Raw genomic sequence first — 61157 nt, 5'->3', positions numbered from 1 at the left:
GGCAGGGCAGGCAGAGCAAGGAGCCATGGCGAGGCAATGGCAAGGCAGGCAGAGCAAGGAGCCATGGCGAGGCAGGCAGAGCAGGCATAACAGGGAGCCATTGCAGGGTAGGCAGAGCAGGCAGAGCAGACAGGAGCAGAGATATCCACAGTGGGACTAATGACATGCAAAGCAGAGCGGTGTGTACATGAATGCTTTCCTTGGTCTTCTTGATTGCGACATGGCAGACAGAGAGTTCATCCTGGGACGCCGCCCCCATAGGAGGATCTACAGCATGCGCTGACACCTCTGGGGGCATGGGCGCAGATGCTTGGGCAGGTGAGGCAGGGAAGTCATAAATGGCCTTCATGGCCGTGACAGGACGGGCAGAGAGTCCTTGGGAAAACGCCGCCCCTTTAGGAGGTTCTGCAGCCGGAGCTGCTGCTTCTGGGGGCATTGGCGCAGACTCTTTGACAGAAGAGGCCTCTGGTGTAGACTCGTGGACAGGCGAGGCCTCTGGAGCAGACTCGTGGACAGGCGAGGCCTCTGGAGCAGACTCGTGGACAGGCGAGGCCTCTGGAGCAGAGTATGCAGCCCACACACTGAAGATGGCTACGGCCATTACAGGCAACACAGTAGATAATGGGGTGTCTGTTGACCTTGAGGGTGCTGATGTTATGGGCTTGTGGCTTGTGAATGTGGGCTCTGCGTGGCTCGGGAGCGTGGGCTCTGCGTGGCTTGGGTCGGTAGATACGTGAAGTGGATTGAGAAGGTTAGAAGGGACCTGGTGAGGTTTTGGTAGGACAAGAGCTTTTTGCCTTGACTCAGGGAGGCCTGCCGTGGCCGGACTTGACTCAGGGAGGCCTGCCGTGGCCGGACTTGACTCAGGGAAGAACGGCGGTGACTTGACCTGGCTTGTGCAGTCCAGCTGTGACTTGACTTGGCTTGTGAAGGTCAACTGTGACTTGACTTGGCTCATGAAGAACAACTGTGGCGTGGCTTAGCTCAGGGAAGACAGTAGCAATTTGACTTGGCTTGTGAAGATCTGCTGTAACGTGACTTGACTCAGGAACATGGCTTGACTCAGGAACAGCTGTGACTTGGCTTGACCCGTGGGGAACAGCTGTGACTTGGCATGGCTCATAGAGAACAGCTGTATCTTGGCTTGACTCATGGGGAACAACAGCTGTATCTTGGCTTGGCTCGTGGAACACAGCTGTGACTTGATTCATGGGGAACAACTGTGTCCTTGCTTGACTCATGGAGAACAGCTGTATCTTGGCTTGGCTCGTGGAACACAGCTGTGAGAATGGGGAATAGCTGTGGCCTTGCTTGAGGAGAACTGTAACTTGGCTTGATTCATGGAGAACAACAGCTGTGTCTTGACTTGACTCGTGGAGAATAACAGCTGCATCTTGGCTTGACTCGTGGAGAATAACAGCTGTATATTGGCTTGACTCTGTTGCTTGACTTGACTCTGTTGCTTGACCGGGCTCTGAAGCTGGACTTGACCCTGGAACTGGACTTGACCCTGGAACTGGACTTGACTTGGAAGCCTTGGACTTTGGAGCAGCTGCTGTAGCTTGACTTGACACAGGAGACACAGCTGCAACTTGACCTGACTCTGAAGATGTATCTGCAGCTTGACTTGGCTCTGCAGCTTGACTTGACACAGGAACAGTAGCTGTAATCTTGCTTGGCTCGGGGGTGGCAGCTGTGACTTTACTTGACTCAGGAAACGCAGCTGCAACTTGACACAGCTGCAACTTGAATGGAATCAGGGGTAGCTGCCATTTTAGCTGCCCATACGGCCATGAGGGGTGAGTCCAGTATGTGTGCCATCATGTGGAAGGCGGCCATCTTGTGGACTGGCTCTGGAATGGTAGCCATCTTGTGAACAGGTTTGAGGATGGCGGCCATCTTGTGGACTGGCTCTGGTATGGCGGCCATCTTGTGGACTGTCTTAGGGACGGCGGCCATCTTGTGGGCTGGTTGTGGGAGGGCGGCCATGACAGGTGCAGGCCCTGGAGCGGCAAACGTGGCGTGAGCAGGCCCTGGAGCGGCAGGCATGGCGTGAGCAGGCCCTGGAGCGGCAGGCATGGCGTGAGCAGGCTTTGGCTTGGTGGATGTGGCTTGAGCAGGCTTTGGCTTGGCAGGCATGACGTGAACAGACCTTGGCTTAGTGGACGTGACTTGAGCTGGCTTTGGCTTGGCAGGCTTGGTTTGAGGAGCCTCTGGCGTGACGGTGACGATACCGGACATGAAGGTTGGGATGTGACGGGTCTCTGGTTTGCTTGAGGTGAAGGGAGCTGGTTGTGGTGGGGTAGCTACTGCAGGATTGCGGGGTCCCTCGTCCACAATCCCGACAGTAAAAGGTGAGCCACTTAAACGCAAAGCTAAGTCTATGTATTTTTCAAGAGTCCAGTGTGGGGTATTGCGTGGCATGAGACGTGAAATGTCCTTACTTAAACCAAACCGGAAAAGATCTTTGAGAGATGTATCGTTAAAGTTCACCTGATAACACAGATCACAGAAGTCGGTTACATAATCCTCTATTGGATGGTTTCCTTGTCGGAGACTGATGAGACGATCTGTTGGGTCCATGGTTGGTTGTGTATTTGTAACTTCCGCTGGATTCTTGGGTGGCGAAGTATTCTGTAACGTGGACGCTGAGGCGGCGTTAAAATCCATATGCAGAAGTTTATTGGAAACAACAGCAAACTTACACATGAAACAGGCAGAGGATCAATAACCAGGAAAGCAGTCCAAAACCATAAACGTAATCCGAGCAGCAAGGTGATAACACAGGCAGTGGGTCAAATACCAAGAAGTCAGTCCAATCAGGCAAACAATCCGACAAGGGTAATCCGTAAACTCAATAAACCAAAAGCAAAGCAAGACGGCAACAGGTAATCCAACAGAGTAAATATAGAAACGCTCGGTAAGGCAGGTTAAACTGGCAATACTTCGCAAAGTATAGAGCACATGGTCAGTCTTTAAATAGTGTCAAACAGGAAGTAACAGTAGAAGCAGCAGAGGGAGCATGCAGGCAGTTCTAGGGTGAGGGCTCCCTCTGCTGGCTTGGCGTTACAACAATGCCACTACCATTTAAAAGTTTGTGATCAGTAAAAGGTCTTTCATGCTCATCAGGGCTACATTTATTTAATCAAAAATGCAGTAATATTGTGAAATATTACTGCAATTTAAAATAGCTATTTTCTGTTTTAATATATTTAAAAATGTCATTTATTCCTGAATTTTTAGCAGCTCAGGTAACAGTTCTTATTATTTTCAAAGTTTCGCTTTAGTTTAGTTTTAGTCATAGTCTTTTGACTAAAATGCCATTTAGTTTTAGTCATATTTCAGTAATCTGAATTGTTTTTAATTTTAGTCTAGTTTTAGTCGACTGAAAATCATAAGATTTTAAATCTTTAGTTGGCTAAAATCGAATGGGTTTAGTTATAGTGTAAGCTTTTCTTTAAAATGACCAAACTCACTGTATAGGTTTGATATGGAGTTTTTATCACAATAGACACAGATTTAACTGCTGTGACGCTCAACAAGCCTTTATACCAAAATGAAATGAAACCACCTCTCATAAAGGTCTTCTTTTCAATAAAATACCAATGGTTATATTGGCTAGTTATGCATTCTTTATAACAACTTGTTTACCACATTCTTCATTCTTTCAAGCAGACATATTTATGTTAATAAATAAATTTTGATATTTATTAGGGCTACTAAAGTGATTCAGTCAAGAGCAGTGAGTGATTTTCTGTCTTTCTTTTGTTGCTTGTTTAACATCAGTGTTGCAGAAAATAGCCATTTAATTAGGCTTCTGAAGTGAGATCTCTTATGCATCGTCCAATTTATCCATATGTCTTTTCTTACTTCCAGATATTGACATTTTTTAACATTTTATGAGACGTGCAGGAAATGAATGCAAGCTTATGTCCCGCCAGACAGATTAATATAGGCTATTTTACACAGTTCATATGTTTGCATCTAACCTCCTTGAATCTGTTTCCTAATCGTCCCTCCCTAACATTTTAGTCTAATTTTTAGTCGTTGACAAAAATGTCAAATTTAATAATCATTTTAAATAAGTTTCGTTAATGATGAATTGATGAGAATTATGACGAAAATTATTCGGCAACAAAATTAACACTGTTTTATGGAAAACATTCTTTTTTCCCGTTTTTTTATTAAATAGAGTGTTCAGAAGTTATCTGAATTTACATCTTCACTGTAACTTAGATCAGTTAACTGATCTTGCTGAATAAAAGTATTCACAAAAAAAAAAAAACGTACTGACCCCAAACTTTTGAACTGTGGTGTATGTTTATACTTTTTAATTGCAGCATAGTATCAAAAATGCAGAATCCAGTCAATAATAGCAAGTTAACAATAAAAAGATAAATAGGATTTTACATTTTATTAAGAAAATATGAGTGGCAGTTGCCTATACACAATTGTTTATGAGTGTGCATTGCTATACGGTTGCTTGCATGTTCAATGTGTTTGCAAGGATGCTACATATTCAAGTCAAAAGAACAGATTTTCCAGGCCCTAAATATGGCTTGGATCATATGCAAGTCTATAGGTAATCCAAACACTTAAAAACGTATAGCACACCACTAATTATACACAAATTTTGAAACAGGTTCCCTGCTTTTTCAATACTGAGGGATCCATTGTCAGTGTATTTTATGTGAATTCCTCCTCATTTGTATCCAAGTGACGTGATCTAGTGGTTAAATATCAGAGCACTGTTGTGTCCTTGAGAAAAAGGCATTTCTTAGGTTACTCCAGGAGGGCTGTCCTTGTGATATGAATGCTTCATGGATAAAACATCCTGCCAAAATGCTGTTAGCATCCATTCATTTTCATTCCATCAGGTTACAGGAGGATGAATTCATGTGAGGCTGGAGCCAGTCCTGCAATGCACACAAAGATTAACAGGAATAGTTCATCTAAAAATGAAAATTCTGTCATATTCACTTCTATAGGTTTGGGTGTCTGTAAGATTTTTAATGTTTTTGAAGTCATTTATGCTCACCAAGGCTGCATTTATAAACATTTGAATATTATTGAAATGTATTTTTTCTGTCTTTTTGTTTCAGGATATTCAAAACTCTCCCTCTAGTGTCTCACAAAAGTAAGAAAATCACAGGTTTGGACAACATGAGGCTGAGTAAGTAATGACAGAATGATTGTTTTTGAGCTGAAGTGCATCCAGTTGAAATTACTGAAGCAATACTTGAACTTACTCTGATCTCACGGCACACAGATGTGAGTTTTATGCTGAGAGGAACCACTGCAGAACTGGCTCCTTGTTCTCCGCCAGCCATTTAATCTTGGCTGTTGTCTTCTCGATGGCCTGCTGCAGCGCTTGAGTTCCCGAGCCGAATCCGGTCTCAGCATTATCCTTTTGGAAGCGTTTCAACTGAACAAAGACAGCAAGGATTTAACACTTAAGTCAGGTTACATCTTATAAGCCTCTCACAGTGCATACAATAGATTTTTGCAGTGTGGTTGTAAGGTCAAAGGTCATGTACCTGAGTGAGTTCAAATGGTGTGCAGAATCTATAGGTGATGTCACTAATTAATCTGGAGAAAGTGAATGATCCAGTGCCGTACCTGTTGAGTAATAGCAAAAGAGAGTACTTTCACATATTTTTTTTCTCTTTTTCTCTCTTTGTGCTTGTGTGTTATGATATTTGGCATACTTACGCTTTGAAGAAATAATCCCAGTTTGCCCGGACAAAGTCCCATGCCAAAGGTTGCCCAATAATATTACTGGCAATGGACCCAATGGTAGACGTGGCGTCCTGTTTGCGTATCTTTTCTGGGTTCATAGTATATTCCAGGTACCTCAATAAAGCATAAAACAATGTACAAGTTATACTCCATAGTTCCTAGAGTATTAAATTGCATGTACACAAACTGTTCAAAAATGCATTAGAAATGCAATAACTTGAACACAATTTCTATAATAAACATGTTTCTAACATACCACTAAAAAGTTATAAAATGGAAATTAAATACAGTTATATAAAGATAGCGTGCATAAAAACATCAGGACAAAGTCAGTTCTGTTCAGGTTTATTGCATATAACCCCCAAAAATGTCTTTGTCATTGAAAAGTTTAAATGTTTTCTTTTCATCATTTCAGACATCACGTATTTGACCCTAATGCTTTCCAAGAGCTACCTGTTGAGTAACCAGGGCACTTTTGTGCAGGCCAGAGCCGATCTCAGTTTGACAGCTTCAGCTGCGACTGTGGCCTTCTGGAACATCTGCCAGCCAAAGTTCCATTCTTCCGCACCGCCTGCAGCGATGGCGTCACAGTACACTGTCGACCTCAGGTTAGGGTGAATCCTGAACAGAATTTATTTTCATTATTTATTTAATCAAAAATACAGGACATTTTTTCTTGTGCACCAAAAAGTATGAAATACTGTTACTATTTATTGTTACATTTTGAAAATGCTGAATTTTCAGCTACATATTCAGTGTCGCATGATCCTTTAGAAATTATTCTAATATGCTGATTTGTTCAAGAACCATTTCTTGTTATTATCAATGCTGAAAACAGTTGTGATTCTTATTTATTTATTTATTTATTTTTTATGGAAACCGTGATCCATTTTTCCAGAATCTTTTGATGAGTAGAATGTTCAAAAGGACAGCGTTTATTTAAAACAGAAATCTGTCACTTTTGATCAATTTAATGGATCACAGCTGAAGAAATAAAAAAAAAATCTTTGAACTGAAACTTTTGAACTGTAGTGTACATGCAATGTGCAATCCATGTATTTTTAATTTTGAGGGCCAGATTTATGAAAATTAGTGGTAGAGCACAATTCCATAAAAGCGCTGATGAAAAGGGAAGTTTATGCTTGTGATTTACTGACAAGCGCAAACGTTAGTAATTTGCATGGCTTGATACATTTCAATACTCTCCTCCCATTAATTTTGTGTCTACAAATGCATATTCAGTAAGGTTAGGCGTAAAAAAAATGACTCTGTCCATGCCTTTTCCACGCTAATTCTTCACTGCTCGTCTTAAGTAAAATCCTAACAGTACTTATTTAATGCCAAAAGACGGGTTTACGCTGGCACTAGCTGTTCTGGCCCTTAATATATTCATTTTGCATCAGAGAAGTGTATCAAAACAGCGAATGGTGCACAATAGGGATTTAAAGTGGTAAATATTAGAAGGAATATGTCATTTATATGTGCCAAACTTCCTGCTGCCAGCTGGTGGTGCTATGACTATAACTGAATATTGACATGTAGATGTGTTCAAGCCAGGACTTTGATCAAACATATAAAGTTTGGAGCAGATTGAACATGGCATGTTTGAGTTAGTGTAAAACATGACGTATCCTGTCGCCATCAGGTGGCGCTATGATTATAGCTGAATATTGGCCTTTAGATGTCTTCAGGCCAGGATTCTTACCAAACATGTAAAGTCTAGTGCAGGTTGGACATTGCGGGCCCTATCATGTTCCCGGCGCAATGTGGCGCTAGGTGCAACGCAAGGGTTAATTGCTAGTTTCAGCCTGACGCAGTTTGTGCGCCCATAGGCGTGCAGGTCTGAAAATGAGGTGTGTTCAGGCACATTGTTAGCACGTTGCTATTTTGAGGCAATTGAAAGACTGCAATTAAATGAATATTTTTTTTGCTATTTAAAGAGCACGTTAGTAATATGCACCTATAGGCAGGTGCACAATGCACAAACACTCTGCTTATTACACACACAGGGACACACACACACACATGCCAAATATTACAAATAAAAGGATTACAATGTAAAAGATTATTAGTCTGTACATAAATATAAAAATGCCTACACGTCATAATGGATAGTCAATCACTTTCTTATGCAAACTGTTTTTTGGTTTCACTTTCGCTTTCGAAAACGATCACATTCAGCAAGGAGGGAGAGTTTTGAAAGGGGTTGCACAGTAACTCATTTGAGTGGGCTTGGCCCGTGAATGCCCCAACCAAGCGTTCAGTCTTCGTTCTAGCAAATTTCGCCGTGTAAAAAGGGAATGGGAGATGAGACTCTGATTGGTTTAATGCATGTTACGCCCAAAATACACCCATGACTCATTAAGAGAATAGGGACAACACTTTCAGACCATGCGCCAGGCACGCCAACCGTTTTCCCCATCCTTAAAATATCAAAAGTGGATTCAGACTTGCGCCATGCGCTTTAGACCTGCGCTTAGATCGTTAAAATAGGACCCTGCATGTTTAAGTTAGTGTAAAACAAGTCATCAGCAGGTGGCGCTAAGATTATAACAGAATACTGGCCTTCATTTATGTTCAGGCCATGACTCTTATCAAATGGGTGAAGTTTGGGGCAGATAGGAAATTGTATGGCTGAGTTATAACAACTTCCGTTTACATGGTGAAAGAGCGAATTTTGCCAAGCGGCCACGGATACGCCCTTTTACATTTAACATTGCAAAGGCCTTTAGAGTAGACTGACCAAATATAATGTTGATTTCATAAAATCTCTAGGAGGAGTTTGTTATAAAACGTGGCACTTCCTGTTGCCAGCAGGTGGTGCTTTGACTTTAACTGAATATGGGCATGTGTTCAGGACAGGACTCTTATCAAACATGTATGCCAGAAGTTCCTGTTTCATTGCAAAACATCAAAGTTTGTCAGGACACGCCCTTCAACAAAAAACTCAAGATCTTGGCAATTTAATGTCACAAAAGGCTTTAGATTACATTCACCAAATTTGATGTTGGTCTGTTTAAAACTCTAGGAGGAGTTTGTTTAAATACAACGCCTGAAAATGGCGAAAACAACACAAAACTTGCAGAGAATTAAAAATAACAGACCTCCTGTTGGGTTTCAGACTTAGTACTCCAGACTTTTTTGTAAGTATTGGTGTGTTACATGTGTATACCGAATTTCGTTCATGTATGTAAAACAGCTTGAGGGGCACTTCATTAAAATTGTATAGGTGGCGCTATCAAGCCATTTTGCTACACCCATTTCTGAAACCCATAGATTTTCACCACTTTTGGCATGTATGCAAAGTTTAATGAGTTTTCAAGCATGTTTAGGCCCTCAAAAATGCCATTCATTTTGGCAATTCTGAGCAATTCCAATAGGGTTCTCGCACAGAGACACAAAATTAATCTCAGCACACTCTGGCTTAAAGAATTTTCAACTTTTCTTTAGAAACATTTAGTAGTATCTAAATAATGTGTTTACTGTATAAAACTAAGTTTAATTTCCTCCACTGACACTAAATGCCAAGCACTTCTCCAAAACCATTACATATTATACAATACGTTTTGAAGAACTGGCATTTCAGTGGAAGTGGTGGTATGTTACTAATCTCAAAATTGCTTAAGACTTGCTATGCAATCATCATAGGAAATTACTTAATTTCCGATGCGGTTTGCACTCACACGTTGTTATGCGGATTCTGCATCCATTTTTTGAACCAGCTCCTGGTTAGTTCTCTGCATCCCTCCACGCCGGTACTGCAGGCTAGAGACAGTGCAATGATCTGTGTGAACCTGAGGATAAAAAACAGCTTGTTATTAAACATAACTTCATCTCATATACACTCTGGGAAATGTGTGACATATGAAAGATTTGCATTTACTGATCAGTGTGGCCAGTGGGAACTCTTGTCCAGTTTGAGCTGATAGTCCCAAAATACTCAAACAGAGGTTTGACTTGTTTCTTAAAATACGTCTGAAAAAAATACAAATAGCAGTGCCTGTAATCTGTCTATTTTACTTCATCTTTGATTATTAAAATGAGATTAACCAACCTGCATGGCACCGTAAACTTCACTGCGATCGAACAATTGGAAAAAATAGTTCATATTTCGAAGCGCCGCCTCCCATGGAATGTATTCCCTCTCGTTCAGGAGATATTTAGTTGTTCTCAAGGCAAGTGTTATGTTTATAATGGATGCTCTGGAAAAATAAACAAAAAATAACAGTTTTATATGAATGCAATCATCCACATTTTTACCAATGAATTTCCTTGACTTTTCATGATCTGTTACATTTTTTAAATTACTGGATAGATACAGACTTTTAATTAAAAATCACTTTGACTCAGGTTGATTTTCTAATGAATCATTTAGAATCATTCAGTTTCTGGCACGTGGTGTCTGGGTATGGAGGGTATGCAGGTGCATATGGGCCCGGGCAGATTGGGGGCCCGCCGAGCCGAGGGGGAACTTTTAATTGAAACGATAGAGCCCTGCACGGGCCCAGCCCTGGCCCGAGACAGTCAGGCCCTAGCCTTGCCCTTGTCCGACATCTTATCAGAACAGAGCCCGTGTTTAATACACAGCTGCTGTTGCAGCCATTAAAATAGTTTAGTTTTTGTTTTTTAATGGCAATGTGGCTAGATTTTGTTTCGTTTCTTTATTAAGTTAATTAGAAATACGTTTGGAATATTTTATGTAAGTTAAATTCACGCTTTTGTTGTTTAAAGTAACGACCAAGTGGCCAGCGGCAATGAGTTAAGCACTCACAATATCAAAAACCGTAAAATACTTTAGTAAAATACAGAAAACAAACATGCATTTTCTGCCATCTCTTGAGGGGGAATGTTTCACAAAAATGATCCGAAACTCAGCGAATAATTCCCTCACAAATATGATAAATATATCTATAGAATGCTTTAAATTACTACTTCAAAATGAAAGAAATGTAATAGAATCATGTTATATTGTGTAAAGTTAATGAGAAAATTCCACCTACTCCACCCCAAAACAACTACTCCGGCATCCAACCTGCATGTCTTCACATTTAACATTAAAAACAGCAATTTAAGAGAAAAATAAAAACAATGTTGGCAAAGTTATAGGCTTGTTGGCTTTTCTGAGGTACACTGTAAAAAACAATTTGTTGAGTCAACTTAAAATAATTTGTAACCTGGCTGCCTTAAAATTTTAAGTTCAGTCAACTCAAAAAAAGTTTATTCAACTTGAAATGTTAAATTATACTAAGTGACAACTTAGATATTTGAGTTGAACCAACTTAAAATTTTAAGGCAGCTGGGTTACTTCCCCATCTGTTAAGTTTAGCAAACACAAATATCTCAGTTGTTACTTAGTACAACTTAACATTTCAAGTTGAATACGCTTGAGCGTTATGTTCTTATGAAAGATCAACAAGTTAACCGAGTTGGAGCCCATAATGATTGGGGTACCTGTACAAATGTTTTGCATATGGGCCCCGGGCTGACTTGCTACGCCACTGCTCAGTTTGACTGATTCATAGCAAAGAACTGACACAATTCACTCACAAATCATACTATGGAAATATGGTTTTCAAGATGTATTCCACACAACAACAATTTGTAGCTGATGAAGTAATTGGATAATTTTTTTATTTTCCTAGGCCGAAAAAATGTCTTTCCATGACTACTGCTGTTAAAAAATGTATGAGGTCGGTAAGATATTTTAATGATTTTTAAAGAAGTCTCTTTTGCTCACCAGGGCTGCATTTATAAAATACAGTAAAATCAGTAATATTGTGAAATGTTATTATAATTTAAAGTAGTTGTTTTCTATTTTATTATTTTATTATTATTATCGATGTTGAAAACAGTTTTACTGTGTAATATATATATATATATATATATATATATATTTTTTTTTTTTTTTTTTTTTTTTTTTTTCAGAAATAGAAAGCAGCATTTGTTTGCTTTTTTTGTAACATGAATGTCTTTGATTTATCTAATACACCCTTGCTGAATGAAAGTATTAATTTCAAAAACATAAAACAAACTTTTGAACATTTGTAGTGTACATGCAATGTGCAATAACTCACCTTGCCAGATTAAATGCATCATCCAGAATCTGAGCTCTGTTCACCACAGGTATCACCTTTATATAGAAAACACATAAAGAATAGTTTATATGTCTTTTTGCACTTTTGTGACTGTTCTTTCTCATAATTTTTATGCAGGACCTCGTGATTTGAATCCAGTTGGCTGAGAAGTCGATCCCAGTTCCCAAGGTCGTAGTTCACTCTGAAGTATCCTGACACATTGAGGTTGGCCAGCACCCATTCATTTTTGCTGACTTTCATGGGTCTGTGTATAGCTTAAGGAGATAAAAAAAGGTCATATTTTATATGGTATCTCCATGCAAGAAGAAAACATTTCTTCTGACAATGTCACAGTACAGTGCAAAGACAAAATAAATACATGCATCTTTATAGTTGGGCCAGGAGGTAAGCACCAAGCAACAATCCAGAACACCCTGGCATTGTGATGGCAAGTTTTACACGGTCAAACACTTTTCAGTTGGTCTTCAGTAAATGTAAAAAACGAATGCATGCGCTCTCGCTTTCTCTCGAGCCAAAATAGTTTTGTAAGCTCCAAAAAGCAAATCTAATTTCCAAAACCCAGGATTTCATGCATCTCCAGCCCCCTGTAGAATAACAAGTACGATTTGACTCTTTGCCTACTACAGATTGGCCGGACGCCCTTGCGCTGGAGTGCAGAGACCCATAACTGCAAGAACCGAGTGACCTACGATTTTATTGGCTGAGAGAGAGTCTGTAAGACATGTTGCAAGATCTTGAGGCACATTTGATGGGAAGTATGAGGTAATGTAAGGTTTTACGTACTTGATTTTTGTAGAAGCCACAGCTGATCCTGCACCTGATCTTTCTTCATCCATTTTATGGGCACAAACCACTCATAACTGTGGTTTAACACAGTAGTTAGACTTATAAGAAGGGTTTTCAGATGATCTAGAAGTGTTATATTATAATGATGATGCTTAACGATATACCTGAATTCAGATTTCCTCTCCACCACTGCTTCTGGCTCCAGAAGAAAGTGCTTTTGGCTGACGCTCCCTGTTTGAGTGTCAATGGTGACTACTGGGTAACCCATCTGCAGTATCCAGCGGTTCATGATCTCGTGAACACTATACGGCAGGTTCACCCCTGGAGTTTGATCTACTGCCTGGTTAAGACATGAAAACGAGCATTTCACTACACCACATTTTATGGCCGGCCAGCATGGCATAAAAATAAAATCTTTATTTTTTTTTTTACAGAACGTTTGACCGATTTACGATTTGACTTTTTTTACATTTGACTAGTCAAATTAAAAATGTAATTACAACATGACTCAAGTATAGTTTTCTTTAGTAACCATAGAGTAAAAGTTCTATTCCAAGTGCAGCACACATGAAGTGGATGTAAAACAAATTCACTTGTTAAAAGTGAAAAAGATGCATAAAACTGTACAAAAAAAAAAAATTAGTACAAGACCGTCTTAAACATAGCTATGTTTTTTCCACTGAATAAAAAATGAAAATGATCTTGCAATTCTGACTTTTTTTTTTCCTCACAAATCCAAGTTTATATCTCACATTTGTGAGGAGACATAAACTTGCAGTTGCAAATTCTAAAGTCAGAATTGCAAGATAAAAACTTACAATTGTGAGGGGAAAAAATGTCAGAATTGCAAGATATAAACACTTTTTTCTTTGAATTTCTGACTTTTTTTCTCAGCATTAAGATATAAACTTGCAATTGCAAATTCTAAAGTCAAAATTGCAAGATATAAACTTGCAATTGCGAGAAAAAAATCTGAATTACGAGATATAAGCTGACTGTTTTCTTGCAGATTAGACTTTTTTTCTCAGAATTGTTAGAAATAAACTTGCATTTGAGTTACAAAGCCAGAATAAAAAAAACTGAATTGCAATATATAAACTTGCAGTTGTGAGAAAAACGTCAGAATTGTGAGATATAAACTGTCTTTTTTCTTGCAATTCTGACTTTTTTCTTAAAATTGTTAGAAATAAACTCGCAATTGTGAGTTAAAAAGCCAGAATTTATAAAGTCAGAATTGCAAGATATAAACACTTTTTTTTTTTGAATTTCTGTTTTTTTCTCAGCATTGTGAGATATAAACTTGCAATTGTGAGTTAAAAGTCAGAATTGTGAGATATAAACTTGCAATTGTGAGAAAAACATCAGAATTGCGAGATATAAACTGACTTTTTTCTTGCAATTCTGACTTTTTTCTCAAAATTGTTAGAAATAAACTCGCAATTGCAAGTTAAAAAGCCAGAATTTATAAAGTCAGATTTGCAAGATATAAACCTGCCACTGAGAAACAAAAACATCAGAATTGCGAGATAAAAACGGACTTTTTTCTTGCAATTCTGACTTTTTCTCAGAACCGTGAATTGCTTTTTAACTTACAACTTTCTTACAATTAAATTTTTTTTTCCCATAACTGTGAGATATAAACTATAAAGTCAGAATTGTGAGATATAAAGAGATTTTTTTCTTGCAAGTCTGATTTTTCTCAGAATTGTGAGATATAAACTCACAGTTCTGAGTTACAAAGTTTAATTCAGAGTGAAAAATTACTATTTTCTTACTTCTTTTATATCTCACAGTTCTGACTTCGAATCATGAGATATAAACTCACAAAAAACATCAGAATTGGGAGATAACCTAACTTTTTCCTTGCGTTTCTGACTTTTTTGCAGGTTATAAAGTCCACTTCTGAGGAAAAAAGTTTTCTTACGATTGCAAGTTTATATCTTGCAATTCTAGTTTTATAACACGCAATTACGACTTTATAACAGGCAGTTCTGACTTCATAACTCACAGCTGTCCAGCCTTACCACATATAAATCTCAAGCCGTTAAACAGCCCACCTTTTGAAGATGATCCCAGAGATCTGAATACACTGAGCTTCCAAAAGCAAACTGCTTCAGATAGCTCTGTGGGAGAGAAACAACACAACAGTTCTATCAGGTCATGAAATACGACGTGAATGTTGCGTGAACTCTTGAACTTGTTTAAACACATGAGAGTACAGTAAAACTTACACCAAGTCCTTTGGCAAACACAGGCTCTGTCAGGAATTCAGAGAGCATTCTAAGCACTGCAGCTCCCTGTAATGACAAACATATGAAGTGCATTTATCTCTGACTGGACTGAAGATATCCTGAATGCTTTATGACTTTATTTGCAACCCCTTAAGAGACCATGCATTTGGTGGTCTTTCGAAATTCCACAATGTCAGTGTTCAAACTGAAACCTAACATGAAGATCCAAAATGTTTTTTAATGTTGTAATTAAAACTATTGTTGTAAGTGGTTGCCAGGCTGTTGCTAGGTGGTCGCTAGGGTGTTTTGAGTAGTTAATAGCAGTACATTACTATCCTGTTTCTAGGGTGTTCTTAGTGGTCGTTATCCTGTTTCTTGTTTGTGAATTGTTGTCAGGGTGTTGCTACGTGGTTGTTACAACATTCTAAGTATTCGGAATGAATGTTTGTACTTTGCTATCCAGTTGCTACGGTGTTTTTCATTGTTGTTGAATGTGTTCTTATTGGTTTTTAGGCATTGCTAAGTTGCTAGGTCTCATGATAACTCAATAGTTTTTTATACCTTGCTGTACGATATGGTGTTGAACATTTCGCTGATTTCTGCGGGTGTGTTGACCTCTTCCTCCTTTCGAGAGAGGGGGTGAGAGGAAGTCAAGCTATCCACAGCAAACGCTCTTTGGAGGTCGTACAAAATGATCTGGTCTTTCTGTTAAGGGATAGAGTTGATTGTCAGTTAAATGTTATAAGTTGTGTCTCTTCAATGCAATTAGCTACACTGCAACATGCAACAGTACATTGTCCTCTCTCAAAGGTGGAGTGTGTAACTTCCGCACCACTAGTGGCTATAAACATAATTGCAAAAATAATTCATGTTTTTAGGTTTTCCATGTATGTTTGTTTGCTTGCTTGCTTGTTTCTTAGTTTGTTTGAAAGGCAAACTATCTATCTATCTATCTATCTATCTATCATTTTTCATTTAATTAAATAAAAAATATATTATTTATTATAACAATGACAGGTTTACCAGAAAATTGTTTGCCTTATAAATAATATAATGTAATATAATATAATATAATATAATATAATATAATATTTCAAATATGTTTCAAGTGTACTCAGAACTTTTTGGACTTATAATATAATATTACTATTATTATAATATATAAAATAATATTTAATATATGTTTCAAATGTGCTGAGAACTTTTTTGCCTTCTAAATAAATAAATAAATAAAATGATATAAAAAATAATATATATCTAAAATAATATTTCATATATATTTCAAGTTTACTAAGAACTTGTTTGCCTTTGAAATAAATTAGTAAGAAAATGAAGTAAATAACTAAAGTAAATAAATAAATAAGTAAATAAATAAATATTTTTTCAATAATGTTTCAGGTTCACCAAGAACTCCTTTATTTATTTATTTATTTATTTATTTCCCAGGTTTTCAACAAACCTTGCAAAATAAATACATAATATTACTATTATTATAATATTAATATAATATATAAAATAAAATTTAATATATGTTTCCAGTGTAGTGAGAACTTTTTTTGCCTATTAAATAAATTAAATATATATATTTTTTTTTTTCATAATTGTTTCAGGTTCACCAAGAACTCCTTTATTTATTTATTTATTTATTTATTTATTTATTTATTTATGGCCCATGTTTTAAGTAAACTGAAAACTTTTTTGCCTTCTAAATAAATAAATAAATAAATATTTTTTCCATAAATGTTTCAGGTTTAATTAATTAATGAATTAATTAATTTATGCATTCCCCAAGTTTCCCAAAAAAAACTTAGCAAATAAATAAATAATACAATTATTATAACATTAATATAATATATAAATAATATTTCATATGTGTTTCCTTTGGCCATATTTATTCATTTATTTATGTATGTATGTTTCAAGTTCACAAAGAACTTTGTATATGTTTGTATATGTTTTGTCAGAATACATGGCTGTTTTTAAATGACCATCAAGGGAAAAAGAGCCTGTTTGGTCCAGTGTAGTTACAGCATCCATCAGCAGGACTGTCTGAACCACACTATCCAGCCAAACCTTGACCCCTTTGCTTAAACAAACAGACCAATGTTTTGAAAGCCTGTACAGATTGTTACTTTTAGTTCTTTCTGTTGGACTACGGAATTGGAATACGGAAAGTATATGTACACACATCAACTTTAAATATAAGCAAAATTTTCTGCGCTATGTACAGTAAGTGTCTTGATGAGTATGTAATAGCATGAGAGGTTTCTGATCTAGTGGACAATTAAAATTACTTAAAATGACTCCTCTGAATGATGTTCTTACCATGTTCCAAGTGGGCTCAGCATAATCAGCGCCCAGATACTCCACGTATGAAGCGAACCCCTCGTTCAGCCACAGATCATTCCACCATTTCAGCGTCACGAGGTTTCCAAACCACTGGAAGACATAAATCACATGGAAACTGTGCGAAGCAAATAGTACTCCGAGTCCCCTTTACTGGGCCTACACGTACCATGTGAGCCAGTTCGTGAGAAACAACAGACACAATCCTCTGCTTGTTGCCATTGGCAGACGTTCGCGGATCGTATAGAAGAGCCGTCTCTCTGTAAGTGACGAGACCCCAGTTTTCCATGGCTCCTGCGTTGAAGTCAGGCAGCGCCATCTGATCTAAGAAAACGGGAGGGTAACTGTTCATTCTACTGCGCTTTAATGGTTAAATGTTTTCTTAGTGAATTTGGTCGTACCTGACTTAGAAAGCGGATAGCTAGTGTTGTAGTATTTCTCAAAGAACTCCAGTATTGGCTGAGTGATGTTGAGCGCATAGTTGCCTTGCCCGTCTTCAATGGCTTTCTTTCTTGCCCATATTCTGACCTTTGACAAGCCAAACAAACAAGTTTTGAATAAATTCATGTCTATATTTAGATTTATAAATTGGTGTGGAGGACCTACCGAAACTCCCTTCTTGTCTTTAGCATTGATGTATGCAAAATCACTGACGACAAACGCAACGAGATACGTTGACATCTTCTTTGTGGGTCCGAATATCGTCCTGGTAACGTACGTTCCGTCCATGATGACTTTTTCCGTCTCTAAGATGAAAAAATAAGAAATCACAGTACAATTAGATCTATTTGTTTATGAAAATGTAGCTACCAAATAATTATTAATTACTTGATAAAAAGGTAATTGCGAGTTTTTATCTCATAATTCAGATTCGCAATTCTGATTTTTTTTTATTAAATCAGAATTCTGATATAAATTAAATTGTGAAATAAAGTCAGAATTGCAAGATTTTCACAAATACAGTTTGTTTCTCGCAGTTTTGTCTTTTACTGCAGTTTGTATCTTGCAATTCTGACTTTTTTCTAGCAAATCTGACTTTTTAATAAAAAAGGTTTTTTGATAAAAACTCGCAATTCTCACTTTTTTTTCTCACAAAAGCAATTTGTATCTCTCAATTTTGTCTTTTAATGCAATTTGTATCTTGCAATTCTGACTTTTTTCTCGCAAATCTGGCTTTTTTCTCAGAATTGTGAGATATAAACTCGCAATTTTTAGAAATGACGTCAATTTGCAGTTGGAAGAAATAAAGTCAGAATTGAAAGATATAAACTTGAAATTCTTACTTTTTTCTCACAAATGCAGTTTGTATCGCACAGTTCTGTCTTTTAATGCAATTTGTATCTTGTAATTTTTTTTCCAGCAAATCTGTCTTTTTTTCTCAGAATTGTGACACGTAAACTCAAATTGTGAGATACAAATTGTATTTGCAAGAAAGAGTCAGAATTGCGAGATAAAAACTGGCAAATTTGACTTTTTTTTCTCGCGAATGCAATTTGTATCTTGCAACTTCGGCTTTTTTTCTTGCAATTCCGAGTTTATATTTTGCCATTCTGACTTTTTTCTCAGAATTGTGAGAAATAAACTCGAGATAAAAATGAGATGAAATAAAAACTTGCATTTCTGGCTTTTTTTCTCGCAAATTCTGACTTTTTTTTATTAAATCAGAATTGTGATATAAATTAAATTGTGAAATAAAGTCAGAATTGCAAGATAAAAATGTGCAATTCTGACTTTTTTTTCACAAATGCAGTTTGTTTCTCACAGTTTTGTCTTTTAATGCAGTTTGTATCTTGCAGTTCTTACTTTTTTCTAGCAAATCTGACTTTTTTCTCCGAATTGTGAGATATAAATTCGCAATTCTGAGAAATGAGGTCAGAATTTGAGACATAAATTTGCAATTGCGAGAAATAAAGTCAGAATTGCAAGATAAAAACTCGCGATTCTGACTTTTTTTTTTTGCAAATGCAATTTGTATCTCACAGTTCTTTTAATGCAATTCGTATTTTGCAATTCTGACTTTTTTCTCAGAATTGTGAGATATAAACTCTCAATTCTGAGAAATTACGTCAAAATTTGATTTGATATATAAATTTGCAGTTGCAAGAAATAAAGTCAGAATTGAAAGATAAAAACTTGCAATTCTGACTTTTTTTTCTCACAAATGCAGTTTGTAATGCAATTTGTATCTTGTAATTCAGACTTTTTTCCCCGCAAATCTGTCTTTTTTTTCTCAGAATTGTGACACGTAAACTCGCAGTTCTGAGAAATGAAGTCAGAATTGCGAGATACAAATTGTAGTTGCAAGAAAAAAAGTCAGAATTGCAAGGCAAATTTGACTTTTTTTCTCGCGAATGCAATTTGTATCTTGCAACTTCGGCTTTTTTCTTGCAATTCCGAGTTTATATTTTGCCATTCTGACTTTTTCTCAGAATTGTGAGAAATAAACTCGAGATAAAAATGAGATGAGATAAAAACTTGCATTTCTGGCTTTTTTTCTCGCAAATGCAAGTTGTATCTCGCAATTCTGACTTTTTTTTATTAAATCAGAATTGTGATATAAATTAAATTGTGAAATAAAGTCAGAATTGCAAGATAAAAATGTGCAACCTGCATTTGTGAGGAAACAGGTCAGAAATTCTAACTTTATTTTGCAAATGCAATTTGTATCTCACAGTTCTCTTTTAATTCAATTGTATCTTGCAATTCTGACTAATTTCTCGCAAATCTGACTTATTTTCGCAGAATTGTGTGATATAAACTTGCGATTCTGAGAAATGACGTCAAAATTTGAGATAGAAATTTGCAGTTGCAAGAATACAAACTGTATTTGCAAGAAAAAAAGTCAGAATTGCAAGATAAAAACTGGCAAATTTGACTTTTTTTCTCGCGAATGCAATTTGTATCTCTCAACTTTGGCTTTGTTTCTTGCAATTCCGAGTTTATATTTTGCCATTCTGACTTTTTTCCCCCCGCAAATCTGACATTAATGAAGTCAGAATTGTGAAATGTAAACTCACAACTGCAAGTTATGAAGTCCATTTCTGAGGAGAGAAAAAGACTGATATTTACTTTTAGACACATTTTCTGTCTCTAAGATAAAAAAATAAGAAATTTGCATTTATCAGTTATCATGTAATCTCTGGGAATCAAACCCATGATGTTAGCATTGCTTTGCTGTTTGAGCTACAAAAAATGCCTTTAATTATTCCATTTAATTAATCATATAAATTGAAGTTTTAAAATTAGCTGAGTATTAACATAACTAAAATACATTAGATTTATCGTGGCAGGCCAAATCATTGAATATATAGACCTTAAAATAGTTTTAGATGTCAATATATTCATGTTGTTAAGCGTGAGTCTATCACTGGCCTACAGTCAGCAGCAATCCATTTTGCAGTTGAAAGTTTTTTTAAGGATATTTTAGAAAATCTTGACAGGGTTTGATTAATGGCATACACAAATGCTGTTTTGATTTGAAATTGGCCCTGCAAACTAAAACATGATTTGAGGCAAAAGTTTGCCTGGTTAGCTCGTGTCCAGATAGTCAAGATTAGGTTTGAAGCTTATGGCAGTTGAGGGAATAACTGCATGGAAAACAAACACAGCTGATGTAAACGCCAACATCAGGAAGACAGATGCTGTCGAATTACCGCACAAGACATGTGAGCGAAAATGCAAACTTTGCACTTTAAGGGGATAATTCATTAGTCGTCATCACTTTCATGTTGTTCTAAACTCGTGACTCTTTCTTCCATGGATTGCAGATGGTGATTTTTTTTTTTTTTTTTTTTTTGAACATCCTACTCTATTTTTTACCTTCCGAAGCTGTACTGTTAGTTGTTGTAATAGACTGAAATTGAAGTCCTTATTCACTGAAAAGCGTCCTCTCTGCAGTAACTCTCAGATGGTGTATATTCACCGTTTTTGTAGTCTGTGATACAAAGCTAATATGTGGCTTCAGAAGGCTTGGCATATATAGATATTTTTATGATCTCAACAAACCCTGTTCACTTGAAATAATGTCAGAATTTGAGATATAAATTTGCAGTCACAAGACAAAAAGTCAGAATTGCAAGATGAAAACTGGCACATCTGACTTTTTTCTCGCAAATGGAATTTGTATTGCGCACTTCTGACTTTTTTTTTTTTTTTGAGTTTTTGTGAGTTTACGTGTCACAATTCAGAGGAAAACAAAAGATTTGCTAGAAAAAAGTCTGAATTACAAGATACAATTTGCGTTAAAAGACAGAACTGTGCCATACAAACTGCATTTGTGAGAAAAAAGTCAGAATTGCGAGTTTTTATATTTCAATTCTGACAAGATAAAAACTGGCAAATCTGACTTTTTTTCTCACAAATGCAATTTGTATCTTGCAATTCTGACTTTTTTTTGCAAATGCAATTTGTATCTTGCAATTTTGGCTTTTTTCTTGCAATTCCAAGTTTATATTTTGCCTATTTCTTACCTTCTGAAGCTGTACTTTTAGTTGTTGTAATAGATCAAAATTGAAGTCCTTATTCACCAAAAACCGTCCTCTCTGCAGTAACTGTCAGATCAAGTATGGTGTCTGTTCACCATTTTTGTAGTCTATGATACAAAACTAATGCGTGGCTTCAGAAGGCTTGGCATATATAGATTTTTTTATGATCTCAACAAACCCTGTTCACTTGAAATGAGGTCAGAATTTGAGATATAAATTTGCAGTTGCAAGAAAAAAAGTCAGAATTGCAAGATAAAAACTGGCACATCTGGCTTTTTTCTCACAAATGCAATTTGTATTGCGCAATTCTGACTTTTTTTTTTTTTTTTTGCAAATGCAATTTGTATCTCGCAATTCTGGCTTTTTTCTTGCAATTACAAGTTTATATTTTGCCTATTGTAAGCTGTACTTGTTGTTGTAATAGATCAAAATTGAAGTCCTTATTCACTGAAAAGCATCCTCTCTGCAGTAACTCTCAGATCAAGTATGGTGTCATTTTTGTGGTCTATGATACAAAGCTAATGTGTGGCTTCAGAAGGCTTGGCATATATAGATATTTTTATTTTTTATTTTTTATTTTTTTTGATCTCAACAAACCCTGTTCACTGTTTTCAGTTTTTCAGTTTCAATTTCAGTTTTCTTTTTTTAATCATGGAAGTTCAAGATGTGAAATTCAAGGCCATTTATAGATAAATGATAAATAAACAGACTTTTTTCACTTTTAAATACATTAAAAACTGGCTCAGGAAGCAGCTATGCCTCAATTAGACAGTTATGGGGCCCTCTTGTGGTTTGAGAGGGAGAATGTAAAAAAAAAGCTGAAAACATTTTATGGAACATTTAATGTTTATAGTATAGTTATTTATTGTTAATTTGTTGTAATTTGGGTTCATTTTATTTTTAATTTATTGTTATTTTTGGCCTTTTTTGTAGTTAATTTATTCCAGTTTTAAGTTAATAATATATATTTTCTTAAATATTTAAATTAAATACATTTAAATAAATCAGAAATTGTCAGGTGACGACAGTTAAGCAGCACATACAGATTATACATTCAGTCTTTCATTGAGCACAAATACAATGTAATTAGTCAAGAAACTATTAGCTTAGTGATGGATTGTTTGTCTTACTAATTTCTTGGCTGTTTGACAGCGCTGTCATTTCCAGGTCATGGATGAGAGTAATATGAAACACAGCTTTCATGCCAGGTTCATCGAAACACGGGAAAGCCTTTCTAGCATAAGTGGCCTGCATCTGAGTGATGGCAATAATCCTGGAAAACATGAGAGCAAGTGTTGTTCAATCACAAAACCATGCATTTTAACAAATGTCAAACCTTTATCAGTTATCAGTTAGATGTCGTATTACTTTTTTTTTTTTTCAAAGTTCGAAAGGAACAACATCATAGAAAATTTTTTTTGGTAACATAAGTCACACGTCTTGATTTATTTGCATTAAAAATATCAAACCAAGTGGCTTTTTTTTTTTTTTTTTTACAAATATAGCACAATTACACTTATTAAGTGAAAATTTTTTAGAAAAAAAGATGTTAGATTTTTTAAATGATAAAACAATAGATACATTACAGTTGTGAAATTTTAGAAATATTATTACAATTTAAAGTAGCTGTTTTATATTTTGATATATTTTAAAATGTCTTTTTTTTCCTGTGATGCATAGCTGAATTTTTAGTGTCACATGATCCTGCTAATTTGGTGCTCAATAAATGATTATTTTTTAATTTAAATATATGTATGTATAACATTTGGGATCAGTGTGATTTTAATGTTTTTAAAGAAGTCTTTTCTGCTCATCAAGGGCTGCATTTATTTAACAATACAGAAAAAAAGGAGTATTGTGAAATATTATTGCAATTAAAAATAGTGGCTTTCTATTTTAATATATGTAAAATGTAATTCATTTCTGTGATGCAAAGCTGAATTTTGAGCATCATTAATCCAGTCTTCAGTGGCACATGATCCTTTAAAAATCGTTCTAATATGTTGATTTATTATCAATGCTGGAAACAGTTTTGCTGTTTTTTTTTTGTTTGTTTTTTTTTTTTTTTTTTTTTTTTTGGAACCTGTGAATTTTTTGGATTCTTTGAACAGAAGAGCTGTTTTATATTTTGATATATTTTAAAATGTCTTTTTTTTCCTGTGATGCATAGCTGAATTTTTAGTGTCACATGATCCTGCTAATTTGGTGATCAATAAAATAATTATTTTTTTATTTTTTATATATATAAACAAACATAAACATTTGGGATCAGTAAGATTTTTAAAAAGGCCTTTTTTGCTCATCCAGGGCTGCATTTATTTAATTAAAAATACAGAAAAGAAGGAAAATTGTGAAATATTATTGCAATTAAAAAGATAGTGGTTTTCTGTTTTAATATACTGCAAAATAGAATTTATTTCTGTGATGCAAAGCTGAATTTTCAGCATCATTACTCCAGTCTTCAGTGTCACATGATACACATATAAACATTTGGGATCAGTAAAATTTTTAATGTTTTTTAAATAAGTCTTTTCTTCTCATCAAGGCTGCATTTATTTGATTAAAGAAAAAAACTGTAATATTGTGAAATATTGCAATTAAAAATAGTGGTTTTCTATTTTTTTCTATTTTAGTAGTTGGAAACAGTTGTGCTGCTTTTTTTTTTTTTTTTTTTTTTTTGAACCTGTGATACTTTTTTCAATATTCTTTGAATAAAATGTTATAATTATCAATATTGACAGCATTTGTTTTTCTCAGTATGTTTGTGGAAGTTTTTCAGGATTATTTGATGAATAGAAAGCATGTTTTAAACTTAAAAGAACAGCATGTGTCTGACATAACATTAATAACATTATGCATGTGTTTACTATCACTTTTGGTCAATTTAATGCATCCATGCAAGTATTTATTTTAAAAAAATGGTACTGAGCCCAACCGTTTTTCTTTTTTTTCCTTTTTCTTTCTCTTTTTTTGAAAGTCATGTATACTGTTCAGAATTTCTGTTTGCTGAACATGAAGGAAAGTACACCTGTGGTTTGTCTGCTAGAACTGTGTCAGGATCTTGAAAGGAACTGACTTCATACATCCTCTGAAACATTCTTAAAAACAGTTGCTTAGAAGTAATTGCAGAAATGTCTCAGAAAAGCAGAGTTAGTTCTGAGAAATCTCTAGCAGATGTTTCATCTGTTTGCAGATGCCACTTGGTTTGATATTTTGCCTCTAATAGAATAACATTCTGACATTTTTAGCTGCTTTAGCATCTGTGTACTTTTTGGGGAAACTGTATTGCATCCATAAACAACTTCTCACTTTTTTTCACCATCTTCCATGTATTCACTCCTGTAGAAACCCTCCAGATCATCAGCGAGCTCTCCTGTGAACTCTGTGTAGAGCCAGTAGGACTTCTCAGGCTTCAGTTTTCCCTCCAGTTGAATCACCAGGTACTGTGTTTCCGTCTGAAACCAGGTTTTCTTTATGGCCGGAGCCGTTACGCCGCTCAGACCCGCGAGTTTAGCGTGGTGCCCATTAAACAGAGTCAAGTTCAGCTTGTTGGAGTGAATTAATATCAGGTCTGTCTTCTTCACACAAGTAAACATCACTCCAGAGGTGCCAGTGAAAATATACATCCCATTGGCGTTCATCACCAAACGGGGCCAAAGAGTCACGTTGTAGTACTGAGGAGACAAAGAATCAGGCAGTCTGTATTTGTCCCAGGGTTCGTTGGAAGTCTTCGGGGTGGGAGGTACTGGCAGTATAGTTGCGTTAGAGAATTTCGCTGCGTTTTTGGACTTTTCTCGATTGTAAACCACTGATAATGCGATGATGGTCAACAAGGCTATTGCGGCCAGCACCATGGCTGCAGTGGCCAGATTTTTGCTGATGTAATATCCTTTCCCCATTGTTCACTGCGGTTCGAGTTGTGAAATCGGTGGTATTCTTTATGCACGTTTTACTTCTTTGCGGTGTTGTTGAGATGATGCTAACATGACATTGCCTTCAACAAAAACAAATAGATGGTTTCCATCTTCGGTGATATGAATACCTAGAAGAAGCAATGATTCATTATGCATTCAAAAATGAAAATGTCAATATTTATTCACCCTCATGTCATTTGAAATCGAATGACTTGAATATGATTATAAACACAAAGGGAGATATTTTGAAGAATATTCATGCTGCTCTTTTCCAAACAATGACAGTATTTTTAATGATTTTATCATTTCGATGTTTTTATGTTTTTATTTTTATTATGAGTTTTTATTTTTGTTATGCGTAAATATTCCTATAGAGCTTTAATTTATTGATTTAAATTTTTTTTTTTTTTTTACTAAAAACACTTTTAGTTTTAGTTAACAATAGCAACACTGCTGTCTAACATTCAAATATGAGACACAAAACTAATTTTACTCACCCACAACTAATGAATGGTGTGTAAGCCATATGGACAACTTTTACAGTAGTTTTGTAATATATATATTTTCTGAAGCCCAGAAAATTAAATTAAATTAAATGATATTAAATTACATTAAATTGTTTTCACATATATATATATATATATATATATTTTTTTTTTTTTTTTTTTTTTTTTGTTGCTGTATTTATACTTTATATATATTTTTTCTAAAGCTCAGGAAAAAAAAAAATTAAGTTCAATTAAATTGTTTTATATATTGTTTATATATATATATACATTCATTCAAGTTTTTTTTTTTTTTTTTTTTTTTTTGCGTTGACATGCAGCGCCATTGCGCTTCGGGTGTCCCGTGTTTGAGTCCTGGCTCGTGGACTTTCCCGATCCCATCCCCCTCTCTCCCCCACTTAATTTCCTGTCTCACTACTGAAAAGGCAAAAAATAAATAAATAAAATACCAATACTGGCTGTCTAACATTCAAATATGTTAAATTCAATTCAATTTAATTCAATTCAATTATTAAAATCAAATTGAATTAAATTAAATTAAATTGTTTCCCCCATATATATATACATATATATATATACATGTGATTTTTTTTTTTTACTAGAAATTAACAGTAGCAACACTGGCTGTCTAACATTCAAATATGAGACACAAAACTAATTTCACTCAACCACAACTAATGAATGGTTTATAAGCCATATGGACAACTTTCTACAGTAGTTTTATAATTTATTTGTTTTCTGAAGCTCAGAAAAATTAAATTAAATAAAAAAAAATTGTTTTCCCCCTTTAAGTAAAATCTTTGATTTAAAATGGGGTTTGAGCAGTTTCCTTACAAAATCTGCATTTTGTTTTGTGTAAACAATAAAAAGATTGAACTCTGTCAACCTTAATTAAAGCTTTAGGTATACATAATATGTCCTAGTATAAGAAGTCACATGCTGCACTTCTGGAAAAATCAAAAGCACTAATTCATTTTGTGTTCTTTCTCACAGGTGCTTCCTCTTGATACCTGACCTCATTTACCATCTTGTTACCAGGTTATGTGAGTTCAGTCAACAATCACATGCACATATGTGACCCTGCACCACAAAACCAGTCATAAGTAGCATGGGTATATTTGTAGCATGAGACAATTTTTCTTTTGTGCCAAAAATCATTAGGATATTTCATGTTCCATGAAGATATTTTGTAAATTTCCTACCGTAAATTACTAAAACTTACTTTTTGATTAGTAATATGCATTGCTATGAAGTTCATTTGCCAACTTTAAAGGTGATTTTTTTCAATATGTAGATTTTTCTGCACCCTCATATTCCAGATTTTCAAATAGTTGTATCTCGACCAAAAATTGTCCTAGCCTAACAAGGTCATTTATTTAGCTTTCATATGATGTATAAATCTCAATCTTATGACTGGTTTTGTGGTCCAGGGTCACATATTTTAACACTTGAAGTCTGGTTATGTTTTAAAACAGAAATATGAGCAGAAATATGTGCAAAATGTTTACGTTTTTAAGTGATGGACCATCACATTGGTGCAGGACAGAATGGAATGGGATGCCTTGCCTGTCCAGCTGATTCGTTCTCAATAAAACCAATGGATAATGTGAGTAAGTGGACAATGTATGTGAAAGTTCAGCATGCAGATGTTTTTGCATTGGGGAAAAAAACTACAGTGGTCACATAAGGGGGCAATGAAAATATAATCAATACACCAATAAGCTTTGCCATTAAAAACAAGAAATACATTACTCATAGTTTCAAATGCTCATGCTATTTGAAAGGTACTTTTTATATATAGATATATAGTAGATGCAGTTTTGCCGGTGAACATCATGCACTAAAAAAAGTGTTGGATTTTCTTCAAAACAATTTTCACTCAAACTGCTGGTATATTTCAAAAGTAATTACAAAGAAATGGCAAATGACACATTGAATTAAATGTGAAAGTAGACTGAAAAGCTATTTTCCTATAAACTGAACTCTAGTAGACTAAATTTTAAAGTGTGGCCATGCAGACTAGTATGAAAACTCCTGCTTGTCTCAACTGATCTTAACATGTATGCCAAAGCCTTCATTGCATATTATTGCTTTGCATATCTAAATTCATGCAATCATTGATATGAGTATTTTGCTCTCACCTTTCAGCTGTAAATCCTCTTTGCTTAAACGCTTTTCTTACACAGTCTGACAGCTTTAAGCCTTTCGTTCTACTGCATACAACCATCTCCACCTGGAAGTTATTTGAGGTAAGTAAATATACGTAAACTAATTCTCGTCTACCCTCTAAAATATGAAACACCCACGCTGCCGTCCAAACCAAAGAAACCCATCTCATCCGTTGACCATATGCTAAATCACTCTGTCTGGAAAGCCATGCATGCAGCAGTGCAGGAGCACAGAAATCCTGCAGCAGTTTTGTGAAAAGACTTCTTCTTAGTTCTTGTGTGAGATAAAAGTCAAATCAAATAAACGGACACGTGCGCTCGACTGACACAGAAGAGAGAAAGACTGTACATACCAGGTATCCATAGGGTCGGTGTGGATGATAAGGCTGATGGGAAAAACAAACACACACTCACACACACTCCTTCCCATTTGGGAGGAGGGGCGAAACAAAGCTCAGGTTTTCTCACAAATATACACACATCCCAAAACCCACACCCACACACACGTATACACACAGACCGTGCGTTCTTTAACAAATCTTTGTCGAGAAGTTTTAAGGGGAAAATACGATCGCTCTAAACGTTTTTTCATAGCTCAAGAGACTCCATTATGTTTGATGAACACAGTTTGAGACTTCTATTGATACTAATGGAGGCACATTGGATATTACAAAGGTGTTTTTAGGATTAAATTAAGATATTAAGAGATATTTAGATTTCTGTCCTGTGGCTATATTTTGTATTTTTTGCACAAAAAATGCTAAATTGAAACGCATTATACAGAAATTATGCTGTTTATCATTAGTCTGCCATCAGCTATGACCTTGAAAGGTAATTTTGATGTGATTTGATTGCATTAAAGTCTCCCACTGTTTATTTTTCCTTTAAGACAAAAAAAAAAAAACATCACAAATACACCAAAAACAACTTAGACAAGGTTTAATACTTCAGTTTTAGAGTTGCGGAAAATATGCAGATTTGTTTGTTCAAGCATATTGTAATTTTGCCTTTTCACAGGGATTTGATTGACAGGTGATTGACAATGAATGAAAAAAAAAAAATATATATATATATATATATATATATGTGTGTGTGTGTGCGTGTGTGTGTGTGCATGTATTGCCACTTAAAACTATTTTTTATTGATTAATTTATTGGCTAATTAATCAACTAACCTAAACAATTAATTTCCCACAAAAAAGTCAACAATTTCAACATTTTATTTTTAATAAAATAAATTAATTGGAGATGCTTTTACTATTCAGATTTAATGTAACCATTAAAATGGAATCCAGAAAAGTAATGGAAAACAGAATTTGGTAAAAATAAAACTGTAAAACTCAATTAATTAGACAGGCTTTTTGATTAAAAAAAATGTAATGTAACCATTTAAAAAAATGGAGTTAATAGGGCCCTATAATTATAATTATTTTTTGTGGTAATAAAAATAGATGAAAGTGAACAATAGCCTTTAAAATAACTTAAAATACATATATAATAGCAATGAGGCAATAGTAATTAGTTCAAAAAGTATCAAAAGCAAGAAATCATATGATTTTTTTTAACAAAACTGTTAAAGGAGAAGTTCACTTTCAAAACAAAGATTCACATATGCTATACTCACCCCCTTGTCATCCAGGATGTTCATGTCTTTCTTTCTTCAGTCGTGAAGAAATTGTTTTTTGAGAAGAAAACATTTCAGCATTTTTCTCCACATAATGGACTGATATGGTTCCCCGATTTTGAACTTCCAAAATGCAGTTTAAATGCGGTTGTAAACAATCCCAGCTGAGAAAGAAGGTTTTTATCTAGCGTAACGATCGGTTACAAAACAAAGCTCAGGTTTTCTCACAAATATACGCACATCCCAAGACCAAATCCCACACACACATATACACACGGACTGTGAGTTCTTTGACAAATCTTTGTCAAGGAGTTTTAAGGGGAAAATATGTTTGCTCTAAATGTTTTGTCATAGCTCAAGAGACTCCATTATGTTTGAAGAGCACAGTTTGAGACTTCTATTGAAACTAATGGGGACACATTGGATATGACAAAGGTGTTTTTAGGATTAAATTAAGATATTAAGAGATATTTAGATTTCTGTCCTGTGGCTATATTTTGTATTTTTTGCACAAAAAATGCAAAATTGAAACTCATTATGCAGCCATTATGCTGTTTATCATCAGTCTGCCATCAGCTGTGATCTTGAAAGGTAATTTTGATGTGATTTGATTGCATTAAAGTCTCCCACTGTTTATCTTTCCTTTAAGACAAAAAAAAACATCACAAATACACCAAAGACAACTTAGACAAGGTTTAATACTTCAGTTTTAGAGTTTGAATATGCAGATTTGTTTGTTCAAGCGTATTGCAATTTTTTTCCTTTCACAGAGATTTGATTGACAGGTGTTCTGACCAATGAATGAATATATGTACACACATATATATATATGTGTGTGTGTGTGAGTGTGTGTGTGTGTATTGCCACTTACAACAATTTTTTTATTGATTAATTAATCGACTAACCTAAACAATTAATTTCCCACAAAAAAGTCAACAGAATTTGGTAAAAATAAAACTGTAAATCTCAATTAATTAGACAGGCTTTTTGATTTTAAAAAAATGTTATGTAACCATTTAAAAAAAAAAAGGAAAAACAATGGAGAAAAATGCTGAAATGTTTTCCTCAAAAAACATAATTTCTTTACGACTGAAGAAAGAAAGACATGAACATCTTGGATGACAAGGGGGTGAGAAAATTATATGTGAGTCTTCGTTTTGCAAGTGGACTTCTCCTTTAAAATACATAATGTTTTATAAACAACAGAGCTAATGTACATTAAGCATTACAACAAAGGCCTGCAGAGGGCGCCAGTGGCCTGATGATTGTTTTTACACATTACAGTGCGATTAATCCTTGTGCGATTAATCGTTAACAGGACTTAATGACTACAGACCTGTGGCGCTAACGTCTGTCATCATGAAGTCATTAGAAAAACTGGTTTTGGCTTACCTGAAGGACATCACTGGACCTTTACTGGACCCCCTGCAGTTTGCTTACCGAGGAAACAGGTCTGTGAATGATGCAGTAAACATGGGACTGCACTTCATCCTGCAACATCTAGACAGACCAGGGACTTATGTGAGGATCCTGTTTGTGGACTTCAGTTCGGCCTTCAACACCATCATTCCTACACTCCTCCAGACCAAACTAAACCAGCTCTCTGTTCCTAGCTCTATCTCTCAGTGGATCACCAGCTTTCTGACAGATAGGCAACAGCGAGTGAGAATGGGGAAATTGATGTCAAGTAGCCGCACCACGAACACTGGCGCCCCTCAGGGATGTGTTCTCTCCCCACTGCTCTTCTCCCTCTACACCAATGATTGCACCTCCAAAGACCCCTCTGTCAAGCTCCTGAAGTTTGCAGATGACACCACACTCATCGGCCTCATTCAGGGTGGCGAAGAGTCTGCTTACAGACAAGAGGTTGAGCAGCTCGCTGTCTGGTGCAGTCTTAACAACCTGGAGCTCAACACGCTCAAAACAGTGGTGATGATCATAGACTTCAGGAGAAACCCCCCTGCACTTCCCCCTCTTAGCATCATGGACAGCACTGTGGCTGCAGTGGAGACATTCAAGCTCCTAGGGTGCATCATCTCCCGGGACCTGAAGTGGACACTCACATCGACTCCATTGCAACAAAGGCCCAACAAAGGTTGTACTTCCTTCGACAGCTGAGGAAGTTCAACCTGCCACAGGAGCTGCTGAAACAGTTTTACTCAGCCGTCATCGAATCTGTTCTTTGCACATCAATAACTGTCTGGTTTGGCTCAGCTACAAAATCAGACATCAGAAGATTACAGAGAACGGTTCGGACCGCCGAGAGGATTATTGGTGCTCCCCTGCCCACCCTTCAAGAACTGTATACATCCAGAGTGAGGAAAAGGGCTCAGAAAATCACTCTGGATCCCTCACATCCATGTCATCCCCTTTTCGAACTTTTGCCATCTGGTCGGCGCTACAGAGCCACAAATACCAGGACAGCCAGACATAAGAACAGTTTCTTCCCTCGGGCAATATACCTTATGAGCAGTTAAATGTTCCAGACCCCCCCACCCATTGTGCAATAAAAATATGTGCAATAACCTTATATTTATTTGATACCACCTATATCTCAGTACATCCCGGCATCTAGTTCTATTCTATTCTACTCTATTCTATTCTTTTTATATCATCTGTAGCACAACTGTATATACAATTTATTTATTTTCTTAAACCTTATATTGCAATTTTTTATCTATTTATATTTACATATGTGTATTTCTTTATTCTCAACTTATTTTATTTTCTCTGTGTTGTTGTTGTCATCTCTGTGCACTGGAAGCCTGTGACAACAAAACAAATTCCTTGTATGCGTAAGCATACTTGGCAATAAAGCTGTTCTGATTCTGATTCTGATTTAATATTGACATTATTTAATTAAAATGTCCACTTAATCTTGAATATTTGGCCATTTCTTTATGATAGAAAAGCTACAGCCACTGAAATTTTCTAAAAATATGTGGACATAAAAACATGTAAACTAGGAGTTAGGGTTTAAACTTTTTTTACTGTGATCTGAGCCGCTCTGAGATGCACAGATGTAACCTACAAGGATATAAATAATTAGAGCGCTTATATTCAACCTCCATCACATATATTTATTTAATTACATGTAGCGTTTGTCAGTTCTTAATGGCATTATTCTTTATTATGATTTTTAAATGGGTTAAATATGTCGAATGCGCCACTTCCGGTATTTTGCCGATTACTGGACATGGGGCAAAATGCAACTGAGGATTTTTTTTAAAATCGAATACTCGAATAGAATCGAAGAATCTTTGCAGCTCTATATGAATGAATATATTTTAAAATGTAATTTATTCCTGTGATGTAAAGCTGAAGTTTCAGCAACATACTCCAGTGTTCAGTGTCACATGATCTGTCAGAAATCATTCTAATATGCTGATTTGTTTGTTTAAATCGCTAACCCTAAGTATAGCAATGGACCCTTTGCAGGGAATTGGATTGACAGGCGATCTGACCAATCATAACACCGAATCTGTTTATTTTTTTAATATATTTTAAAATGCAATTTATTGTTATTAAAGGGGAAGTCCACTTCCTGAACAACAATTTACAAATAATTTACTCACCCCCTTGTCATCCAAGATGTTCATGTCTTTCTGTCTTCAGTCATAAAGAAATTATGGTTTTTGAGGAAAACATTTCAGGATTTTTCTTCATATAATGGACTTCAATTGTGTCACCGATTTTGAACTTCCATAACGTAGTTTAAATGCAGCTTCAAAAGGCTCTGAATGATCCCAGCCGAGGAAGAAGGGTCTTATCTAGCAAAACAATTGGTGATTTTTTTAGAAAAATAAAAATGTATATACTTTTTAAGCACAAAAGCTTGTGTAGCACAGGCTCTGGGATGCGCGTTCTTGAATGATTCGTTCATTTTGAGCGGATCTTTAATGTGACTCGGGAAGAACGAGTCGTCTCGGAGAGTGATTCGTTCAGTCGCGCATGCACAAAATCTTATTATAGGTTCTGTACTGGAATTAATTCACCTGTTTCGAGTCTTCGGGTTTTTCGAGTCGTTCGTTCATCTTATGGGGTTGTCACATGATGAACGAACGACTCGAACCCGAAAAATTGCCAGATAGGAGCTGAGGTGAACTAATCATAGACTAAAGACCCAGGTAAACAATTAATTAATCATTTCTGTTTCTTATAGCATTACAGTTTTGTCTTGTTTGTAGTGTGATCAACGTTTGTGTAAGCAGTAGATATGTTAGGGAAGTAACACGTAACATTTTGATTATATTTTGCTAAAATGAACAAAATGACTCGAAAAAGGATTCATTCATTTTGCTGAACGAGACTCAAAGGTCCGAGTCGGTAAAATGATCCAAACTCCCCATCACTACTACGAATCACATCTAAGTTCATCGTCTGTGTACTCTGGCTCAAAAAGGTAGAGTATGTTGAAAAACTCCATCTTATTTTCTCCTACAACTTTAGAATCATCCGACATCATTGTAGCTTTTTGTTTGTAAACAGCGTTGGACTTACTTGCACTTTGTTAGTCTTTGCACTTTTGCTTTGTAAACACTGGGTCTGTAGTTCGGCGTGACCTTTCGACGTGATTCAATAGTACATAGTGTCGTAAACGCACATCCAAGAACCTGTGCTACACGAGCTTTTGTGCTTAAAAAGTATACAAATTTTTATTTTTCGCTATATTTTGATGAGTTGCTAAATGAGTTGATGTAAAACCTAAAGAGCACATTTCAAATAATTGCTTAAATGTTAAAATGCAACAAAATTCAGTCCAGAATTTATGTCTCAAACACAGACAAAAATTACAGAGCAGATTGAAATTCATAGAAACTCATCTGTTCTCAGTCTGCATGTGATAGTGTTTTCCCAACAGGATACAATAAACCATTTCAGCTGAAATGCAGCGCACAAGGAATGCCAAGCAGATAAACAGAGAGGAAGATTTGATGGAAATGTTCACAACCAGAAGTGAGCCTCATATTGTTTCAGGAGATGATTCAAACGAGTTCTGATAACTTTAACTCTACATCTGATGGGAATCGTCTGATGAAGTTTTGAAGGGTGAATATGTGTCGTTGCATAAAGTGTTGTAGGTTAGAGATCATATTCTACCTCTGTTAACTGGCGATGGAGTTGTAAAGCATCTCCAGGGATGTTGCCTTCAAAGAAAAGCAATTTCCTGCAAGTCCTGCTGTTATGTTTCAAACTGCAAAAACCAAAAAAATCACAGCTTTGAAGACACTCTTCAGGTGGCTAACATGCAAGTATAGTTTGCATCAAATACACACATAAGCTAAAGCTCGAAAAGGCACTACATGCAGGAAACTAATGCCTAAATATACCTCAGTTTGTTTTCTTTCACTAAGGTTATGTAGGACGCACATGTTTGAGATTCATTTTGAGGTTGCTTGCTATACTTTTCAGACGTTTCCTCATTTCAAAGTATAGGAAGTTTGAGCAACTTGCCATAAATCATGTGTTTCATTCAGTTATGATCTATTTTATGTGAACTTCGTAAGAAGAACCGAATGTTGTACGTTTACAGGCCACTCATGGAAAATTCAATGACAGAAATCCTTCAGAAAGATAAATTAAAAGTTTTTCCCTGCCAGTATGTTACTTTGGCATTGTCATGTTCAGATTTATATAGCCTTATACATCACATTAAAGCAAAATGTGCTTGGTCACAGTACTTTAATTAAATGGTTTCTATGGCCATTTATTTGCTAGAATTTTTGGACCCTATTTAATTTAATTGCTTGGACCAAAAAATAAAATAAAATAAAAAAAATAAGGTAAAATGTTGAATATTGAAAGCCATACAGGTTTTGGGAAGATTTGAGGATGACTCTGTGTTATTACAAAAAATGACTTGAAACCCTTTATACCCTTTATTTCTTATTTATTCCTTATTTTTATTTAGTTTAACTCGAAATAATTAAAACTAAATAAACTGGAAGTAATAATTACAAATTAAAAACTATATAGACATTAAAATATATATAATAAAAATGACAAAAACCCAGGAAAATTACTAAAACTTTAACTACGAAAACTTTTATTTTATTTCAGATTTTTTTAGTTTATTTTAACTTCAGGTACTAAAATAAATAAAACTAAATAAAATGAATAATAACTATATAGACATATAAATAAAAAACAACAACATAAAAATAACAAAAACCGAGCAAAAGTTCTAAAACTTAAATTAAAAACGTATTTTATTTTATGTCTTATATTTGTTTAGTTCATTATTAAAACTAATAAATACAAATTAATAACTATATAGACATATTTAAAAAAAATAATAATAATAAAAATGACAAAATCCTGTAAAATTACTACAATTTTAACCAAAAAATTGCTTTATTTTATATTTTGTTTAGTTTAACTCAAAGTACTAAAATAACTAAAACTAAATAAACTGAAACTAATAAATATAAATTAACAACTATATAGACATTTAAAAAATAATATAAATGACAAAAACTCAGCAAAATTACTCAAATTTTCATCAAAAACTTATTTTGTTTCTTATCTTTGTTTAGTTATTTTGCTTAGTACTAAAATAACTAAAACTAAATAAACCGAAACGAATAAATACAAATTAATAACTATATAGACATATTAAAAAACTAATATAGATGACAAAACCCTGCCAAATTACTACAATTTTAACTAAAAACTAAAGTTATTTTATTTTATATTTTTGTTTAGTTTAACTTAAAGTACTACAATAACTAAAGCTAAATAAACTGAAATTAATAAATACAAATTAATAACTATAAAGACATATTTAAAATAATAATAATAATAAAAATGACAAAAACCCTGCTAAATTACAATTTTAACTCAAAACTTGTTTAATTTTATATTTTGTTTAGTTTAACTCAAAGTACATAAATAACTAAAACTAAATAAACTAATAAGTACAAATTAACAACTATATAGACATTAAAAAATGACAAAAACACAGCAGAATTACTAAAAATCAAATTAATTCATTAAAAACCTGTGTTATTTTATTTCTTATCTTTGTTTAGTACTAAAATAATTAAAAATAAATAAACTGAAACTAATAAATATGTATTAATAACTACACAGACATAAAAAAAATAATATAAATGACAAAAACCCTGCAAAATGACTACAATTTTAACTAAAAACTCATTTTATTTTATATTTTTGTTTAGTTTAACTTTAAGTACTAAAATAACTAAAGCTAAATAAACTGAAAATAATACATACAAATTAATAACTATATAGACATAAAAATAATATAAATGACAAAAACTCAACAAAATTACTAGTTTTAACTAAAAACATGTTTTGTATTTTATTTGTTATCTTTGTTTAATTTAACTTGAAGTAAATATCTACGCTGCGCTTTTGCTGTAGTGTGTCAGTAGGAAACATCGGTTTACATATCCAAACATTCTGTTTGCCATTAATTGTAATAATCTATATATTATATATTATATATATATATATATATATATATATAATTTTTTTTTTTTTTTTAAGTACACAGAATTTGGTCCTCCATTGTCACTGTCTTTTGTAATGGTTTTCTATGGGAAAACACTCAACCTAACTTGCAATTAAAAAGAATGTATAAGTATATTATGCATGTATAAGTGTATGTGTTAATCAATAATATAATAAAAAGTAATAATAATTGTTATTATCTTTGTCTTCTGATGAGAAATACAGTCACACGGTGGACCAAAACATCACTGTTAACCCTTCCTGCTCAGCTTTCAGATCATTGTCTCAGTGGAACATAGACTGTAATGTCTGAATGAAATACAAAGTATTAAAAAATTATTATTATTATTATTTTTTGGTTTCAGGTCAGATGGAAAGACTGTGGAGATCTACAGCAGATAAGCATGGCAATTCAGGTGTGGACCTTTTGTTGTTGTTGTTATTATTATTATTATTATTATTATTATTATTATTATTATTGTTAAATCTGTAATTTAATTAATTTAATTTAAAACTTTCTTCCTTTTTTTTAAATTCTTTCCTTTTTTCTTTGTGAATAATTTTTAGTTTCTATGTGGTAAGGGGTGAATAAATTAACCAATGGCCATATCGTTATTTATATTGAATATTTTTGAATGTTTACATTAATTTTTGGGTTAACTGGGACCATGAAAACATGTCATTTGGGCCTACAATTAAAAATAATTGGGTCTGTCATTCAGAAACATGGCTTTTCATATCACTGCTATTGTAATGACACACATCTCCTCTACATTCCAGCTGGATTTTCTGATGGTTGCTGCTCGCAACTCTGCCTCCTTGACAGAAATGCCTTGCTGGATTTTGAATGACCATCAGCTCAACCTTGCCAATACAGAACTGTTCATGTTTTCAGCCAGCCCAACCTTCGTGTTACAGTGGAAACATATGAACTTCACTGACCACATTGCAGTGACCCGATCCTGCAGATTTGCCCTTTGGGGCATGCAACAGAACTCTTTGTCCAACCTCTTGTTCTCTCTAGACAGGACTAGCAGACCTTCCAGCATGTCCTACCAAGTCTCTGCAACTAATCCAGCATTTGCCACTGAGAGTTTTAATACAGTGGAGTATTTTTGCATGTTATAAATTATGTACTAGTTTTTATTTTATTTCTAAGTACTATGCTCTTTTCTCTACTGTCCAAACATTTTAAACTGTAATATTTCTGGAAAATGAATGATTAAAATGTAAATCTACAGACATTGTCTTTGTATTATGAATTTACTACATTTTTATGCAACATTTCTTATTGTAGTAGTTCATAATATCTGTATTTTAACCAAAAAAAAAAAAAAAAAAAATCCAGGTAGACCTTTAAATTTAATTTACCTTTAAATTTTTCTGTAAAAAGAAGGATTAATCCTTTAAAAAATATGTGCTTACTGCATTTTTATAAATTATTTCTTAGTTATTGTACATGGAAAAACTGTAGTTTAAAAGTAAATTACTGTAGCTGGACAGAGCAGTTCTATAAAAAAAAACTAATTAAAACCTTAAATTTATGGCAATTAACCTGAAAGTTGGTTGTTTTTCTATGTAATTTGACATAATTTATCCATTTTTCCATAGTTTAAAAACAAATTATCAACGATAATTCACTGTAATTTAATGAGTTTTGACCGTAAAGTCTATTCCGTATTTTTACAGTTGTTGCTTGTAATTTTGTGAAATGGTTTTCTGTAGTTTACGTTTTCTGTACTTTTACTTTTTAATGTGTCTACTCTAAAAGTGACTAGTTTCTTGTTTAGTTTTATTCAGTAAGTTGTCACACACTGAATTTGAATTATTACGTTTCAAATAAATCCTTGTAAAGTTGTGTTTATGTTTATGTGTAAATGCGGGGGTGGGGCTTGAATTTTTTTATTCTGCAAAAGGGGGACCCAGCAGTAAAAGTTTGGGAACCACTGCAATAGTGAAACATATCTTAATGAAGTGAGACACTGACTCCTTCGTTGAATGTTTTTTGTTTGTTTGTTTCAATTTATATATGTATTTAAATGACTTGAGCAACTAGTGAATTACGTTATTTTGTTTAGTTTTTTAATCTTTTTTCCTCCAGAATCGTGAGAGAATCATGGTCTCCAACTGATTAAAAACAACTGGGATTCTCAATTTATCCAGAATCATGACGCTCTTGTTTAAATGTTGTTTATTACTGCATATAATTCATTCAAATGGAAGTTTAATTTCATAAAGTTCAAAATGCACCTACATTTTTTGGCATTTTGTCTTTTTCAGTTGAATAAAAGACTATTTTCCCTATATACTTCATCATTGAGGATTTCTTAAGAAAAGTTTAAAAATCTCGTCTCGTCTCGTTCTCATGAACCCAGTCTCGTGGGATACGTGTCTCGTCACACCCCTAATTTTTATCATTATAGGGTAGATTTGTACATACACTGCCAACACACATTAATGTTCAAACAACATGTAAAAGTGAACTTAGCATCCGATGACCCCTTCAAAATAAACTATAATTCAAAATATTAACAAAAACCTTAATTGTCTGTCAGTGATACTAAAATAATGATGATTAAATAATGATAGAATTATCCCTGTCTTTACGTCCTTATGTTTTATGTGAAAAACAAAACAATGGCTCGAAATATTATAAAAGAAATGTGCTGACGCCGACAGAATTTGACAGCACGGTTAAACGGGTTTATACTCTTCTAGTTTCACAGAAGAATTTCACCACCGACAGGAAAATGTAGAACATTTTGCTCTCTGTGGTTGGTGGTGGTTAAGTTCAAATACCTTGGCCTCAAAACACATGAATCTCATTTCCTGTGTGAAAATGAATGCAAGATGGTCATTTGGACCCTTAGAATCCCTCGCCTGACTCTCTTCACCTCTGAGAGCAGATCAGAGCACAGCACAGCACATCTCTCTCTGTCTCAACTCTAAAGTTAATTGATGGCTGGCGCTGTGTCTGTTATCGTGTGTTATGTGACCTCTTTCACTAAGTGACTTTAGCCATGGGATTTGTCTCAGAGAGCGATACGGCTTGAGTTGTGGTTTGGGCGGCCAGTTATGAGACGTTTGGAGGGCCCGACGGACAAACATCATTTGTGACCTGTCTAAATGAGAGCGTGAACAGCTGGTGCTCATTGTCTTGTCTTTCAAGTTCTGTTGTTTATTGTGGTGTTCTTTCTCTTGGATTGTGTGCGTTAGAATGAATGGACGTGAGTAAGTGCAGAGCTTTGCTTTTATAAACATTTCTCTGCTGGTTTTTGTTATTAATGTGCATGGGCTGGCATGAATCGATTCCCATGCTGGACAAAACTCTTATGAATCATAGAACAAAGTAGGTGGTATATAATAGCTTGTATATCTTTTAGAATAATATACTGAGACGCCTAGTTGCTAATACTGTAATAGTCGCTTTGTTTTGTTCTCTGTGCTGTACAACTCTATGTATGTTTAAATGTGTCTGTTCACTTCTTTGTGCCATAACACCTATTTTTTTGTGTGCACTTGCTTATTTTAAAATGATAGATTGAGGGGATTTTTGTCTAGTTTTGCATTTTTAATGCTTTCACATAATGTTTGTCCCGTTCACATTCGCCAAATTTAAAAATGTTTATTTTTTTATTTTGCTTTCTAAAGACATTCATAATTTCATTTTTTATTACTTTTAATTTTATAATGAATTATTTTTGAAAAATAAATTAATTGTACTGTAAAGTAAAAGTTAAAAAAAAATGCATGTTAAAAAAGAAAAGAAAAAAATAAGAAACTTGAAATATTGAATATTGAAATATTGAATTTTTTTGTGTTCCACAGAACAAAGCCATACAGGTTTTGGGAAGACTCGAGGATGAGTCAGTGTTATTATAGTTAAAAAATAAAATAAAATAAAATTTAAAATAAAATGAAAAAAAAAAAAAAAAAAAAAAAAAACAATTGTCACATAAATTAAAATAAACCTTAACTGAAATAAAAGTATATAAAATATATAAATATATATATATATATATTTTTTTTTTTTTTTGTCAATATTTTGGTGGTTTAACTTGAGGTACTACAATGGCTGAAATTAAATAAAACTAATTAATAAAAATGAATAAACTAAATAAAAAAAAAATAATACAAATTACAAACAGCAAAATTACTAAAACTTTAATTAAAAATGTAAGCTTTTTATTGTATTTCTTGTTTTTGTTTTTTCGTGTTCCACAGAACAAAGCCATACAGGTTTTGGGAAGACTCAAGGATGAGTCAGTGTTATTATAGTTAAAAAATAAAATACAAATACAAATACAAAATAAATAAAATAAAACATAAAAAATTGTTGCATAAATTAAAATAAACCTTAACTGAAATAAAAGTGTATGTATATATATATATATATATATATATATATATTTTTTTTTTTTTTTTTTGGAAATATTTTGTTTAGTTTAACTTGAGTACTAAAATAACTGACATTAGATAAAACTACTTAATAAAAATTAATAAACTAAATTTTAATAATAATAAAAATGACAAACACAGCTAAATTACTAAAATTTTAATTAAAAATATAAGCTTTTTATTTTATTTCTCATTTTCATTTAGTTTAACTAAAACTAAATAAGCTAAAACTAAAATAAACTAAATAATTTAAAAAAAAGTAAATCTGGTGAACTTAAAACATTGATAAAAATTTATTTATTTATTTATTTATTTATTTATTTTTTATTTAGAAGGCAAACAAGTTCTTACTAAACTTGAAACATTTCTGAAATATTATTTATATATTATATTAATATTAGAATAATAGTAAGATATGTTTTAATATAGTTTTTAAAATAATATTGAAATATTTAATATTATTTTAAAATAATAAAATATTTAGCTACCTTTTTATTTTAAATGTAGGTCATTCGCAAGAGGATAATAATATTTTTCCTAAAGTTTGTGAATATATAAATAGTACTAAAATTATAGAAATAATTGTTTCATTTTGTTGTCTTTATAATATCAGACTTAATATTCTCACACAGTTCAGTTGTATGTATTTATTTATTTTGTTGTCTTTGTAATATCATGCTTAATATTTTAGTCAAATGTATTTATTTATTATTTTGTTGTCTTTATCATAACATACTTTGTTACAATTAAATGTATTATTATTTTTTGTCTTTATAATATTATATTTAATATTTTCACACAGTTAAATATTATTTATTTCTGAAAATATATAGCTACCTTTATGTTTTAAATTGAGGAGGATCATAATATTTGAAGAAGTTTGATAGTCCCTCTGTATATAAATAGTATACCCTACTATAATTATAGAAATAATAATTTCATTTTGTTGGCTTTATAGTATCCTATTTGATTTTTTTAAACATATAAATAAAAACCTAAACCTAAAAATATGTAGCTACCTTTATATTTTAGAAAGATAATTTATTGTAATTCTAAAAAATATTCACAAACAGAAATGTACATTATAAATTAAACGAGCATCCAAACAAGGACGCTGATTATTTATGTAACTGGCTGATAATCACATGATCGATGATGATGAACCATCACTGCCATGTCTCCAATAAATTCCTTTATTTAGCAAATATCCAAACTCGAGCTGGATTCACAGTCGGATGGCATTGATGTATCACAGCTGCGAAGTTCAAGGTCCTACCGAGTCAGGGACACCACACACATCCTACCTGTCCCATTGAGCGGTGGTGGGTGGCCTGGACGCCCCACTGCTGTTTTCACATCAAGTATTGCACTCGTTGCACTGATTGCGTGACTATTATTCTTTTCAGGAAGTCTGTGAAGCAACAGCAGGTACACTTGACCTTCGCTGACCTTTGATACATTACAGGCAGTGTTTAGATAAAGCGCTGTCAAATAGACCCACGGTCCAGACGGCACACCCGTGGACCGCCCACAGTCTGTTGACCTGTCTGATGTATATTGTACACAAAAAAGGCAAGAGCTTTCCTAAACTTGTAAACTTTAAACTAATTGAATGGCTGTAAGGCAATGTATGAGAATTGGTCCACCAGAAACAGATACTGAACTGCTACAGTAGACACTTCTGACAAAGAAATATTTGTAAAGTAACCTTTTTTTTAATACTTTGTTTGACACACATAGTTTCAAGTAAAAAAAAAAGAAAAAAAAGCTATCCTTTATTTTCACTATTAGTCAAAAGTTTTTGGGCAGTAATGTTTTTTAAAGAAGTCTTTTCTGCTCACCAAGCTTGCATTTATTTGATCCAAAATACAGCAAAAGCAGTAATATTGTGAAATATTTTATTCATTTAAAACAACTGCTTTTTATTTGAATATATTTTAAAATGTAATTTATTCCTGTGATCAAAGCTGAATCTTCAGCATCATTACTCCAGTCTCCAGTGTCACATTATCCGTCAGAAATCATTCTAATATGCTGATTTGCTGCTCGAAAAAAACTTTTAAAAAATTATATGTTGTATAATTCTTTAAAAAAAACTATACAACATAATAATGATAATATTAATAATAATAATAAATGTTTTTTGAGCAGCAAATTAGAATATTAAAATGATTTCTGAAGGATCATGTGACTGGAGTAATGATGCTAAAAACTCAGCTTTGAAATCACAGGAATAAATTACATTTTAAAAAATCTTCAAATAGAAAACAATTATTTTAAATAGTAAAAATATTTCAAAATTTTACTGTTTTTGCTGTACTTTGGATCAAATAAATGCAGGCTTGGTGAGCAGAAGAGACTTCTTTAAGAAACATTAAAAATCTTTTGACTGGTAGTGTATGTCTGAATTCAAAAAATGTCTCAGTTTCCACAAAAGTATTAAGCAGCTAATTTATTGAGCAGCAAATCAGCAAATTGTAATGATTTCTGAAGGATCATGTGACACTGAAGACTGGAGTAATGATGCTAAAAAAATTCAGTTTATTTAATTCAAATTATTATTCAAATTATTTAAAACTGTAATATTATTTCACAATATTACTGTTTTTACTGTATTTTTGACTATTAAATATACTCTTGGTGATCTTAAGAGACTTATTTTAAAGAAAAAAAAAAATTTCTGACTCTAAACTTGTAAACGGTAGAGATTTATCTACAAAATAACTGTAAACCAACATTTGATTAACGCCTTAAATGAGAAGTCCACTTCCAGAACATAAATTTACAGATAATGTACTCACCCCATGGTCATTCAAAATGTTCGTGTCTTTCTTTCTTCGGTCGTAAAGAAATTATGTTTTTTGAGGGAAACATTTCAGGATTTCTCTTCATATAATGGACTGATATGGTGCCCTCGAGTTTGAACTTCCAAAATGTAGTTTAAATGCAGCTTCAAATGGCTCTAAACAATCCCAGCCGAGAAACAAGGGTCTTTTCTAGTGAAAGGATTGGTCATTTTCTTAAAAAAAAACAAACAAAAAAAAAATGTATATACTTTTTAACCTCAAATGCTCATCTTGGAAGTTCTGCGTGAACTCTGTGTAATCCAGGTTAGTACAGTTAGGGTAGGTTGAAAAACTCCCATCTCATTTTCCTCCTCAACTTCAAAATCGCCCTACATCGCTGCAGAAGTACCGACCCGGTGTTTACAAAGTGAACATGCAAAGATGATCAAACGGTCTTTACAAAAAAAGGTAAAACAGCGATGTAGGGCAATTTTGAAGTTGGAGATGGGAGTTTTCCGACATACCCTATACTGCAGATTACACAGAGTACACATGCGCATTTGAGGTTAAAATATATATATATATATATATATATATATATATAATTTATTTTTTTTGGAAATATTTAGTTTAGTTTAATTTGAGTACTAAAATAACTGACATTAGATAAAACTACTTAATAAAAATTAATAAACTAAATTTTTATAATAATAAAAATGACAAACACAGCTAAATTACTAAAACTTTAATTAAAAATGTAAGCTTTTTATTTTATTTCTTATTTTCATTTAGTTTAACTAAAACTAAATAAGCTAAAACTAAAATAAACTAAATAATTTAAAAAAAGTAAATCTGGTGAACTTAAAACATTGATAAAAATGTATTTATTTATTTTTTTGTTTTTTTTATTTAGAAGGCAAACAAGTTCTTACTAAACTTGAAACATTTCTGAAATATTATTTATATATTATATTAATATTAGAATAATAGTAAGATATGTTTTAATATAGTTTTTAAAATAATATTGAAATATTTAATATTATTTTAAAATAATAAAATATTAAGCTACCTTTTTTATTTTAAATGTAGGTCATTCGCAAGAGGATAATAATATTTTTATTTTTAGAAAATGACCAATCGTTTTGCTAGATAAGACCCTTCTTCCTCAGCTGGGATTGTTTAGAGTCATTTGAAGCTGCATTTAAACTACATTTTGGATGTACCATTGAAGTCCACTTTATGGACAGAAATCCTGAAATGTTTTTTTTTTCCTCAAAAAACATAATTTTTTTTATGACTGTAGAAAGAAAGGCATGAACATCTTGGATGACAACGGGGTGAGTACGTTATATGTACAGTTTTGTTCCGGAAGTGAACTCCTTTAATAAGGCTGCATTTGGAACCCGTTCATATGTTTGTTTCTTTGCTGCTGTTGTCTTTAATTTAATACATTTTGTCTACCTAATTTTTAAGTTAAAATGACTGTCCTTGAGCAAGCCACTGAAGCTCTGAGGAATGACTAACCGGGCTGATCTTGTCATGTACTGCAGTGTAAGTTCTGGTAAAGACAGATGTAAGTGAACAGACACTGTTACAGTATGTCATATGTGTGCACAGGGGCCAGTTGCATAAACTTAGCCTCTATGTTAAGACAGTGTCTTAAGAGCTAGTTTGACCAGCTGAACAAAGAATCAGTCTTATTTTTGTTCAACTTAGAATTTAAATAATGTTTAAAGAAAAAAATAGCATATTTTAAGACTAGTCTTAACCTTTTATGCAACTGGCCCCAGGTGGTGTTTTTGTTATTTTCTCTAGATATTCTCTCAAGCTTTTCCTCCTAGTGTCATAGCTGAAATCCAGACTTCCTGTCCAGAGAGTCTGATGATTCCCTTTACACTTTTCACATTCTTTGCTCATGCTGAATTCATTAGTATCATTGTCTGTTGTGCTGTGAAATGTCCTTTTTAATCCAAAATTAAGACTTTTGGTTGAACTTACTGCTGTGGGGGAAGCTGTTGAATCCATTATAACATCAGTATAAAAAGTATGAATTTATATACAGTATGATTGATGGTCAAGTGGTGATTAACATGAGCATTAATTCAACAGGAATTATAAACTCCAAACCTGAAGTTGAAAAACAACCAGCTCTTCTTGACATTTTTTTTTTTTAAATTAAAGTGAACAATGAGATGGATTTCTTTTACCTTCCTGTCTCATAAACACTGTTATAAAATAGATGTTAAAAAAAGATATAGTCATTTACTATGATTTTATTAAGTCTATTGCTACCAGTGGCATTTCATTTCTTTTTCTTTCTTTCTTTCTTTCTTTCTTTCATCTTTATTTATACTAAGTTTATTTTAATCTAATTTAAATATAAAAATATATTTATAAGAATATTGTTTTTTAAGAATTTATATTATTTTATAAGAATTCTTGGATATATTTTTTTCTCTACATTATATTAATTTAATTTATTACTTTATTATTTTTTTATTTTAATTTAATTTAATTATGAAAATATATTTATAGGAATGTTGTTTTTTGAGAAGTTATATTAATTTATAAGAATTTTTGGACACATTTCTTTCTTTATTTTTTCATTTTAATTTAATGTAATTATTAATATAAATATGAAAATACATTTATTAGAATAGTGTGTTTTACAAAGTTATATTAATGTATAAGAATTTTTGGACGAATTTCTTTCTTTCTTTCTTACTTTCTTTCTTTTAGACACAAATAATTTTGAAATACCAGGCCAGAAGAATCTTATTAATTTAATTTAATTAAATTTTATTTTATTTTATTTAATTTTATTTAAATATGATAATATATTTATAGGAATACTGTTCTGAAGAAGTTATATTAATTTATAGGACATTCTTTCTTTCTTTCTTTCTTTCTTTTGTTGGAATACCAGGCCAGAAGCATCTACTTTTATTAAAAATGTAATTTAATTTAATTATATACAAATATTGTTTTATAAGAAGTCATATTAATTTATATTCTTTTTTGACAAATACTTGCACAATTACATTAAAATGACAATATCATATTTTAATAATATTTTACAGAACATTTTATTAAATAAGAATATTTTATTTTGAATAGTTTCAAATAATATAATGTTAATTATTTTGATCCATTATTTAATTTAAATGTTATCAAAACAATTGTATAAATGACAAATATGTAACATATTCTGTCTCACCAGTCATCAACCATCCATCCGTTGTTTTGGTGCGGCGGTGAAAGCCGTAAATTTGTTTTGTGGCGCCCTCTGCTGCTCAGACTAACAAATGAACTTGGAAAACATCCTGGCCAAGTCTCTTCAAATAAATATGTGGGATAAATTGTAACTTATTACCCTGAACTAGTAACATAATATTCAATTAGTTTTAGAGTGATTTTTATAAAGCCTTTTTGGGTAAGAAAGGACTCTATTCCAGCGCTTTGGTTTGTCATCAAGCCAATATTATGAATCACATCTTACTGCAGAGTGAATTGCATTAGTGTAACGCAGTCTGAGGTGTAATACTATGCATCCTTACAACATAATACTAGCTGGCCCAAGTAATACTTACTTACAGTCAATCCTACTGAAAGTGTAGCATCTGGACTGTTTTTGTGAGGGAAGCCTTGATTACACGCCTTTGATATCCAGATGACCAGCGACTTGCGCAATAACTAAAATAGCAACGTGTTGTTTAGCCAACAGTCAGTCAGCCTGGTTTATATACTTAAGATACGGCACGATTACTAATCTTTGCCTCAGTCTGCCACAGTCTGACTGCTCGCCTGATTCCTGGAAAGAAGGGAAAAAAAACCTCCCTAGAATCCTTCTCGAAAAGATTCTCAGTAAGACATTTCATAATACACTGCTTATATGGGTCAGACTCAGCACAATTGTGTATTTTTGTGTTTGATTCACTTGGAAAAATAAAGGTTCCAAAAAGGAGCTTTCGCAGCAGTGCGGAACCAATTCAGGTTCCCCAGAGAACTTTTCAGTTTAACAGTTCTTAAAAATATTTTTTTTTCTGAGGTCACGTACACACTGTAAAGTTTCAAGAGTGATAAACGCATTCAAAGACAGGAGTGAATCCCTTAGTCTTTGTTTAGTGTGTGTAGGCAATTGCAATGATTGACACCATGGTAACCAGAGCAGCATTCTGCAGTCTCAAGGTTTTTTTTTTTTTTTTTTTGACCAAAGTAATATTACAGCAACCAAAGATTCATTAGCTTCTGCAATTTTAACTAAACCACCGTTGACAGAGTCATCCTGTTTTTCTCTTGTCAAGTGTTGCCATGTCCACTTGTTATATAAGTGCAGTTTTTTGGGCTTGGCTCATTAAGCGATCAAGTTTGTGGTTTTAAATTGAGCAGGTGCAGGTTGTGATCCTTTTTTATTTATTTAAGCATTTATTTTAAGATTTGGCAACATAAATGAGTCATGTTTATACTGTATGGTATGGAAGCTTGTTTAAATTAAATTAAAAGGTAATTGTTTTTCAGATTTAGACTCAGGCTGAGTTTACACTAGTGCGTTTTTGTAAAATTTACATTTTGACATAAATTTTGGAATTGCAATTATGAATAGAGAATTAAGAATCAGAATTAAGAAATGTTATTGAATTGTTTGAATTGTGAGATAAAAAGTCACATGACCTATTTAAGATAAACTCAATAATTCCAATAAACTCAAAATTCCAAAAATTGTGAATTGTCAAAAAACTCTCAACTGTGAGGAAAAAAAGGTCAGAATTGTGAAATAAAAGGTTGAAATTACAGTTTTCATGTTTTATTTTGTGGTGGAAACAAAAAAACTAACTGAATTGCAAGCTGTAAACTCATACTTCTAAGAAAAAAAATCAAAATTGCTAATAAATTCAAAATTTCAAAAAATAGTCAGAATTGTGAATTGTAAGAAAACTTTCAATTGTGATGAAAGAAAAGTCAGAATTGTGAAATAAAAAGTTTAAATTACTGTTTTTATTTTTTATTTTGTGGAAACAAAGACTAAATTGAAAGCTGTAAACTCATACTTCTAAGAAAAAAAACCTAAATTGCAAGATAAACTCATAATTCCAAAAAATAGTCAGAATTGTGAATTGTGAAAAAACTCTCAACTGTGGGAAAAATGTCAGAAATGTGAAATAAAAAGTTGCAATTAACATTTTTATTTTTTATTTTGTAGTGGAAACAAAAAAATAATAATAATTGCAAGCTGTAAACTTATATGTAAAAATATAAAATTGCAAGATGAACTTAAAATGTTGAAAAATAGTTAGAAATGTGAAAAGTATTACAGCTGTGATATAAAAAGCAATGCAATTACTTTTTTTATTTTTTATTTTGTGGTGGAAACAAAAAAAAACTGAATTGCAAGCTGTAAATGACTGAGAAAAACAAAACTGTAACATTTTAAAAGAAAAAAACTCTCAATTGTAAGGGAAAAATTGCCAAGGAAACATTGTGAGAAAACTCAATTTTTATTTTGTGGTGGAAACAAAAAAAAAAACTCAGTTGCAAGAAAAAAAGTCAGAATTATGAGATAAAAGGTCTCAATTACCTTTTTTAGTTTTTATTCTGTGGCGGGGGAAAAAAAAACAGAATTGTGAGATATAAACTATTGAATATATAGCTAATTTTATAGAATAAATAAAGAATTACAAATAAAAAGTTACAATTACTGTTTTTATTTTTTATTTTGTGGTGGAAACAAAAAAAATTGCAAGCTGTAAACTCAAAATTGTAAAAACAGTCAGAATTGTGAATTGTGAAAAAAAAATACAATTGCAAGAAAAAAGTCAGAATTGTGAGATAAAAAGTTGCAATTACGGTTTTTATTTTGTAGTGCAAACAAAATTTTGAGATGTTAACTTGGAATTGTGAGATATAGACTCTAAATAGTGAATTGTGAAATAAAAATTGCTGTTTTACTTTTTATTTTGTGTTGGAAACAAAAAATTAATTGCAAGCTGTAAACTCATACTTCTGATGAAAAAAAAATCTAAATTGCTCAAAATTCTAAAAACAGTGAGAATTGTGAGAAAACTCGATTGCAAGAAAAAAGTCAAAATAATGAGATAAAAGGTCTCAATTACCTTTTTTATTTTTTATTCTGTGGCGGAAGAAAAACAGAATTGTGAGATATAAACTATTGAATATATAGCTAATTTTATAGAATAAATAAAGAATTGTGAGACATTAACTTGCAATAAACTCAATTCTGAGAAAATTGTCAGAATTGTGAAATAAAAAGTTACAATTAGTGTTTTTATTTTTTATTTTGTGGTGGAAACAAAAAACACTGAATTGCAAGCTGTAAATTTACACTTCTGAGAAAAAAAATCAAAATTGCAAGATAAACTCAAAATGGTAAAAACAGTCAGAATTGTGAAATGTGAAAAAAAAAATTCAATTGCAAGAAAAAAGTCAGAATTGTGAGATAAAAGGTTGCAATTACAGTTTTTATTTTGTAGTGCAAACAAAATTTTGATTTGTTAACTTGCAATTGTGAGATATAAACTCTAAATTCTAAGAGAAAAAGTCAGAATTGTGAAATAAAAATTGCTGTTTTACTTTTTATTTTGTGTTGGAAACAAAAAATGAATTGCAATCTGTAAACTCATAATTCTAAATTGCAAGATAAACTCAAACTTGTAAAAATAGTGAGAATTGAGAGAAAACTCAATTGCATGAAAAAAAAGTCAAAATTATGAGATAAGAGGTCTCAATTACCTTTTTTATTTTTTATTCTGTGGCGGAAAAAAACTGAATTGTGAGATATGAACTATTGAATATATACATTTTATAGAATACATAAAGAATTGTGAGAAAACTCAACTGCAAGAAAAAAGTCACAATTGAAAAGTGAAAAAAGCTGTAAACTCATATTTCTGAATTGCAGAAGTATTGCATACTAAATTGCAAGCTGTAAACTCATACTTCTGAGGAAAAAAAATCAAAATTCTAAAAATAGTGAGAATTGTGAGAAAAACATTTTTTATTCTGTGGGGAAAAAAAAACAGACTTGCAAGACATTATATATATATATATGAATGTATAATTATTTTTATAGAAAAAATAAAGAATTTTGAGATGTTAACTTGCAATTATGAGACATAAACTCTCAATTCTGAGAAAAAAGAGTGAGATAAAAGTTGCAATTACCCTTTTTATTTTTTAGTCTTTGGTGTAAACAAAATAAAAATTAATTGTATGCTGTAACCTCATACTTCTGAGGGACATTGGCAAAAAAAAGGAACGTTGCAAGCTGAGCTCAAAATTCTAAAAACAGTCCGAATTGTGAAAAAACTCCAAATTGTAAGAAAAAAGTCTGTGCAATGTGAGATGTAAACTGTTAATTCTGAGAGAAAAAAAAGTCAGAATTGTGAGATAAAAATGTTCAATTAACCTTTTTATTTTTTATACATAAAAATTGCAAAATGTAAACTCAAAATTCAGAGAAAACAAATCTGAATTGAGAGATGTAAACTGGAAATTGTGAGATGTCAACTAAAGCACTAAAAAGATGAATTGACAACTGTATTTAGCCACATTACGTGGCTAGTTTGAAGAGAACATTTTTCCACTATGAAGAAGCTCTTGTGGAAAGGAAAGTTTCCCTGAATAATAAAGTTTCTGGTAGTGGAACCACTGATGTCAGTAAACAACATTTATTTTTAGGACCGTAAGGAGATATTTGGATTGGGGCACATTTCAAAATTTTCACCCCTTTTCCCATCTCATCCCAAATTCCATTCCTCCTGAAAAACAAACAGCGGCTCATTAGCATGTGTGACCCGCTGGTGGTAAACACGTTTATTTCCACTTGAGCGCAGAGAGAGAATTAAACCAACAAGAGGCGCTCGAGGTAGGTGGGCTGTATGCTGTCTTTATGGAGACGGTTTATGAGGATTTAACAAATGCAAGAGGACAGGCAAAACACTGAGCGGGCGGAGAGGGGTGGGGGACGGATCGGAAGGGCACGCTGGTACAGTTTGTGCTCGTTCGAGGCCGGATCGCTGCAGTCGTAGTCTTGGGTGGCCGTGGATGTACAGTCCATTGTTTAATGGGTGTATGTGTGCTCTCTCCCTATAATTTTCCGAATGTGACAAGGCCTTAAATGTGTGTGCCAGGATCGAGTTATTTGTGCCGCGTTAACACAGTTCTTTTGTGCTCTCCTCTTTGGGCCCAAAGAGCTCTGTAATTATGCTGATAATCAAGACTGTCACAGATTATACTTCGGCAAAAAGGCTTTTCTTGTTTCATTAGAGAAAGGACCACCAACATCCAAACAAACCCTGAGCTTGCTGTGCTCTCTATCTCCTGTTTGTTTGAAAACGGACCAGCCACAGGGTTAAATCATCATCTTCGGCACTTGAAGGCAGATAATTGTATTATTTATAAATAGAAATTAACAATTGGTTTTGGAACATCTCAAAAGGAACAATGCCCACTGCCTAGTTAGTTTATTGAGCCCTGTCTCTACCTAATATACTCCACAATTTGTAACCCAGTTGAGATCGTGAGTGGAATAATATGGAGCCCTGAAAATAGTCATAGAAATGCACATCTGTTTTTTCATCGCTCTCATTTGTTTTTCACTTTATTGCATATCTATTATTAAGTTATTATAAAGTGGATGGCTGAAAATATTCATGATTTTAATGTATTTATTTTCATTTTGTTTTATTTTAGATGTATTTAAAATGATTACCAGAGGACAACATATTGTGGAAAGATGAAACTATTCATGATTAAGCACTTATTTTGTTCATTTATTTATTTATTGGATGTTTTTTATTTTATTTATTACATTTTATTTTATAATTTAGCTGCAATTACCCATTTTATTTATATTCTTTGGTGGAAACACACATGCAAGCTAAGTTGTGAGATGAAAAGTCAAAATTCAGAAAAATCTGAAAAGTCTAAATTGCAAGATGTAAATTTGCAATTGCAAGAAAAAATGAAACTTTTTATTCTCTTTTTTTATGTATTTTTAAATGATTGTTGCTATTATTGTGACAGACAGCATATTATGGAAGGATTAAAATATTCATGATTATGTACTTTTAATTTATTTATCAGTTTCATTTTGTTTTATTTTAGATGTATTTTAAATGATTACTGTTAGTATTATTGAGAGAAAAACATATTGTGGAAAAATGAAAATATTTATGATTAAGCATTTATTTTTATACATTTATTTATTAATTGGATGTTTTTTATTTTACTTATTACAATTTGTATTATAATTTATAATTATTTATAATTATATAATATATTGGACGTTTATAAGTCCAAATTGCAAGATGTAAATTTGCAACTTTTTATTCTCATTTTTTCTCAAATGATTGTTGCTATTATTGTGACGGACAGCATATATTGTGGAAGGATGAAAATATTCATGATTAAGCACTTATTTTATGCACTTACTTACTTACGTACTTATTTATTTATTGGATGTTTTTTATTTTATTTATTACATTTCATATTATTATTTATAATTATTTATTTTAAAAAAAAATCAAATTTGCAAGATAAACTGAAAATTCAAAAAAAAAAAAAAAAAAAAAAAAAGGTCAGAATTGTGAACTGTGGGGAAAAAAAGAATATAAATAAAAAGTCAGATTTGTAAGATAAAAAGTTGCAATTACCCATTTTATTTATATTCTTTGGTGAAAACACACATACAAGCTAAATTGTGAGATGAAAAGTTAAAATTCAGAAAAAGCAGAAAAGTCCAAATTGCAAGATGTAAATTTGCAATTGCAAGAAAAACTGAAACTTTATTCTCGTTTTGTTGCTATTATTGTGACAGACAGCATATTGTGGAAAGATGAAAATATTCATGATTATGTACTTTTAATTTATTTATCATTTTCATTTTGTTTTATTTTAGATGTATTTTAAATAATTACTGTTAGTATTATTGTGGAGGACAACATATTGTGGAAAGATGAAAATATTCATAATTAAGCACTTATTTTATACATTTATTAATTTATTTGTTGGATGTTTTTTTATTTTATTTATTACATTTTATATTATAATTTATAATTATATAATATATTGGACGTTTATAAGTTCAGATTGCAAGATGTAAATTTGCAACTTTTTATTCTCATTTTTTTTCTCAAATAATTGTTGCTATTATTGTGACAAACAGCATATTGTGAAAGGATGAAAATATTCATGATTAAGCACTTATTTTATGCAGTGACTTACTTATTTATTGCATATTTTCGATTTTATTTATTACATTTTATATTATTATTTATAATTATTTATTTAAAAAAACCAAATTTGCAAGATAAACTGAAAATTCTACAAAAAAAAAAAAAAAAAAAAAAAAAAAAAAAAAAAAAAAAAGGTCAGAATTGTGAATTGTGGAAAAAAAACTAAAAAAAAAGTCCAAATAGTGAGATTGTATTCTGTGATGGAAATAAACAATTGTGAGATATAAACTACTGAATATAGAGTTATTTTTATAGAAAATAAATAATTCTCTCAATTCTGAGAAAAAAAGTCAGAATTGTGAGATAAAAAGTTGCAGTTACCCATTTTATTTATATTCTTTGGTGGAAACACATGCAAGCTAAGTTGTGAGATGAAAAGTCAAAATTCAGAAAAATCTGAAAAGTCTAAATTGCAAGATGTCAATTTGCAATTGCAAGAAAAAATGAAACTTTTTATTCTCTTTTTTTATGTATTTTTAAATGATTGTTGCTATTATTGTGACAGACAGCATATTGTGGAAGGATGAAAATATTAATGATTATGTATTTATCATTTTCATTTTGTTTTATTTTAGATGTATTTTAAATGATTACTGGAGGACAACATTGTGGAAAGATGAAAATATTCATGATTAAGCACTTATACATTTATTTATTTATTTATTGGATGTTTTTTATTTTATTCATTACATTTTATATTATAATTTATAATTATTTATAATTATATAATATATTGGACTTTTATAAGTCCAAATTACGAGATGTAAATTTGCAACTTTTTATTCTCTTTTTTTTTTTTTTCTCAAATAATTGTTGCTATTATTGTGACGGACAGCATGAAAATATTCATGATTAAGCCCTTATTTTATGCACTTACTTACTTACATACTTATTTATTTATTGGATATTTTCGATTTTATTTATTACATTTTATATTATTATTTATATTTATTTATTTTTAAAAAAATCAAATTTGCAAGATAAACTGAAAATTCTGAAAAGTCAGAATTGTGAGATTTTATTCTGTGATGGAAAGAAACAATTGTGAGATATAAACTACTGAATATAGAGTTATTTTTATAGAAAATAAATAATTCTCTCAATTCTGAGAAAAAAAGTCAGAATTGTGAGATAAAAAGTTGCAATTACCCATTTTATTTATATTCTTTGGTGGAAACACATACAAGCTAAATTGTGAGATGAAAAGTCAACATTCTGAAAAATCTGAAAAGTCAGAATTGCAAGATGTCAATTTGCAATTGCAAGAAAAACTTCAACTTTTTATTCTCTTTTTTTAATGTATTTTTAAATGATTGTTGCTATTACTGTGACAGACAGCATATATTGTGGAAGGATGAAAATATTCATGATTAGGCACTTATTTTATGCAGTTACTTACTTACTTATTTATTTATTGTATGTGTTTTTATATTTTATTTAATACATTTTATATTAATATGTAATATTATATAATAATTATTAAAAATCAAAATGGCAAGATAAACTCAAAATTCTAAAAATAGCAAAAAAAATAAATAAACTCAATTGCGAGGAAAAAAGTCAGAATTGTGATATAAATGTTTCAATTATACATTTTTATATTTTATTCTGTGGTGGAAAAAACAGTTGTGAAATATAAATTATATATAGTTATTTTATAGAATAAATAAAGAATTCTGAGATGCTGTTTGTGAGATAATAAGTTGCAGTTACCCTTTTTATTTTATATTCTTTGGTGGACACACACACAGGTTTGTTTTTGTGAATTGTGGGGACTTTCCAATGACTTCTATTGTTTTTATACTGTATAACATATTTTTTATAGCCCTACATCAACCCTACAGCTAAACCTAGCACTCACAGGAAACATGCAAATTTTTACCTTCTCAAAAAAACTCATTCTGTATGATTTTTAAGCCTTTTGAATTATGGGGACACTACAGTGTCCTCACATAGCTCACCCTCTCCTTGTAATACCTATGTCATACCCATGCCATTATACAAATTTGTGTCCTGATATATAACAAAAACATGCACACACACACACACACACATACACACACACAAACTAAATTTAAAACTTAAAGTAAGAATTCAGAAAAAATCAGAAAAGTTTTGCATCAGAAAAGAAAAATCTAAATTGCAAGATAAATTCAAAATTCTAATAAATAGTCTGAACTGTGAATTGTGAAAAAACTCAATTGCAATTGCAATATATATTTTTTTATATTTCATAATTCTGTGGCGAAAAAACAATTGTGAGAAAGAAACTACTAGTTATTTTTATAGAATAAATAAAGAATTCAGAGATGTTAACTTGTGATTTTGAGATATAAACTGTCAATTCTGTGACAAAAAAAAATTATAATTGTGAGATAAAAAGTTGCAATAACCCTTTTTATTTTAAATTCTTTGGTGAAAACACACACACACACAATAAATTGTGAGATGTAAAGTCAGAGTTCAGAAAAAAAAAATCAGAATAGGCAGAACTGCAAAATGTAAACTCACAACTGAAATGAGATATAAACTTTCAATTCTGAGAGAAGAAAAATGGAAAATTTTTATTTTGTTTTATTTTAGATAGATTTTTAAATGATTACTGTTACTGTATGTTACTGAACAACATATTGTGGAAAACACTTATTTTATGCACTTATGCACTTGGATGCGTTTTGGATTTTATTTACTCTTATATTAATAAAATTTTGTTTTGCTTTAGAGATTTTTTAAACGATCATTATAAATTCTAGTCATATATTGTTTTATTTTATATGTTTACATTTTATATTATTATTTTCACAAATGCATGAATATGAAATTAATGTGTATAAATATTTATGCAAGACCTATACATTTTTTGCTGGTTCACCTGCTCAAATATTGTTATGGTTAATATATGTTTTATGTAACAGTATGTTGTTCTGTGTGACTTTTCAAAGTGTTTATTCTTTGTTTTGTGTTTGGTGGTATGAGCAAAAGCAATAACTACCAAAATGATTGTTTTAAATGTACACATGATTATAGATAAGATTCACACTTTTCCTCTTGAGAGATTGAAAAGGTTATGAACCTAATAAAGTGATTCCAGAACAGATTTGTTTTTCACAGCTTTTATGAGGTGGTACGATGGTATGATGGTTTTGTTGATACACGGTGCAATGTTCAGTCAGTATGAGTCAGGGCTCATTTGTCTACACTGAACATTGCATTTGAATGTGTAAGTGCATCAGGTTTTCCTTGTTTTTTAATCTTGAACACATTTGCATGACTTGATTTTCCTCAGCTGATATTAATCACTCCATGTTAGTTATTGTACGGAAAATTTGGTGAGTGTTGAATGCTGTGGAGCAGCTGATAAAGTCAGACAGTTAAAAAAAACATCTATGGCTGTTTATTAACTCTTTAACTGTCACTGTCCCCTCTGTGGGACGCCTCAGAGTTTACTTCACCATATTACAAATAAATCCTAATCTAATCATGACAAACTATACATCATTGGAACGGTTTAAGACTCCTTAAGAGATACCATATTTTTGTGTTACAAATTATGTAAGAAAAGAGAGCGCAACTTAAAAAATCTATATCATAACATGAGTTCTGACCTTTGTCACAAAAGACTTTCTTCGTTGCCTTTTTCACATTTTAGAAATCATAAGAAATTATATATCACTTCAAAACTTAAAATCTCAAAATTCATCCTTTGAAAGGCATTTTAAAATCAGACATTGCATTACCATGGAAAATGTACATTAAAATCATATTCCAAAATGTTTTCATTCATGCATTAGAAAAAATTAAGTCTGGATAGTGCATTTTTATGTCTGTGTTCAAAAATGGGAGTGACAGTTAAAGGGTTAAATACTTAAAATAATTTTTTTCACTCATATCTCATATTTGACGGATTTTGTATGAGTCATCATATTATAAATAAGTTTAATTAGTTTATATTTTCAAAGCATAAAATTCAGATAACCAAATTAGTAGTTTTACAAGCTCTGCCACAGCTTCAAAGCTTATGCAAAATTCTGTCTTAAAAACATTGTAATTTTAATGTTATTATAAAATATATTGTTTTATAAAAAGTGATTCATTCAGTGAGGTTATTAATGGAGTAGTTTATCCAAAAATGAAAAATTGCTGAAAATGTACTCACCCTCAGGTCATCCCAGATGTAGATGAGTTTCTTCATCAGAAGACATTTGGAGAAAAGTAGCATTTCATCACTTGCTCATCAATAAATCCTCTGCAGTGAATGGGTGCCGTCAGAATGAGAGTCCAAACAGCTAAAGAAATCATCACGATAATCCACAAGTAATCCACACCACCTCAGTATTCTTGTATTTTAGCCTAAAGCAATGGTTTGAGGATAAAACATCTTAATGATGAATTTGTTTCTTTTCGATTCACTAAATGGACTGGTGTCAGAAAGTCAATTTTAAGCATATTTTCATTTTTTGGTGAACTATTTCTTAAGACTTCTATGCCAGGCCAGAAGCATGTACTTACAGTAAGAGCATTTTCTTAAAACGTTTTCTGCGCGCTCTCCTTGTCTAGACTTGTAGGGTATGAGTACATGATGTGTCATTCGTTTAGTCTCATATTTTGCCGTGTCTCAAAGAAAACAGCTTAATGGAACTATTCATTATGATGAACTCATGATGTGTCAGTGTTAAACGTATATAATTTGTCTAACAGCCCAAAGCCATTGCTTTTGGTTTTGAGTTAATAGTGCTTTCAGTAAGTAACTCAAACCGGCTGTTATTTGAGCAATGACTCAATGATTAGAAATAGACCGACAGTAGAGTACTTACAACCTCAACCAAAGCCCGAAAAACAAACCAAGAGCACTTTAAAGGAAATAATGACCAGTGCAACCAATGTAGAGTAGTTTATATAAATTATGCAATATTTATCTTTATGTTAAGAGAGAATTTGCTGTATTGCGATGTGTCGTTGAGGTTATTTTCAGTGATAATAGTTGATTTTATATTTCGATGCACTGTTTAATGATTTCAGCATAGTTAAGTGCCAAATATAGTGGTGAATGCAGTTTAATTTATGTGATTATTATTATTGTTGTGTAAATGGTATTATTTTAACATTATAATATTACTATTTTACATTGCATAATATATTTGGTATTTATTACCGTAACAAAATGTGCAAAATCATGCTATATGAGTTTGCACTAATTATGGATGAAAGCAATGATGTCATATTATGACATCATATTGCATGAATGTTTCCCACAAGCAAAACAGTGTGTGCTTTGTGAGACAAAATTACAGTGAGACTAAATTACAAGTGCTGCATCTGATTCCCAAAAGAGGCCAGACAATAAACTTACTGTTTACTGTGTGTTTGAGACTGTAGTAGCAATTGCAGGAAAAATGCATGAAATTTTGATGTTATTTTGGGTAAATGTTATATAAATACATAAATAAATAAACAAACAAACAACTTTTCATAATGATAAATTATTATTATTATTGTTATAAACAAAAATGGAATTAAATGTTATATTGTTATTGTTTGTAGAAAAATGCATTATGGAAATGTTATTGTTTTGTGTAAATGTAAAATACATACATAAATATTTTATGTAAAATTTTATATGTAAAATTATAACTTTTTATAAGAAATAATAATAATTATTATAAATATTATAAATTATAAATAAATATTATCTTTTGTAGAAAAAAAACGTTGTGAAATTGTTATTGTTATGTGTGAATATAAATAAATAAATTGAAATTTATTTTATTTTTCTATTGTAGAAAAACACATTGTGATATAATTATTATGTGTCATGTAAAATAACAAACAAACAAATACATACCTTTTTATAATAATAAATTATTATTATAAATACAAATATAAATAAATGTTATATTGTTATTATCTCTTGCAGAAAAAAATTGTGAATGTAAATTACATACATACATAAATAAATAAATATTTTTAAATAAATCTAAAATCATAATAATAATACTAATTATTTTTATTAGTAGTATTATTAGTACTAAAATAAAAATAAATGTTATAAATATTATCTTTTGTAGAAAAAATACATTGTGCAATTATTGTAATGTGTGGATGTAAATTAAATAAATAAATAAATGTAAAAAATGGAAACTTCTTATATTTTTCTGTTGTAGAAAATACACTGCAAATTATTATGTGTGATGTAAAATAATAAACGAAAAATAATACAAAATTATAACTTTTTATAACAAATTATTATTTATATTATAAATAAATAAATATATAAATAAATATTATACATATTATTATTGTTATTTGTTGTAGAAAAAACAATATTAAATTGTTATTCTTCTGTGTAAATGT

General features: G+C 32.2%; 1 protein-coding gene across 6 annotated transcripts; it reads right to left on the bottom strand.

The window, feature by feature from the left end:
• Nucleotides 1-4329: 4329 nt before the first annotated feature.
• anpepa (alanyl (membrane) aminopeptidase a) lies at nucleotides 4330-58978 on the bottom strand. 6 transcript variants are annotated; one of them, XM_051115981.1, is made up of 23 exons: nucleotides 28623-28689; nucleotides 28243-28334; nucleotides 24991-25723; nucleotides 22812-22954; nucleotides 17804-17943; nucleotides 17599-17725; nucleotides 17367-17521; nucleotides 17177-17290; nucleotides 15413-15556; nucleotides 14852-14917; nucleotides 14678-14743; nucleotides 12785-12960; nucleotides 12618-12694; nucleotides 11955-12088; nucleotides 11814-11869; nucleotides 9794-9941; nucleotides 9623-9714; nucleotides 9423-9533; nucleotides 6193-6360; nucleotides 5713-5853; nucleotides 5538-5619; nucleotides 5250-5425; nucleotides 4330-4916 (listed from the first exon to the last, which is right to left on the bottom strand). In XM_051115981.1, the coding sequence occupies exons 3-22, from the start codon at nucleotides 25578-25580 to the stop codon at nucleotides 5279-5281; spliced, it is 2877 nt and encodes a 958-aa protein (XP_050971938.1). In that variant the 5' UTR covers nucleotides 25581-25723; nucleotides 28243-28334; nucleotides 28623-28689; the 3' UTR covers nucleotides 4330-4916; nucleotides 5250-5278. The 6 variants fall into 6 exon arrangements, with proteins under 6 accessions (XP_050971938.1, XP_050971940.1, XP_050971942.1 ...); XM_051115983.1 differs by lacking the exon at nucleotides 28623-28689 and adding an exon at nucleotides 27610-27685 and having other exon boundaries at nucleotides 28243-28603; XM_051115985.1 differs by lacking the exons at nucleotides 28243-28334; nucleotides 28623-28689 and adding an exon at nucleotides 58963-58978 and having other exon boundaries at nucleotides 24991-25675.
• Nucleotides 58979-61157: the final 2179 nt, after the last annotated feature.

Source organism: Labeo rohita, chromosome 7 (assembly GCF_022985175.1).
Source record: "Labeo rohita strain BAU-BD-2019 chromosome 7, IGBB_LRoh.1.0, whole genome shotgun sequence".
NCBI lineage: Eukaryota > Metazoa > Chordata > Actinopteri > Cypriniformes > Cyprinidae > Labeo > Labeo rohita.
Note: the sequence above shows the minus strand (reverse complement) of the source record. Positions and strands in the feature narration are given on the sequence as shown.

Excerpts from the sequence above, each read along its gene's own strand:
- anpepa (XM_051115985.1), bottom strand. The coding sequence starts at position 25,580 with ATGGGGAAAGGATATTACATCAGCAAAAATCTGGCCACTGCAGCCATG. Across the intron at positions 17,291-17,366 it reads CTCACGAACTGGCTCACATG|TGGTTTGGAAACCTCGTGAC; the intron begins GTACGTGTAGGC and ends TATGTCTTCCAG. Across the intron at positions 9,534-9,622 it reads CCCACTGGCCACACTGATCA|GTTCACACAGATCATTGCAC; the intron begins GTAAATGCAAAT and ends TTTTATCCTCAG.